Raw genomic sequence first — 72,089 nt, 5'->3', positions numbered from 1 at the left:
CCACAGCTTTGACTCTGCTCGGGTCCGTCTGTCCTCCTACACTCCTAGCATGCTTTCACCTCGGGGACTTGACATGCTCCTTTTGCAAGAAAGCTTTCCCCGAACACACCTTCATTGTTAGTTCCCTTATCTCTCAGATTTTTATTCAGAGGTCCCCTCACGTGGAGGCCTTCTCCGATCAAGTTGTATAAAAGAACACACAGATCCCACATGCCAGGTTCCTGATCCTGCCTTGTTTCTCTCTATTGCACTTAACATCATCTGCCATTCAATATATTTTGCTTTTCCTGAACTATCCTTCTCATGGGAAGCAGAATAATGGCCCCTAAAGTTGTCCGTGTTCTAACCCCTAAAACTGATGAATGCATTAGGCTAACATGGCAAAGGGGAATTGAGAATTGCAAACAGAATTAAGATTGCTAATCATCTGACCTTGAGATGGGGAGATTGTTCTGGATTAGCTGGATGGAAGAGAGAGGCAGCAAATAAGTTGGGAGTGATTCAATGTGGCTCCATCCCTGTTTATTGGTTTGGGGAATTGAAAGAAGCCATGAACCAAGGACTGTGAGGAGCTTCTAAAAGCTGGAAAAGATGAGGAAACTCTCTCCTATGGCCTTTGGAAGCCATGCATCATGGCTGACATCTTGTTTTTAGTCTAGTGAGACTCACATCATTCTTCAGCTTACGGAATTGTAAGGTACAAAATTTGTATTGTTTTAGGCTACTAAGTGTATGGTAATTTGTTACAGCAGCACAAACAACTGACTCAGCACATGAACAAAGTCAGTGACCCATCCCTAATGTCCAAAAGGGACCTTGTCTGATGAGGGCTGTCACTTGACCAGTGTGGCAACTGATGCACAAGGCGAGGACCGTGTTTATCATCAATGCTCCAGAGATGGTCTGCAAGTCAGTGAGGTTCCATGAACACAGGGAATGTCTGAGGGGGTGGGCGCGTGAGGATTGGTGCCGTCTACGGTGGAGTTTCTGCCACATGCTCAGAGACCTCACAGGCATGGTTCCCAGCTATGGGGTAAATACCCTAAGTGAGTCCTTTACCATTTCTTGTGTTCAAGAGGCAGAGTCTCTAGTGGACTTGGAAAACACTTCCAGACCCTCCGTCTGCATGCCCTCACCACCTATTCTGCTTTAAATGAGAGAAATGGTGGCCATAGGATCTTGGAGCTTTCTGTTTGGGGCTGATTCTGAGGTGTTAAAGAAACCTGACAAGAAAAAGCTGATTGACGAAGGCAAGGCCAGTGCCTCTGCTGAATTTATTCAGAGTCCCTCTCAACTACAGTCAGACCTTTAAGGGGTTATAGATTGATGGAGGAATTTCCTTGTTTTTATTATGTAGAATAACAGAAGAGCCAGAAGCAATAAAATCAGAATATAAGAGCGCTTTATAAATAAACTAGAAATAATAGATACTTGAAAGATAATACCCCCAAGCACTTTAGAAATGACGAAAGTGCTTAGACATTTTTAGATGCATGACTCTGACTTTATTCCAGAATCGGATTTCGTCATTAAATTTCTTTTCTGAGTCACTCAGTGAAAGTTTTAACTACAAATAAAACACAAATCCAACACCCAGAGCATCCACCATTAAGTGGTCACTGATGGACTTAATGTCACTCTAATCACATTGTCTCAGTAGAAGATCTTGGTTTGCCCATGACAAGAAAACCTGCCTCAATTCAGCTTAAACAGTAATGGGAATTGATGGGCTTATATAACCAAGAGTCCTGAGGTAGGATGGCCTTTGGCAGAATGGACCCAAAAGTCTAAAATGTCATGGAGACTGTATTCGTTTTGGCCCTTCTCTCCAAAATTTGTTGGCCTTTTCCCTGGACTGGCTTCTCTCATTTCTACGGGTTCCCAGAGGAGTCAGGTTCCTTTCCCACATCTGGTGGACAGAGACACCCCGGCTGGAAATTCGGGGTTGTTACTAATAGAGCAGAGGTCAACAAATAAGGCCTGTGGGGGAAATCCAGACAGCTGTCTGATTTAGTAGATAAAATTTCACCAGAAGATCACCATGCCCATTCAAGGAGTTACCACAGAGAACTTATGTATTGAAAAGCCTAAAACATTTACTGTCTGGCCACTGACAGGAGAAGTTTACTGACCCACTGAAGCAGGATTTTAGAAAGTAACTCCTTGAGGTCACACCCAGCCCAGAGGCTGCTCTCTTCTCTTTGATTTTCTTTCTTTTTTCCCCACCAAAGAATAAGAGGAAACTTCTTCTCAGGCAAGTACAGCAAGTGATTTTCAAAAATCGTGAGCTCGACTTCCTGATGGTTTGGGATTTACACGGATCCCCACCATAGTGAAGAGTCACAGCAGTAGCTCTCATTTGAGAAATGGAATTCTTGAGGATTAACACTAATGATCACCAATAGCCTGCACTAGAGGTCAGATTCTGTGTGAGTGCTCTACATACACTGACCTCCCACAAAATCTCTTGAAGCATGTTCTGTAATTGTTCCCACTTACGAGGAGGTGCCCAGTGTTGAGGAAATGTCCCTGGCTTACAGAGCGGCTGCAGTGCAGAGTGAAAGCCAGGCCATGAGCCCCCAGAGCCCCCCGTGTTACTTGGCACGTGAGGCTGCCTCACTGCGTGGGAATTCAAACTGAACAAATGCAGAAAGAGGCCAGGAAGTATCTTCAGTTTGGGACGTGACTCAACACTAAACATGAAAAGGGTGAGGTGTGCAAAATAAGAGCAAAGGGCTTCGCCCAGAGCAGGGAACAGAGCACAGGGGAAGGGAGGAACAGAAAAGAAACATTCCCTTTAGAGGCCCCTTGCTCTAGGTTCAGGGAAGATCCTGATGAGGGGGCTTAGGAAGGGAACATCTGAGGCGAGGCACGTCAGTGTCAGACAGAGTGAGTGCCTTGGAACGCACCCCTAGAAGTCACTCTATAGGAAAATGGGCCTGTGGTCAACTCCCTTATAGAAATACCCACATGCGCTAAGCTAACTTGTTCAGGGAGATTCCCAGTGCCAGTGTTTTGACACTTTAAGAAATGTTACAGGAAAGGAACGTGTTTGTTTAACCCAGTATTTACTGAATTTATTTGCCCATTACCCGTTCTTCGTGGGTAGGTATGATGTCTATAAATATCTCAAAGAACAAACTTTGGATCCATTTTGTTGTATAATTTAAATGCATCACTTAAATATTCAGTAATAGGATTCATTCCGTAGCCCATCATGGGAAACGATTGGTTCTTAGGTTACTTTCTTGGGTTGTCTTTTTTAATCTTAGTAAAAGAGCCCTTCCAGAACCATTAAAATAGGAATCTGAAGTAGGTGGATCTCAACAGGCAAGAAAGAACGACCACAGAACGGCAAGGTGAGCTTCCTCGCCAAAAGGTGCTGTGGAAAGCCCGCTCATGGGAGACATGCAAATACCAGTTCTCTCTCATTGCAATGACAGCATCGAAGGTAGGATTGTTATAATATCCTATAATATACTACAGGGCTAAATCGTGCAGGACGACTGAGTAGGTAATCAGAGATAGGAAAAAAAACCTGCAAATAGTACAAGTAATTAAAGTCGAAGGAATTTAAAGATGGAAGCTCTCAGCACAGCATGGATTATGGTTGAAAGGGGATGGTGCATCAGAGGATAGGACATCTGAGCTGGACCTTCGATGGTCTAGTGGATGTGGGCAGTGGAGGGAGGGGGGGGGTCTCACACCAGCAGGGGCAGAGCTAGCCTGGATGCACCCAGGGCTGGGGCAGCAATGTGTGGAGGGTGTTGGCTGTGGTTGGTGGGATCTGGGAGGTGACGTGGTCGGTGTATGGAAGACCTCAAAAACCTGGCAGAACAGCGTGGCTTTAATTCCACTAATAACACTGTAGGATTCTGAAGATAGCCAGAGTGTGTGTCATTTGACATAGATCTTTCAGGCTGCAGGATAAAAACGGGTTGGCAGAGAGGAAGCTCAAAGAGGAAGCAGAGTTTCCTTATTACAGAGAAAGAAGGGATGGTTACGGACGATTCATTCTAGTTCCATGCATCCAAGAGGGCTAACTTTCAAATCACCAAAGTCGAAGTCATTAATTTTATTCTTTGGAAATGTCCGTAGGCATTGGTTCTATAAGCAACTATAATTGACTGACCCTCTATTGAACCATCATAACAATTAAGAAGATGATTTGCTTGCTTTTGTTTGTTTCTCTCTTTTATTTATGAGAGAAAGAGAGAGAGAGCATGAATAGGGAGAGAGGCAAATGGAGAGGGAGAAGCAGACTCCTCACTGAGCAGGGAACCTGACACTGGGCTCAATCCCAGGACCCTGAGATCATGACCTAAGCCCAAGGCAGATGCTTAACCAAATGAGCCACCCCGGTGCCCCCAACATTCTTACTTTCTACATAGTCTTTGTGAGTCTTGAGTCATGCTGTTTCTTGAACCCTCCCTGGTCCACCTTTTCTGGAATAATGCTTCATTAATCTCATTAGTCTTCTCTCTTGCTGATGTCTTCTTTTTCCATCTTTCTTAGCTTTTTTTCCCCTTTGTCTGCAGACCTTCACAAAGCCTCTTTACTCAAAACCAGCAAAATGATTATCCTTTTACTTTCTCTTTCATGTATGTGTCCTTCTATCTTTTCCTGTCTCTGACTCTGTTCCCCTCACTCTTCCTTTGACCTGAGCTGAGGACAGATGCTTAACTGACTGAACCATCTAGGTGTCCGGTTGCTTTCTTTTAAAATATTATGTGTGCATATTAAAGAATTTTAACCATGTACATTATTTATCACAGCATATTTGGGACGTACAGAAAAATCCAGGAAAGAAAGTAAATCATCCACAGTCAGAAATGGTTGTATGTTTGTGGACTATTCCTTCCAGGAAACAACATGGTGGGGCCTTCATGAGGTAGTAGAAGACCAACATGTGAGGCTCAACCATTGCTGTGGTGATGTTTGATGGCAGCCTGGGTCCAACTGAGGGGAGAGGAGCAGGATGCGGGGGCAGGTCACATGGCTGCTCATCTGTCTTGCTTGTATGCACATGTGAGTTAGGGTTAAATGATCTTGACTTTTCATTCTCAAGGGTAGGTCAACTGTCATCATCTCATTAATGTGACCCTTTGTCATGCCATCCAAACTCTAAGTTCAAGCCCAAGTCAATAGCACATAACAAAGAGACACTTCTGTTTTCCACAAGTCTTGAAACATAATGTGCGTCCTTAGTGAAGGTGTCTAGAGGGAGTTCACATCACATAACACACAACTGAACTGCCTGGAAACCTCTTTACCTGGTCATCTCTGAAAAGCCCTACCCGGCCCAGCAGAGGTTCCTAGAAAGCTCTCCCAACAAACGGTCTCTACAAATCTGTAGGATTTGCTGGCTCGCTCTTCAGTGTTCTTGATGCTTAAGCTTGCTTCCTCCTCTCCCTGTTATTTCTGGAAGTTTTCCTTTTTAGAGAGCTCAGTTTCTTTCTTTATTTCTTTGAATTTATGTGAAGAAATTAAGTGTCCCTAAGTACTCATCTTGCCTTTACCTACTACGCTCTCTGAGAGATGAAGGCCGGGAAGCTGAGCAGTTCTGAGAATCTTCCTTAGAAAGTTGAGGAGAGTAGAAGATAGTGAACCACTAGGTTTCTATAATCTTGTACCTGCCACATCAACAGGTGGAGGTGATCCATTTTATTAAGAGACTAGAACTCCTTAATCCAGATTATCTACAGATTAATTCCAAGCAAAGATGATCTCTGGAAAGTAGAAAGCTGAATACTGCTAGCAAATAAGCTGACTCTAAACTGGGAGACACCTGAAAAAAAACTCTCACTCCTAAGTAGTTGGCTTCTTTGTGATGTTTTCTGCCACTTAGAAGCATAGGTTTGGCCACAGTGATTTATGAGATGGAAAGGCTCACACCAGCTCTGGGGGCCCTGAATGTTGAGTAAGGCCAACTTGCTTCACATGGTTGTAGTTTTATATAAACTTTTCAGGAAATTCTGGGTGTTATTTGAGAGCTGAAATGATGACTTCTCAGCCTTATATTCTCTCAGTGGCCATTCATATCACACCCAAAGTCTGACCATATCAGGGGTACAGTCTGGGTCCCTGTGTTAGTTTTATGACAGTTAAAGATGGCTGGGTGTGGCCTCACCTTTGAAAATAACTGTGAGTCTCTCTTGTACTTTCCAGGTTTTGGTAGCAAAATCTTTATCTCCTGCCATTCCTTAGATCTATGGGTCTGCTCTCAGTCATGCCTCTCCTTGTCCCTCTGTCTGTCCTGCATTTGTATATACTTCTGGCTGCATGCACCGGTGTCTTCTCTATTGTGGAGTTCAGCCCAGTCTTGTCTTTGCGGTTTCTTTGGGAATCTTTTGAGCACAGACTATAACCCTTCCCTTCTGCCATAAGAGATGAATTGTAAGGCTGACAATGGAATTCTTAAAAAAAAAAATAAATAAAAAAGGCTTTCAGCAGCTTATGGTAAACTATTTAAGGAACATGAACCAACTGATGGGAGTTGCATGCAGTCGTGACATGTGAGAGAGAGAGCAGGGTGTCTGTTGCTCAAGAACTTGACAATAGAAGGAGTTCTGACTGTCACAAAGCACAGACTCTCTCATGTGGGAGGGGTGGAAGACAAGGGTAGGAATGTGAATCCATGACTTGCTGGAGTGTAGTAGGTCTTCAAAAAGCTCCTATGCTGTCTCAGTGAAGCCTGTCCAACCAGAGAATAAAAGAGGAGGTCCCAAATACATCAGATCCCACTTGCTAAGGAGATGGCAGAAGCTCCCTTGTTCATCCTGAGTGTTGCTATTGAAAAGGGAGGAGTTTTATTCCTTAAGATCAGTGCAAGGAGCTTCAAGGGACCACTTAGGTAGCTGAACACACCCCGTCCCCAGGCTTGAATGTGAGGCTAGATCAGCCCAGATTTGGTGGAGCAATGGGAGAGTGTACCTCCTTGAGCAAACAAGATGGCAGTGCAAAATGGTGGTCTCCATGGATCAGATGTGGGTCTTCCAGGAGAGAGCCGGCCTATCCACGAGGATAGTCTGGAGTAGTAAAAGGATCCCAACAGAGGCATAGACTTCTGAAGCCCAGAGGCCAACGGGATGATAGGTGGCCACGAAAGAGGCATTGTTTATTCAAGGGCACTGTGGTCAAAGGCTCCAACTGGCTTCTCCTAGAACCTGCTGCCATACCCTGCTAGAATCAAGCCCACCTGAGATATGCCCCATGCCTAAAGGGCACAAACACCAATTTACTTCTGTAACTTCTCTCCCTACCCCTATCCCTGGGCCTAATCACAGAGCAATTAGAGCAGAAACTGTCGGGGAGAGAAGGGAGGACAAGAGGGAAGAAGCCCAACATTTTCTCCTCCCCCTCCTCATGGCAGAATTCCAGGGCAGAACAGACACGGATGGGGTGATAATGAGAGGCTTCAACTCTGAACGAGTTTGGAATTTTGTGACTCTCCTAGAATTGCCTAAATGCTACAGTTTTCCACTGGACCAGACTCAGTAATGTTTGAAGGTAACCAGAGAACTTTTATTATCTAAGCATGATTGGAAATCAGAAACATCCCTAAAGTTCCCTTCTGGGAAGGGTCAGGGTCAGGAGAGGGTCAGGAGAGGGCAGGTGAGGGAGTTTAATCAGCAGAGAAAAAATAAAATAGAATTGGTTTCTAGATCAGTTAACAAGCTGGTTCCATGACCTGAACACACATTGAGATGGTGTGGCTTTTAGGTTCCAAGGAAAAGGTCAAATGCCAATGACCGGTAATGGTATTTGCTTAAGTCGCATTCTCTCTGAGACAGTGTCTGTAAATTGCTTGGCATCGTGTCTAGCACAGCACAACCCTCAATAAACAATAGTATTATTATGCTAGTTATGGTTAATTGTTACTGCACAGCGTGTGATTTAACACAGATCCATTAGACTCTCAACCAGCAGGTGAAGAAGCAGGGGCAGTTCCAGGCGTCTGAAGAGGGAGCTCTGCAACCCTTCCTCCCCAGGTTAAGTCAGAGGTGATGGGGACTCTCCCAGCTGTGGCTTCCCCCAGAAAAGGATTGAAGGGATGAGTATGACCCTAGGGCAGTAGCATGGCAGAAGGATTGGCTGTCTTGATGTGGAATCTTAGCTCCTGAGTCCGTGGTGGCATAAATTATTAACCTCTCTGAAATTCAGTTTTCTCATGTTTAAAAACCCCAAAATAATGTGTACCCATGGTAGGGGGATTGGTAGCTACTTAACTGAGTTGTTGTGGTCCGTAGTGGGCATTCCATCTGTTTGTTCCTGTCTCCCACTTCACCTAGGCTAGCCATGTTTCTCTTTCAACTCTTGATATCAGGCATTCTCCGACTTTCCTGTTCTATGCCATGTTTCCTCTACTTATTTGGGAAAGTAGTCTAATAAATTAACCTCTAATGGTAGAAAGGAGTGGTAATTGCTGAGATTGGAGACTGCCTTTCAACAGGAATGTGAAAGATGAAAAGTAGAGAAGTAATCTCCGATCCTCAGCTTTCCCACCTGTGTCAACCTGATGGGACAGGGTTAGGGTTGGAAGGACCACAGTAAGTACCTCCACTAGGCTGGTGTTCCACTGGTGGCAAAAGCACCTTTTTTCTGATGTGGGTACCCGACTCTTCTAGCTGATGACGGTGACCTGCTCTGTATGCCTGTGCGCCTGGCGCTGAACTCGGAACTTTGCTTCAGGATCACATTGCATCTCTAACATCTGAAAGGGGAGGTATCGTTAGCTGAGAGAGACACCTACTCAGACCCCAAACTGGACAGGCTTCAGACTAGTGTTCATCCCAGACACATCCCCATGAGAAGACAATACTGACATGATTCAAGGCATATACATGTGGGTGGGGAAAAAAGATGAAAACTTTGCAAAGAGGAACAGAAGAGGGGGAAAAAGATGAAAAGTCCCAAACATGAAATACTTGAGATCGTCCTTGAGCTCTTCATCTTCCTTCCTTGTGAGCTAATACCCATTTCTGTTGGATCAGCACACAATCTGCTTTCCACAAATCTGCCAGGTACTCGACTGCAGACAAGGGGTCAAAGCATAATGCGTGTGCATGTCCTTTCATCTGGAGCTGGCATTTGGCGGTGTTTGAGAGGACTTAACTTTAATTAATTGACTCCTCAGGAAGAGAGCTGACAGTTTTCCCTTCATGGATTTTAGAAAGTTGCGTTTTTTCCCTCAAAGATCTTTACAGTGCTCTAAATCCCTGGGCCTGCAGAGGAGGCCATCATAAAAGGGACATCTCTTATGGGGGAGGGTCTCCTGCTTCACACCACATGCAGCGTTCTTCACCCTTGCAAGATAATGGAGACCCTAAAGGATAATCACAGGGGGTATTTGGCATTGAGATAAGGGGGAAATGCAGAAATTATAACCGAGGTGTGGTCCCTGACCATGCCTCCTCCTAGTCATCAGGAAACTTTCTGGTGGCTTCCCGTCTCATCCCATTCAAACTTCAGTGCCCAGTGAGCACCTCCCAATCCCAGTCCTCTCTCCACAGGTTCTGAGCACACTGCCATCGTCATCCCTAATCTGTGAAACGAATGCGGCCTCATGCTGGCTTATCCCCCTACCTGGAGTGAGGCAGAACTGGGGACTCATTTGCCCAGGACTGTGACCCAGTGAAGCCCAAGTAGTAAGTGCCATTGCGGGGGTGGGGGGGATTGCAATTCTGAGCAGAACATGTGTTGGATGACTGGATACCTCTGAGCCAGCTCCTTTGCTATCAGGAGTAACCTTGGGATTGTGACCTAGTTTGTGTGGAGGGTGAGGAGCTGAGTGTCTACAGAGCTATAGGTCTGAGAACAATCTCAGTGAAACAACACCTCCATACTGCCCTTCCCTGAACGGGGAGAAACTCCTATCAGGTCAGCATTGGCAGCTGTGCTGTGCTTCCTTCTGTAGGCAAGGACTGCATCAGCAGAGTGATAATCAAACCACGATAGCTGAAGAGTATTGACTACTGGATTGACCGATCCAGACTGAACATCTGTATTCTCCCAACATTCATATCTTAAACTCCTAGCTGCCAATGATGGTATTTGGAAGTGGGGGCCTTTGGGAGTGACTCGTGCCCTTATAATAGAGACCCCTGAAATCTCCCTTGATACCAGCACCAGATAAAGACACAGCAAGAAGACAGCCTTCTGTGATCTAGGAAGAAGGCCCTTAACAGACACCACATCCACCAGGGTCTTGAGCCTGGCAGTGCCAGCCCCCAGGACTGTGAGAAATTTGTGTTTGTTTGTAAGCCGCATTGTATGGTCGATGGTGTTTTCACACAGTAGCCTGAACAGACTAAGACTCTGACCAAGGGAGGTGTTCTAGGCTCCCTCCTGGGATAGCTGGTCATCAAAACTGGGCCAATGCACTGAGCAAACACCCCTGAGTCTAGGAACTTCTTTTGGGAATAAAGACCCCAGGAATGGAAGAAATGCTTTGCCCCACAGGTGGACTGGGAGAATTAGGACAACTTAATTTGAACAGTAAAAAGAATGGGACCTTATTTTGTTTCCCCAGTTAGTAGAGTATAGCAGACAGTTCCATATTACACTGCAGATAATTATTATTGGGAAGCCAAAAAATGTGTGTTCCCACTCAACAGTCAGTTGTTTTTAGTGCTGATGTAATGGTCCCAAGAAGACTTTGAAAAATTTAAGAAATCCGTAGTTCCTGCTGGGAGCCATGCTCATGTAAAGATATGGAAGAACCTGCAAATACAGGATAGACAAGTGAGGAAAACAAGCCTGGAGCTCATCTTCATGAATTTATTATGAATGCCTGAAGTAAAAGCTAGAACCTGGTTTGAAAAATAAGGAAGTCCTGTGGTTTAAATCACTGAGCTGTCCCCATGCATCAAACTCTAGTGACGATCCCTGAATTTGGTCTTTCTTTTCATAGGCCTTGTGAAATACTGAATCATTTCTGGGAGAAGACACCTGGATAAAATAAGAGATGAAACAACAAATAAGAAAATGAAACATTTTCTTCTGAGAAAAATAGAACTAGGCACCTTCGAATCCCGTAAGCTTGGCTGTACCAAGTTTTCTTTCTTAACTATTTATAGCAGGGATCTATTTAAGTTCTGCGTGTATCCAAGAGGAAGATTTAGGAATGGCTGTGGTCTTGTTTCAAATGTTTCATTGCTAATGCTGATCCGTAATACGATAGCTTTATTTTTAACATACTCTCTTTAGACATATCATATATTCAAAACTTCCCAAGCCAGAATAGTCAGGCAAATTAGATCATGTCCAGCAAGTATCAGAATGAATAAAGGATGCCTTAAAGGCTGGCAGGGAAACCATTTCAGTCAAAGGCCATAGTCAGTTGATCAAAAGCTTTGTTCATGTCATTAGGAGAATCAATGTGTCTTTAATTATTATTGCTGTCTACTGGAAAAACCAGGGAATTACAGAATCTTGAGTCTGATTTCACCTTTCGAGAGAAAGATAGAGTCCACCTCTTGATAGGAAGTGACAAGATCCATAAGATCAAGTTGGATGAGACATATCTTTGGACAATACAAAAGCTATAAAGCTTCTGTTTTCTGATGGCAATAGAGCCAATGCAAGAGTTTTAAAAGAATGGTTTAACTCAAATCCTTGTAGAAGTTCAATGTACAAGTTCAGCCTAGAATATTCTGTCAGTTGTAAGAAAGCAGACATAAGCAGGTATCAAATCCAGCATTACTGTCTTCCATTAAGTTCTATATATGACAGTATAAGACAGTAGCTAAACCAGGTTATTCCTGCATCAAAGAAGCCAGCTGAGTGAATTCTACATTAATTTTTTATCCAGGACTAGCCTTTATGTTAACATAACATTATGCACAAACTCCAAGTCAATCTTTGGATTTTGCAGTGATGTTAGGAAATCATGAGATTGGTCCCCATGTTTCTGACACTCTGAACCTCTATTTAGACATAGAAATACCGTTGGCTCCCCTCATCTAACTTGTTGAAGAAATGTGGTCACCACCATGGGAACCTGGACTCATACTCTGTTTCCAAAGGCAAGTAAACTTTGAAACCAGGCAAATGACATTAGCTCAGACGAGGACAGACTCTTGGATTCGTTCGATCGATGCTAATAGATTTGTCCCTCTGAAATTTCTTTGCTGTTTCCCAGGAGGAACATAAAAATACCTATGTGTGATGCAATGTGGGGAGACAAAAACCAGCCTTTGTGCCTCAGGGTGCGGCCCTTTGGGGATGGAATTCAGACATGTTCAACATCTCTGTCCTTTCCTTTCATCTCTTTTCAATGCTGTTCTGGGTGACCAGGATTACCAAACACCGCTGGGCGGAACAATCGAGGCAGGGACACAATCAGCGTTTGTCTTAGGGGAACAAAAAGATTTCTTTTAGATTAGGAATCCACCAAATCAGGCTTTTGCAAAAACTTCTGAGTTGTTTTATTATAAGATCTATTGGTCGAGATAGTGAAGGCTTTTTAGCATACAATCTGTTGCCGTCAAGTGTACGATGTACAATTTAGATGATAATAAACAAGACTCAAAGTCCTTTTATGGTGCAGAATTGTGGGGTTTTTTTAAGCAACATTTGGCAGTATAATCAATGTTGTTTTCACAACTTAAAGTAAAAAGCATTTGATGTAAAACCGCTGTTGCAGAATGACATTGTATTCTAGCATTTTCTTCAAAAATGAACATCGTTAAAAATAACTTTTGAAAGAAATGACTCAAACCTCCAAAAGATATAAACTTATCTCAAAGTAGTTAAGTGATGGCTATCTGTGCATTTTAAACCATATCCCAAGTGTGGAGAAGATATAATAAAAAAGCAAAGAATCTTCATGGTTGGACAAATATTACATATTTTGTTCTCTAAAGAGAGGCTTTTTCACATCTTTATCTCTTTGAGGCTGGAGTGCCTGGTTGGGAGATAGGCAGGCTGTACGTGAAAACCTTCTGGACTATTCTCAGTTCAGCTTCCATTTGGCCCCAGGTCGGGAGCTCTGCCACTGGAGTTGCTGCATTGTTTCTCAAAATGCTTAAAAATGCAACAATGGGTAGGGCTTGGGAAGCTTTTAAATTGCTGAATATTATCAGCAGTTCAAGTCAATGTTGTGAATGCTTCCCTCAGTACCTAGATGAAGAGGGAGATGGAAAGAGACAATAGGATGGGAAAGAAGGGAGAGAAAGTGTCCTCTGCCAGTGACAGGGAGAGGTGTCACCAGCTGGGGAGTGGCTTAATAACCCTTTACTGTGAGTTTATGTGTGCATGCTCGTGTGTGTGTGTGTGTGTGTGTGTGTGTGTGTGTGTGTGTCTACTGTGGGTGTAGGTTTAACCTTGGTCATCGGTGCTCAGGAGATCACTACAAAACAGGTTGTATGACACTTCTATGTCTTTTTATTGTTTTCTTAATTTTAATTTTAATTTTTTAAAATTTTTATTTAAGTAGGCCCCATGGCCAGCATGGAGCCCAATGCAGGGCCTGAACTCACAGCCCTGAGATCAAGATCTGAGCTAATATCAAGAGTCTGAAGCTCAACTGACTGAGTCACACAGGCCCCCCTGTTTTTATATTAAAGAAAAAATTACCTAAGGAGCTCAGGTAATAAGGTTGGGGCTGTGGATGTCAGCTCAGAGAGCCCTGATCTCTGCCTTCCTGGCTTCACCTTGGTCAGGAAGAACCTCTTCTTGACTAACAATGATCAGGATGAGGTTCCCCTTTGCTTTCTTTAGGGGTGAACTCCTAAGGGATTCTGAGGAAACGACCTTGACTGGTCTTTCAGAGGAAGAGGGCCGGCGGTTCTATTCTGTGTTTTTCAACCTCTGTCCTTTGCTCTCCTCAGACTCTCTGAAATTTGTCACTTTTGTCATTTTCATTTTCAGAAACTGACAGTTCCCTGGAGATTTTTCACTCTACATCATCTCTTGACCTTTCTCTGAGAGGTTGTTTCTCATTTTGCTGCCAGCTTGCTGCATGGCCCTTTCTTATTTGCAAGTTCTTAGGGTGAATACTTTCTTGCATGAACTTTCTGGACCCCAGGCTGTATTTTACATGGGGACTAACTCTCCCCTGTGAAAAACAAAGACAAGACAAAACAAAATGAAAAGACAAAATGAAACCGGATAAGATGACATAATGACCTAAGTTTTCCTGCAAACTCTTGAATTCTACCATTTGGACCTTTCCGTTTCAAATCTTAGGCAAATTTGACTTTTCAGGATTTCTCTTTATCTTTTGTAAGCACTTTCACTGAACCGGAAGAACTATCTGCTTCATTCAGATTACTATCAAAATCCAGAGAATTTGACATTCCCTTTCTCCTTACTATTTGTGTGTGTGTGTGTGTGTGTGTGTGTTTGATACGAAAGCCCAACATTAATAGATGATCAGAACCATGTGTCATTTATATTTTACCTGACCTTGTTTGAAGCACCCTGACATCAGGGGTAAGATGCTAAGGGAGAGTCTTTCACTTAGTGGTGGATTCTAAACTAAGAAAGAAGAAAAAAGAGTTTGGAGAATAAATGTCTCTGACAGCATGAAATTGTTCTTGACATTTTAATGATAGAGAAAATACTTAATAAGTTTTCATTTAAAATAGTTAAATGATGGGGCGCCTGGGTGGCTCAGTGGGTTAAAGCCTCTGCCTTGGCTCAGGTCATGATCTCAGGGTCCTGGGATGGAGCCCCGCATTGGGCTCTCTGTTCAGTGGGGAGCCTGCTTCCTCCTCTCTCTCTCTCTCTCTCTCTCTCTCTCTCTGCCTGCCTGCGTACCTGTGATCTCTGTCTGTCAAATAAATAAAAATAAAATCTTAAAAAAAATAGTTAAATGATCTCATTTGTTCAAATGTGGCTGATTTGTACTTCCTCTGAATTACCTGATTCAGTCCAGAGTAAGTAGCTAAATACACATTATATTTATAATATAAATACATATTTAAGGAGGAATCATGAAAATTAAGACAATGTTCATGGAAGTCTTATGTATACATGAAGCTTCAGGTCCCATATCTTTGGTATTGTTCCTGTGCTGAACCTGTTCTGTATGTATACTTACCTTTTTAAAATTGCACTTTGTCTGAGATGTTATGCCAAAACATTTTCCCCATCATGGAATTTTTCAGATTATTTGGGTGAGTAGGACATTTTCCCATCTTCCTTATTTTGTTTTTTGATGAGTGGCAACTGAAGGCTAAAGCCTGTTTGGATTTCGGAAGGTGGGCGGGGGGAAGCAGATCCTGCAGGTGTTCTTTTTTTTTTTTTTAAATATTTCATTTATTTATTTGTCGGGGAGAGGGAGAGAGAGAGAGAGAGAGAGAGAGAGAGAGCACACAAGCAGGCAGAGAGGCTGGCAGAGGCAGAGAGAGAAGCAGGCTCCCCACCGAGCAAGGAGCCCATGTGGGACTGGATCCCAGGACTCTGGGATCATGACCCGAGCCGAAGGCAGTGGCTTAACCCACTGAGCCACCCAGGTGTCCCTCCTGCAGGTGTTCTATGAATCAAATACCTTCGCCCAAAGTTTAAGTGATGCAAGGGGCTTCCTCTCTTTATTTTCCTTTATTTTTTTTTTTTAGGAGCTTGATAAATGTATTAGTTTCCTATTGCTGCTATAATAATTCCTCTTGAAACCAGGGAGTCAACACAGATTTCTTTCTTCTCTGCTCTTCAGAAAGTCAGAAATCAGTGTCATGGGGCTGCATTGGGCTACAAGGTTTTGGCCAAGCTGTTTCCTTCTGGAAGCCTGAAGAGGAGAATCCATATCCTTGACTTTTCAGCCTTTTCTCAAGGCTGCCTGCATTCCTTGCTCGTGGCCCCTTCCTCCATGCTTCCGAGTGAGAAGCACAACATCTTATTTCCTCTCCAACTCTTGTTTACACCTTGTTTCTCGGACTTTGACTTCTCCTTTGCCTATTTCATGAGTCCTCTTGTGATTTCTGGACATAGGCAGGTAACAAGGATTGTCTTTTCATCTCAAGTTCCTTAACATAATCACTGCTGCAAAGACTATTTTGCTATGTGAGGTCATGTATTCCTAGGTTCTGGACTTCAGAGGCAGACATCTTTGGGGGGCCTTCACATATCCCATTCTGTATAGCATAGGAAACAAATGCTCTGTATCCCTCAAAACTTTTTTCACTAGGCTTTCTTTTGAACCCTAGGGCACCAGAATGCCCTAGAATTAGCAGGCACTATTCTTATAGCTGAGGAGAAAATGTTTAAGCTGCAACCACTGTTATAATTTTAATATTTACACCATCTTGTCTCACAGAGGGTCTCTCTGGTAAAGGTTTGTTTATGGTGTTTGGGCTTGGGAACTTAGCTTTTAAACCTATACCACTGCTTGTAAGAGAGCATGAGGGCAGGGATATTGAAATGCTGTGAAATAAATTTTAGGAGTACTTTAGTTTTTTGGACTCTTTCCCAGCCAAAACAACATTTTCCATTTCCCATTTATACTCTGTGCCATTTTGAAAATGACTTGTCAAGGCTTCTAAAAGCTGGTCAGTCAGCTTCAAATATTCTTACTGATGGACGAGATTAATTTTTACACCAAGATTTTTTTTTCTGAAAGCATTACATCAAGTACTTCTGTCAACTGTTTACTTTTTACTCAGGTACCACAATCTATGGCTGATTTTCTATTCAGAAAAGGTTGGGGGCGGCATACAATAAAAGCATTCCTTGAAGCGACATAGGGACAAATGAGTTCGGAAGACACTGCCAAACAGCAGTTAATGTTAGACTGGGCAACGGAGGGCAAAATAGGATAAATGGTCACAGTCAGAGCACCACATCCCAGACCGGTACAGGGATGACCCCCGATACACAAGGTGCTTCAGAAGTCTAGGGGCATCCCAGTGGCTCTCAGGAAATGCCATGATCCCAAAGGGAAGTCTGTAAGTACACATACCACGTTTTTCTCATTCAGTCCCAGAGCAGCTGCCACACTGGACTCTTACTCTGCTGATAGGGACTGCCATAGAACAAGGGAAGTGCCCTCCTTCCCCCGCCTGATTCCCTGGGGAATTCTAACACAGGAAGCCATGGAAGGTTCCAGAACCAGGGTAAAAGTCCAGGGCAGTATCTGTCAAGTGCCCATCCCTCATCAAGTTGCCAAAGATGTCATGCTCACTGCTGAGTGCTCAGCAGTTTTTGTCATAATGAAATAAGCCCTGAAAAGGCCTCTTTTGAGACTTAACTCTCAATAAATCTGTCTGCATTTCCGTTTAATAAAAAATTTTCAAATTAATCCTCAAAATGCCAACAAAGCCCAGTTATCATAAATCTTAAGTTTATTTAAGGTAAGTAAGATTTTTTTAAAACCCTTCAGCTTATACACTGACTGAGGGCAGTAATTTTTAAGAAGTTAGGGATGTATTTTTTTATAGTAAAGTACTTATTTTTCCTGAGAAAGATCCAATATTTTTGATTAACTTTCTATGAATTAGTTCACATAAATAGTGTTTCTTTTTCAGCGAATCTAAGAATTAGATTGGATTTGTTACCGTGGGTGTTTGCTAACTGCTTATGAAGGTGCAAATATTAAATCCATGATTTTCTTAAGGGTTTCTTTTTTTAATTTTTAAAGATTTTTTTAATAGGAAATATTTATTTTATTTTATTTTTTTCAGTGTTCCAAAAGTCATTAGAGAGAGAGAGAGGCAGGTGCGTGTGTCCACTTGCCTGTGTTGGGTGGAGGGTGGAGAGGCAGAGGCAGAGGGAGAGAGAGTGAGAATCTTCAGCAGATCAGCACAGAGCAGGAGGTGGGACTCAACCTCCCCACTCTGAGATCACGACCTGAGCCAAAATCAATAGTCAGATGCTTAACTGAATGAGCCACCCAGGAGCTCCAATCTATGGTTTTTCATAAATAAAACAAAATACCTTTTTTCTGCAATCCACAGTAAGAACTACATTTTACAGGGCAGCCTAGCATAGTATAGATACACATTTACATAGTTTAAAAACAAAATTTTAAGAAAAATAATTGCCATTCTTGTAGAGATATTCAGTTAACTCTATTTTATTCTATTTCTTTAAGAGACTACTCGTTTATAACCCACTAAATCAATTCATGACCAGCACTATGACAAACATTGTGTTATGAAATGACACAAAAATCCATTTTATTTTGAGTTGGAAAGAAAAAAAAACCCATCATTCTGGGTAATTCAAATGAATTATCTGAACATATTCTATTATAAAAAGATTAAAAAGTTAAATCCTTGAATCATGAAGACTATGGTTTAATTTTTTTTTTTTTGTTAAATTTACTTTTCTTAGATTTATAATGACTTCTGAGTGACACAGACTATCCACAAGAATTTTTAAGTAATTTTTTAAAAAGTTGCGGAGGTGGTTTAGCCCCACGTTCCAATGGAATCTGTTCTACTGTTTATGAACACCTGTGATTATGTTTTAGCACATAAAGAATTCCATCCAGAGTATCCATACCAGCTAAATGAATGTATCTAAAGGAATCAAATGTCAGTATCTTTTTCTTTTGTGAGCAATATTCCACCCCTCCCAGCTCCCCCCACAACCTTCACCTCCCTGAAAAATAAGTTACAAGTGCTATTTTTATTCTGGAAAAATACTGTGTCTGTCTGCAGCTGGTGGAAGCTTCAAGACTTTCTGAAAGTGCTCTCTGCTGGGTCAGAGGAGAAGATATGACTGGGGAGGTTAAGGTTTTGACCAATGAAGGATGGAGTTAAGACTTGCAGAAGAGCAGAATGGGTGTCTAGAAAAGCCTGGAATGACCCACCTTGAAAAATTAAAGCCCAGAAAGATTAAGATGCTTCTCTACTCCAGAATTCCACTTGAAAACCAAAGACCAAACTGTGAAATAAGCATAGCAAATCCATTGAATTCTTATGTTTCCACTGGCTAGCACTTTAATGCCCTCAACCTACAAAATTGTTTCAAGTTTTTCCTCAGACCTTTAATGCCTCTCCTTTGGAAGTGCCCCAGGGCCATCCTCCTTGTCCTGCCTGTTGCCTGCCCCAGCTGCTTTGGGAGAAAAGGGAGGTTATAATTGCAGTTGGTGGCCCATGGGTGTTTTGTAACCATGTATAAGGCATTCCCGCTGGAGAGACACATTTTTCTTACCTTACTCCTCCAGTACAGTTTTCCTGAATATAAATAACTCCAATTCATCTTCACTTTTATATTGCCTTAGTTGCTGCTTGTAAATGCATTTCACATCAACTGAAGAGTTTTCTAAGTGGGTGACCTTCACATCCTGGTACAGGAGAAAATACAAAATGAGACCTGGGATTACCATTTTAAATGGAAGAGCTATAGGAAGAAGAGAAATAGCTCCTCCAGGCCCTTGAAGCTGAGTTGATTAGTCAGAAAGAGCTAGAGGCAGAACACATCTCTTCCTGCTCTGTTTGCTGCATTTCTTGACTGGTTTTTAGGTCCTAGGCTTTAAAAAGGAAATCCCCAAAGCAAAGAAGGGCACATGAAGAATGGGAAATAACATTTGCTTGGTGTCTGGGGCTTTGCACCTGTGCTCATTTGTCTGGGCCAACAATACCAGCCGTTCAATCACCACATAGTCATTGAGCATTTCCTATATACCAGGTTCTTACACACACACACACACACACACACACACACATCCCACCTATATTTTATATAGGTATATAAGTATCTTCCAGTAAGGGCTAGAGAAAACAACAATATATCAAAGAGGAAAAAAGGGAGTGTGGTAGGCAGGCAAGATCTCTCCATTATGGTGACTTAGGACCAGAATCCGAAAGTAAGTGAGAAGAGCCCTGTAGACTTGTATAACACCCGGATGTGGGTGCTGCTTGGCATGTCTAAGGAGCAGCAGGAAGGTCCATGTGTCTGGAGCTAAGTGCCTGGGTCACATGAGATGAAGCCATAGCGACAAGGCCCTCCCCTCCTCCCCCCTCCCCTCCTCCCCCCCTCCCCTCCTCCCCCCCTCCCCTCCTCCCCCCCCCCCCCCTCCTTCCTTCCTGCCATCCTCCCCCCCCCCTCCCCCTCCCCTCCCCCCCCCTCCCCTCCTCCCCCCTCCCCTCCTTCCTTCCTGCCCATCCTCCCCCCTCCCCTCCTCCCCCCTCCCCTCCTCCCCCCTCCCTTCCTTCCTTCCTGCCATCCTCCCTCCCGCCCTCTCTCCTTCCCTCCTGTGTAGTTGTGCCATTCCTTTGACCTCTACTTAGATTCATTTGTTTCAATTTGCTTTCATGTCAATTTCATTTTTCTGTCCATATTGATTTAATTTTATTTTTAGCAATGTAGGATATTAAGATGCTTTCAAAACCCAAAACCACACAAAATGATGTACTCAGAGAAATGTCACCCCCTCCTCTCTCCCCTCTCCTCCTTCTGCCTTATTGGTCACCAACTTCATTATTTTCTGGGTTTATTGTTCTTGTGCGTGTTTTTTGGTTTGAGTTCTTTTTTGTAATGATAAGAAAACATGCATATTTTCTTATTTTCACTTTATCATGAAAATATTGGCATTCTAAGTATGGTCTTTTGTACGTGCCTTTTTTTCCAACTTACTACTATCTCCTGGCAATCACAACTGTTTGGTATTCCCCTGGGTATAGTATAGTAGTTTATCTGTTTTATCTCCTATACTTGAACATTTAGGAAGTTACCTATGTTTTACACTTACCAGTGATGCTGTAAAAGGATAACTTTGTGCCTCTGTATTTTTGTACTGATGGACATGTATCATCAGGATGAATTCCTAGAAGTGGGACTATTGGATCAGCAGTAAATCCATGGGTAATTTTGTTACTTCACGCCAAGCTGCCCTCTATCAGGGTAATACCCCTTTATAATCCCAACAGCCATATATGAGAGGGCCTATTTCCCCACAGCCTTACCAAGAGATTGTATTGTCAAGCTCTTGCATTTTTGCCAGTTTGATGAGTGAGAAATAGTATCTCAGTGTAGTTTTAATTTGCACTTCTTGTGAAATGGAACATCTTTTCATATGTTTTTAACGACATTTTTAGATCCTTTTTGTGAATCATCTGTTCATGACTCTTGCCTAATTTTCTATAGAATATTTTCTCTCAATTAAAAAATGTATTATATATTGGGGATGACAGCCTTTTTTCCTGAGGTAGATGCTGCAAACATTGTCTTACAGTTTGTCACTTGTCATTTGATTTTGTTCATAGTGTTTTTTTGTTTTCAAGTAGATAAATTCTTGACTTTACAGTTGGTTCCACTAAAAATTCTCTCAATTCATGTACTTGAACATGTTTTGAAGGTAGAGATGACAGGTTTTGGTGATGAACTTCATGTGGGTCGTCAGAAAAAGAGGGTCAGGAATGATTTTAAGATTTTGACCTGAACAACCAGAATGTGAGAGTTTCCACTTCCTACAGAGAACTCAGTTTTTGTGGGGAATGTTAGGAGTTCTGTTTCAGCGATATGAAATCTGATATGTCTGTTAGACTCCCTGGTGGAGATATGAGGGGGGGTAGATGGCTACAGTATAGATTTAGGGAAAAGGTAAGAGACATTTAGTGTCAGCCATGTGGAGACAGAATTTAAAACCACAGAACTGTTAGGAGGTTTTGATGAAAGCATTATGTCCACTTTGGGGATAGATGTCCTGGTATTTTGAGGGCTTAAGTCACTCATCCAAGTAAAGAGCAGATCTGGGCCATAAATCGAGGTCTTATCCTCTATATTTGTGTGCTACGACAAAGTGCCCTAGACTGGGTGGCTTAAACTACAGAAATTTGTTTCCTTCTAATTCTAGAGGCTAGGACTTCGAGATGAAGGTGTCAGCGAGGTTGCTTTCCTCTGAATCCTCTCATCTTAGTTTGCAGATGATTGTCTTCTCCTCCCTGTATATCCGTGTGGGCTTTCCTCTGCAGCATGTCTGTGTCCTAATCTCTTTTAATAAAGAGGGACACTGGCCATACTGGGTTAGAGCCCACCCTGATAGCTGCAGATTAACTTAATCACAACTTTAAAGACCTTATTTCCAGACATAGCCACACTCGGAGGTACCAGGGTCTTCAACATATGAAACTTGAGGGTACATGATTCACCCCAAACACCCCTCTCTCTTTTTTTTTTCCCTCTCTTTCCATTATACCAACGTGTTATGTATTTGAAAGGAAATAGGGGTTTAGAGTTATTGTTTCATAGAAGATATAAAAAGGTGATGACTTTGATGCACATGAATTAATATTTCTCCTTGATTTGGGGAATATTTAGATGGATGAGATAAACATGAATGATATCTAACATGAGCCCATGGTCCTTAGATCTGCTCCCAGGAAAAAGGTCTTGTCCTTTCCGGGAAATGCAGGATCTGGAAAAGCCCCTGACACAGAAGTCCCAGCAGTAAATGTGGATCTTGTCTGGGATGGAGGAAAGTAGGATGGACACATTTCAGAATTAGTGCTAATGTTGATCTCACAGAAGTCATTCTTTGACCACTAACAAATGCAGATTAATGTAAATCAGAGACAACATCTTTAGGTAAAAAACATACGCCAAACTCCATGCATAGACTTCCAGCTAGAAGAAACCCTAAGGAAGAGAGGAAGACAAGCCATAAGACACTCCTAAAGACAGAGAACAGAGAACAAACTGCAGTTGGATGGAGGAAGGTGGGTGGGCGCTGGGCTGGAATGAGCAGGGGGAGGGCACTCGTGATAAGCACTGGGTGTTGTATGCAAGTGATGAATCACTGAGTTCTACTCCAAAAGCCAATTTGCACTCTAGCTGACTATCTAAAATTTAAATTAAAAAGAGAGAGAGAGAAGTAACCTCAAGGAAACTTCCTTATAAAGTCTTTAGTTATACATAGAAATCGGGAGCCAAAACTTACAGATTTTTACAATTAATTCGTTAAACATTTGTATATTTAGAAATGCATTAAAAAAAAAAAAGAAGAATAAGCATCTCTGTGGTTCATGGAATGATCCCGTAAGTTCTCCAAGTCACCTTTACTTATAAAGATCCTAAAAGTACTTTTAGGCACTGTTTTTGTAATCTGTTTTTCAATATTTTTGCTACTGGGTTATTATTCACTACACTACAATATCCTGGTGCAGGAAAACATCTTCATAAATTACAAACTGAAACTCATCGAGATTCTATGGGAGACAAATTGCTTTCAGTTTGCCTTTCCAAGAATTTATAGTTATTTCCTAGTAACTTTGTCAGTGACATCTGTGATAATGTTTCTGGAATTAGAATATGTTCTCTTAACATTTTTACTTCTCAGAATAAATGATCTGAATGGAACAAAATTTGCTTGAAGACGTTGGGCTGGAATAGAGGTTGAAGCAACTTTGATTTTGGCTGATACCTAAGCAGAATTTTTTTTTTTTTTTAAGATTTTTATTCATCTATTTGACAGACCAAGATCACAAGTAGTCAGACAGGCAGGCAGAGAGAGAGAGAGGAGGAAGCAGGCTCCCTGCCGAGAAAAGAGCCTGATGCAGGGCTCGATCCCAGGACCCTGAGATCATGACCTGAGCCGAAGGCAGAGGCTTTAACTCATTGAGCCACCCAGGCGCCCCCTAGTTAGAATTTTTTCAATGGTAAGTTTGGAGGGCTAGTAAGACAGAACATTCCAGTTGCCTTGGGTTGCTTAGGAAGGTGACATGGGGTGTTCGGATAATAGTAGCCTACCAGCTGATATCATGGACACTGTGGTAGAAAACAAACACTAATAAGACCAAAATGTAAAGGTTAATCAGTTAATAAAGGTTAATTTCTCCTTAAAAATAAGAAAATACAACTACTTAAGAGGATGGATCCTTATCTTCCTAATCTTCCAAGAACTTTTGTTCTTCCCTCTGTGTGGCTCCCAGGTTCCGTTCACAAACATTGTTCAGGTAGACACAAAGCTACATAGTCAGGACCAAGCATGAAAAATGTGGACACAACAGTGCATCCCCCTTTTGGCATTTCTTCTTTTTTCAGTAAACAGAAGTGGCCTGGGGCTCCTCAGACCTGTGAGGGTTCTAGCAGACACCAATTTATTTATTCGTTTGTTTGTTTGCTTGTTTTTTAAAGGTATTTATTTATTTGACACAGAGAGAGAGGGAGAGAGAGAATGCACAAGCAGGGGGAGCGGCAGAGGGAGAGGGAGAAGTAGGCTCCTTGCTGATCAGGGAGCCTCACTCAGGGCTCAATCCCAGGACCCCGTGATCATGACCTGAGCATCTGTCTGACCGACTGAGGCACCCAGGAGTTCTGGATACTGATTACTTTAAAATATGGCCAACAGACCATCAGTCCCACGGTCGTGGACTCACTGTACTCTTCCTTCATGAGCTATGTTTCTTAAACAAAGTAGTTCAGGAGCCTTGAGGCTTCCCCAGGCCGAAGACTGCTCTTCTCCTAGGGCTCCAACTCTGCTTCCTGTCCTTTGTCACTGTGTTTTGGGGAAAAGTCACCCAGGACTCTGGTGTCCAGATGTTTATGATTTCCTTGTTTAGGGCTGCATACACATTCTTTCTGGCCCATTCTGACAACAAAGCAAACCCAACCCAACCCAACTATCCAACCAAAAACATCACACAGGGGAAACGTGGCTCTTCCTGGCTCTGCTATGATTCGGCCTTCCTTAGTTGCTTGTTTTTAAGACAGGCACTTACTAGCACAGCTCAGTACTTGATTTAGAGAAGCAAAATAGTAGTGTGTGTGCTCAGCCCTTTAAATGCGGCTCTGTGGCCAGGCTGTTCCCTGGGCCATGGAGTAAGAGAAACTCTAGGACCTTGCCAAGTGACCTAAACCATAGATTTGGGTCAGGTTTACTTTTATTCTCCTTCGCATGGAATCCACGGGAGAGGCACTGGAACCATAGCATCAACCTCACCAGGGAAGAGTGGAACACAACAGAAAGTTCTGGACCTTTTTCAAATCACACAGGCACGTTTAAGAGAAAAGTGAAAACGCCTCAATCTTTAATCGATGTGTGATCAATCAGGAATATGTCTTTTCACGGCTTTTTCTCTAAGTCCACCTACGTGGAAAATTAACAACTAGAGTCCCCACTGTGGAAATAAATGAAGACTCTCTCACAGGAGAGAGAACAGGAGTCTATTTATTTGGAGTTTGCTACGACGAGGGAACGAGCCACCATCAAGTGATGGTGGTGCCTTTAGCAGAGACTCAAAGGCAGGCAAAGAAGATGGAAAGCCTAGCACTGGAAGAGGGAAGGCTTCAGATGTGCACTGACTGGAAGCTGCTGGTGTGGAGGAGCTGCGGGCGGACTCCTCAGAGTAGGGCGTCCCATATGAGGGGTTGGGGGTACATATTTGGCTTTTTCCTGTTGTTCCAAAGATGGGAGCAGGGTTAAAATTAGGGAAGCTGCCGGTTCATAATCAAGTCTTGACTGTTTTGGACCAATTGCTGCCAGGGTAAGTGACCTACTGGGCTATTGGCTGGAGTTCTAGTTTTATTTATGGTCTGACCTTTCAGTCTGTATGGGGCGTCTAGGACCAAAGGTAATTATTTATTCTTAGGTTCTCTAGTATAGGGAACCCTGAATAGGGTCCCATTGTCTGTGGTGTATTGTAAGCCATCGTTTCTCTCAGACGGTTGTTTTTCATAATGGAGTTTTATGCTTTTTATGTAAGCAAATCTTTGTCTTTTGACTCTCTTTTCCTTTTTCTTTTCTCTTTTCCTTTTTTTAAAAAATTATCTTTATGACTTTGAAATTATGTGGCTTTCCTAAGAAGGACATCCTCTTTATAATATTACAACATATGTCTCCTACATCTCCTTCTAAGGTAATTACAGTTTAAAAGATAGCTTTGTAATCCAGATAAACTTAATTGTTACCCGCGGTGCGAAAAGGAACTACTACTGCTTTCTTTCCTTTTCCAAATGGATAGTCATTTGGAATTATACATTCTTCCCCCATCAACTCAAAAACTCCGGTGCTTGCTTCTGGGTTCTGTACTTTCGATCTATATTTTTGCTTTAATGACTAAAACATCACAGTTTACTTTGTGGGCAATAGCCTCTTCACTTCAGTTTTAATTTCTTTCTTTAACTTGCATCATTGAGAAAAGTACTTTTTTAAACTGCAATTTTCATAGGCTTTGTTCCTTTCACTATTTTATAAAGTTATTGCCTCATAGGCACAAGAATGTGGTCTGTGTGATTTCTGCTTTTTGATTAACAAAGATTATTTTGGTCCCGCTATGTCAATTGTTTTCAAGTTCTTACTTCACAATTATTTTGAAAATAATGTATACTCTCTATTTCCTGATTAAATGTCAATATTCATTCTTGTTATGCTAAACCTCCAGTCCTCTATGACTTCTCTATCATTAACAGTTTCTAAGAAATTTATCTTCAATTTTCTCAGTAGGATTTTGGCTTGGTCAATTTCCCCCCTGAATATCTAACAGCTTTGGCTCCTATCAAAGCAATGTGATTAGTTTTGTAAATGCTTGTGACTATTATAATGTCTTGGTGGATGTCAGATCTAATATCTTAGATGCCTCTTTCCTAGTATTAGAAGGCTTATCCATAATGGAGAAGTAATTGGAAATCAAAGCAGGAAGTGACTAAATGTGAATTATTTTCACCTGGACACAACTGGGGCTCATAGTCTCCTCAAGAGAAAACATCTCCGTGATAAAGTCCTTTTCCTGAGAAGCAGCCGACCTCCTCCTAGGACCGTACTGGATCAATACACAATGTGGCCATGAGCTCTTCTTGCCCTAATGTTGCTATTTCCACACAGTCCATTGCCCATTTGATTACTTAGTCTTAGACATTTAAGACCATTCATTAGAAAACCTTTGAGTCTGCTGGGTTTTTTTCCTGGCAATGTTCCTTTTATGCTCTTACTTTTAATATTGATTTTGTAGGTCAGGCTCTCCAACCAATCTCGAGTACCTTTTACTATGTGCTTGTTGTACGATCTTTAGATAAAGATATTGGGGTTGGAAAGAAGTGGCTACTTAATGGCTACCAGATTGGTTTTTCAGTTGAGATTTCAAGCCTTCAGTGAAACGATGCCTGTTTTCCTCCAGTCCCGAAGTCAATTTTGTAGCTCTCAAGTCTGGAAATCCCCTCTTAGTTCCAAAGAGCTGTGATTTCTAGGTGAAAGCAAGAGGTACAGAGTACCCAGAACTATACTGGGGATTGTGAGTGCCATGGCTGCACACTATGATCTTAGTGGACAGTTTTCTGGATTTTTTTTTTCAAAAAGGGAAATCAAAAGTATAACTAATACAATTAAGTTTGTATAATGTTAGCAGGATTCCTATGTAAATTTAAAAAATTCTAAAGACCCATTTGTTTGACGGACTCTGTGTCCCTGTTTTTTGCGAAAACATATGATAGCAGGGTGCTTGGGTGGTTCAGTTGGTTGAGTCGGACTCTTGACTTTGGCTCAGGTGATGATCTCAGGCCTGTGAGTTCTAGCCCAGCCTTAGGCTCCCTGCTCTGTGGGAAGAGTGTTTGAGATCCTCCCTCTCCCTCTGCCCCTTACCCCCTTCTCTCTCTTTCTCTAAAATAAACAAATAAATCTTAAAAAAAAAAAAAAAAAAAGATGCAGTAGCTCTAAACTACTATAATCAGTAGAGAACACGAAAGAACTGGAGGAAAATTCCTTGAAGGATTAAAGGCATTTTAAGTACAAAACACCCTTCCATAAAGACGATTAGAAAATAGTAGAATATAGTATAGAATCAACTGCTAATTTGAACAGCATTGTCTATTTCTGGAAGTTCAGAGAAATTTTTTTTTATATAGGTACGCTTTGATGACCCTAGACAGCCTTTAGAGCAGACCAGGTGATTTAAAGAGTTTGGGGGCATTTCTTCTCTCTCCTAGGGTCTCAACCTCTTACAATTATGTGAAAGATAAAGGCAAACCTACGTGTACTGCTCAGCCACTTGCTGAGTACTTTTATATGTTCTGTTTTTCTTTCTCTTCATCACAAACCTGCAATGTAAGTACCCATTTTACAGATGATAAGACTTCAATTCAGATAAAGTCTCATGCTTGAAATACTGAGCTTTCAAGCATTGGGGTCAGGGTTTTATATGGAGTCCAAACTCCTGGTCTTTCAAAACCATTATGCCACTGGGACTGCTGATTTGTAGCTGAGTCAGACAGAAGTTAGAGTAACCTGGGGACCCACTACTTGTGATTGGCATCTGAAGTGGCGGACAGTCTGCTGACCCTGGGGATGGCGGTAACACTAGGCAGTTAGTATCAGAATTGCTTGGTGTGGACAATCACATAGTGGTGTCAGAAGGGTTTAGTAGAGTAGAATAAACCCAGGAATGTTTTTCCTATCTGGCAACAATATATAACTAATACATTCTTTTTTTTTTTTTTTTAATTTTTTATTTTTTATAAACATATATTTTTATCCCCAGGGGTACAGGTCTGTGAATCACCAGGTTTACACACTTCACAGCACTCACCAAAGCACATACCCTCCCCAATGTCCATAATCCCACCCCCTTCTCCCAAACCCCCTCCCCCCAGCAACCCTCAGTTTGTTTTGTGAGATTAAGAGTCAGTTATGATTTGTCTCCCTCCCAATCCCATCTTGTTTCATTTATTCTTCTCCTACCCACTTAAGCCCGCATGTTGCATCACCACTTCCTCATATCAGGGAGATCATATGATAGTTGTCTTTCTCTGCTTGACTTATTTCGCTAAGCATGATATGCTCTAGTTCCATCCATGTTGTCGCAAATGGCAAGATTTCATTTCTTTTGATGGCTGCATAGTATTCCATTGTGTATATATACCACATCTTCTTGATCCATTCATCTGTTGATGGACATCTAGGTTCTTTCCATAGTTTGGCTATTGTAGACATTGCTGCTATAAACATTCGGGTGCATGTGCCCCTTTGGATCACTACATTTGTATCTTTAGGGTAAATACCCAATAGTGCAATTGCTGGGTCATAGGGCAGTTCTATTTTCAACATTTTGAGGAACCTCCATGCTGTTTTCCAGAGTGGCTGCACCAGCTTGCATTCCCACCAACAGTGTAGGAGGGTTCCCCTTTCTCCGCATCCTCGCCAGCATCTGTCATTTCCTGACTTGTTGATTTTAGCCATTCTGACTGGTGTGAGGTGATATCTCATTGTGGTTTTGATTTGTATTTCCCTGATGCCGAGTGATATGGAGCACTTTTTCATGTGTCTGTTGGCTATCTGGATGTCTTCTTTGCAGAAATGTCTGTTCATGTCCTCTGCCCATTTCTTGATTGGATTATTTGTTCTTTGGGTGTTGAGTTTGCTAAGTTCTTTATAGATTCTGGACACTAGTCCTTTATCTGATATGTCGTTTGCAAATATCTTCTCCCATTCTGTCAGTTGTCTTTTGATTTTGTTAACTGTTTCCTTTGCTGTGCAAAAGCTTTTGATCTTGATGAAATCCCAGTAGTTCATTTTTTCCCTTGCTTCCCTTGCCTTTTGCGTTGTTCCTAGGAAGATGTTGCTGCGGCAGAGGTCGAAGAGGTTGCTGCCCGTGTTCTCCTCAAGGATTTTGATGGATTCCTTTCGTACATTGAGGTCTTTCATCCATTTTGAGTCTATTTTTGTGTGTGGTGTAAGGAAATGGTCCAATTTCATTTTTCTGCATGTGGCTGTCCAATTTTCCCAGCACCATTTATTGAAAAGGCTGTCTTTTTTCCATTGGACATTCTTTCCTGCTTTGTCGAAGATGAGTTGACCATAGATTTGAGGGTCTATTTCTGGGCTCTCTATTCTGTTCCATTGATCTATGTGTCTGTTTTTGTGCCAGTACCATGCTGTCTTGATGATGACAGCTTTGTAATAGAGCCTGAAGTCCGGAATTGTGATGCCACCAACGTTGGCTTTCTTTTTCAATATCCCTTTGGCTATTCGAGGTCTTTTCTGGTTCCATATAAATTTTAGCATTATTTGTTCCATTTCTTTGAAAAAGATGGATGGTACTTTGATAGGAATTGCATTAAATGTGTAGATTGCTTTAGGTAGCATAGACATTTTCACAATATTTATTCTTCCAATCCAGGAGCATGGAACATTTTTCCATTTCTTTGTGTCTTCCTCAATTTCTTTCATGAGTACTTTATAGTTTTCTGAGTATAGATTCTGTGTCTCTTTGGTTAGGTTTATTCCTAGGTATCTTATGGTTTTGGATGCAATTGTAAATGGGATTGACTCCTTAATATCTCTTTCTTCTGTCTTGCTGTTGGTGTAGAGAAATGCAACTGATTTCTGTGCATTGATTTTATATCCTGACACTTTACTGAATTCCTGTATAAGTTCTAGCAGTTTTGGAGTGGAGTCTTTTGGGTTTTCCACATATAGTATCATATCATCTGCGAAGAGTGATAACTTGACTTCTTCGTTGCCGATTTGGATACCTTTAATTTCCTTTTGTTGTCTGATTGCTGAGGCTAGGACCTCTAGTACGATGTTGAATAGCAGTGGTGATAATGGACATCCCTGCCGTGTTCCTGACCTTAGTGGAAAAGCTTTCAGTTTTTCTCCATTGAGAATGATATTTGCGGTGGGTTTTTCATAGATGGCTTTGATGATATTGAGGTATGTGCCCTCTATCCCTACACTTTGAAGAGTTTTGATCAGGAAGGGATGTTGTACTTTGTCAAATGCTTTTTCAGCATCTATTGAGAGTATCATATGGTTCTTGTTCTTTCTTTTATTGATGTGTTGTATCACATTGACTGATTTGCGGATGTTGAACCAACCTTGCAGCCCTGGAATAAATCCCACTTGGTCGTGGTGAATAATCTTTTTAATGTACTGTTGAATCCTATTGGCTAGTATTTTGTTGAGTATTTTCGCATCTGTGTTCATCAAGGATATCGGTCTATAGCTCTCTTTTTTGGTGGGATCCTTGTCTGGTTTTGGGATCAAGGTGATGCTGGCCTCATAAAATGAGTTTGGAAGTTTTCCTTCCATTTCTATTTTTTGGAACAGTTTCAGGAGAATAGGAATTAGTTCTTCTTTAAATGTTTGGTAGAATTCCCCCGGGAAGCCGTCTGGCCCTGGGCTTTTGTTTGTTTGGAGATTGTTAATGACTGTTTCAATCTCCTTACTGGTTATGGGTCTGTTCAGGCTTTCTATTTCTTCCTGGTTCATTTGTGGTAGTTTATATGTTTCTAGGAATGCATCCATTTCTTCCAGATTGTCAAATTTATTGCCGTAGAGTTGCTCATAGTATGTTCTTATAATAGTTTGTATTTCTTTGGTGTTAGTTGTGATCTCTCTCCTCTTTCATTCATGATTTTATTTATTTGGGTCCTTTCTCTTTTCTTTTTGATAAGTCGGGCCAGGGGTTTATCAATTTTATTAATTCTTTCAAAGAACCAGCTCCTAGTTTCGTTGATTTGTTCTATTGTTTTTTTTTTGGTTTCTATTTCATTGATTTCTGCTCTGATCTTTATGATTTCTCTTCTCCTGCTGGGCTTAGGGTTTCTTTCTTGTTCTTTCTCCAGCTCCTTTAGGTGTAGGGTTAGGTTGTGTACCTGAGACCTTTCTTGTTTCTTGAGAAAGGCTTGTACCGCTATATATTTTCCTCTCAGGACTGCCTTTGTTGTGTCCCACAGATTTTGAACTGTTGTATTTTCATTATCATTTGTTTCCATGATTTTTTTCAATTCTTCTTTAATTTCCCGGTTGACCCATTCATTCTTTAGAAGGATACTGTTTAGTCTCCATGTATTTGGGTTCTTTCCAAACTTCCTTTTGTGGTTGAGTTCTAGCTTTAGAGCATTGTGGTCTGAAAATATGCAGGGAATGATCCCAATCTTTTGATACCGGTTGAGTCCTGATTTAGGACCGAGGATGTGATCTATTCTGGAGAATGTTCCATGTGCACTAGAGAAGAATGTGTATTCTGTTGCTTTGGGATGAAATATTCTGAATATATCTGTGATGTCCATCTGGTCCAGTGTGTCGTTTAAGGCCTTTATTTCCTTGTTGATCTTTTGCTTGGATGACCTGTCCATTTCAGTGAGGGGAGTGTTAAAGCCCCCTACTATTATTGTATTATTGTTGATGTGTTTCTTTGATTTTGTTATTAATTGGTTTATATAGTTGGCTGCTCCCACATTGGGGGCATAGATATTTAAAATTGTTAAATCTTCTTGTTGGACAGACCCTTTGAGTATGATATAGTGTCCTTCCTCATCTCTTATTATAGTCTTTGGCTTAAAATCTAATTGATCTGATATAAGGATTGCCACTCCTGCTTTCTTCTGATGTCCATTAGCATGGTAAATTGTTTTCCACCCCCTCACTTTAAATCTGGAGGTGTCTTCGTGCTTAAAATGAGTTTCTTGGAGGCAACATATAGATGGGTTTTGTTTTTTTATCCATTCTGATACCCTGTGTCTTTTGACAGGGGCATTTAGCCCATTCACATTCAGGGTAACTATTGAGAGATATGAATTTAGTGCCATTGTATTGCCTGTAAGGTGACTGTTACTGTATATGGTCTCTGTTCCTTTCTGATCTACCACTTGTAGGCTCTCTCTTTGCTTAGAGGACCCCTTTCAATATTTCCTGTAGAGCTGGTTTGATATTTGCAAATTCTTTCAGTTGTTGTTTGTCCTGGAAGCTTTTAATCTCTCCTTCTATTTTCAATGACAGCCTATCTGGATATAGTATTCTTGGCTGCATGTTTTTCTCGTTTAGTGCTCTGAAAATATCATGCCAGCTCTTTCTGGCCTGCCAGGTCTCTGTGGATAAGTCAGCTGCCAATCTAATATTTTTACCATTGTATGTTACAGACTTCTTTTCCCGGGCTGCTTTCAGGATTTTCTCTTTGTCATTGAGACTTGTAAATTTTACTATTAGGTGACGGGGTGTGGGCCTATTCTTATTGATTTTGAGGGGCGTTCTCTGAACCTCCTGAATTTTGATGCTCGTTCCCTTTGCCATATTGGGGAAATTCTCCCCAATAATTCTCTCCAGTATACCTTCTGCTCCCCTCTCACTTTCTTCTTCTTCTGGAATCCTAATTATTCTAATGCTGTTTCGTCTTATGGTGTCACTTATCTCTCGAATTCTCCCCTCGTGGTCCAGTAGCTGTTTGTCCCTCTTTTGCTCAGCTTCTTTATTCTCTGTCATTTGGTCTTCTATATCACTAATTCTTTCTTCTGCCTCATTTATCCTAGCAGTGAGAGCCTCCATTTTTGATTGCACCTCATTAATAGCTTTTTTGATTTCACCTTGGTTAGATTTTAGTTCTTTTATTTCTCCAGAAAGGGCTTTTATATCTCTCGAGAGGGTTTCTCTAATATCTTCCATGCCTTTTTCGAGCCCGGCTAGAACCTTGAGAATTGTCATTCTGAACTCTAGATCTGACATATTACCGATGTCTGTATTGATTAGGTCCCTAGCCTTCGGTACTGCCTCTTGTTCTTTTTTTTGTGTTGAATTTTTACGTCTTGTCATTTTGTCCAGATAAGAGTAAATGAAGGGGCAAGTAAAATACTAAAAGGGTGGCAACAACCCCAGGAAAATATGCTTTAACCAAATTAGAAGAGATCCAAAATCGTGAGTGGGGAGAAAGGGGATAAAAAGAGGTTCAAAAAGGAATAAAGAAAAAAAAAAAAACAAAAAGAAAAGGAAAAAAAAAAGAAAAGAAAGGAAAAGAAAAGAAAATTATTTTTAAAAAAAGAAAACACCTAAGAAAAATGTAAAAAAGAAAAAATATATATATTAGATAAACTAGTAAAAAATCGTTAAAAAAGAAAAAGGTAACAGTTAAAAAAAAATTTTACCCGAAGGCGAGAAAAAAAAAAATGAAAAAGAAAAAATTAAATTAACTGCAAGACTCAAAAAAATTACAGGAAAAAAGCCATGAGTTCCGTGCTTGGCTTTCTCCTCCTCTGGAATTCTGCTGCTCTCCTTGGTATTGAAACCGCACTCCTTGGTAGGTGAACTTGGTCTCGGCTGGATTTCTTGTTGATCTTCTGGGGGAGGGGCCTGGTGTAGTGATTCTCAAGTGTCTTTGCCCCAGGCGGAATTACACCGCCCTTACCCGGGGCCGGGGTGAGTAATCCGCTCGGGTTTGCTTTCAGGAGCTTTTGTTCCCTGAGCGCTTTCCGTAGAGTTCCAGAGGACGGGAATACAAATGGCGGCCTCCTGGTCTCCGGCCCGGAGGAGCCGAGAGCCCAGGGCCCCACTCCTCAGTGCGCCCTCAGAGCACAGCGCCCAGTCACTCCCGTCTGCCTGACCTCCGGCCGCGCTCTGAGCTCACCGAGCCTGCGACCGGTTCAAGGTCACCCCGAGCTGTGAGCTTACTGTCGGCTCCGTCTCTGTAGCCGGCTTTCCCGTTCCAATACCCGCAAGCTCTGCGACACTCAGACACCCCGATCCTTCTGTGACCCTGCGGGACCTGAGGGCACGCTGACCCCACGTGGGCTTCGCCCCGGTTTAGACTCTGGAGCGATGTCCCTCAGCGGAACAGACTTTTAAAAGTCCCGATTTTGTGCGCGGTTGCTCCGCCGCTGGCCGGGAGCCGGCCCCTCCCCCCGGGGTCTATCTTCCCGTCGCTTTGGATTCACGTCTCCGCCGGTCCTACCTTTCAGAAAGTGGTTGTTTTTCTGTTTCCAGAATTGCTGTTCTTCTTCTCTTCGATCTGCCGATGGATTTTCAGGTGTTTGCAATCTTTAGATAAGCTATCTAGCTGATCTCCCGCTAGCTGAAGCAGTCTCAGCCGGCTACTTCTCCGCCATCTTGACTCCTCCTCCTAACTAATACATTCTTAATAGAGGTAGTGATTCTAATGCTTACTCAGTTTTGACATACGAAGAATGTTTCAGGATTCATACAATTGGATGACTTTGCTATTTATTAGGATCTATCATATTTTCTTAATAAAATGACATGGAGGAACAAGAAGACTATTACCCTGAGTTTTTAATGGATTGTTTAAAGTATATTCTATCCAATATTGGAGACACAAAGGCATCGTAGTTAAGAGGATGGACACTGGAGCCATGCAAACTAGATTTTACATTTTTCCAGCTATGTGACCTTGGGCACATGATTAATCTAAGAGCCAGTTTTCCCACTTGTAAAATATGCAGAGTAATCACAAGTACCTCTCAGAGATTTGAAGGGATAAAATATGATAATGTATGTTTTTTGTATGCTCAGTGGCTTGTAGTGAATGCTCAATAAATGTCAGCTATTACCGAGCTGCTTTCAGTATTAAAAGTATGTTCTGATTACATTTAAAATGGAAATTTGGCAGATAAAGGACGGAAGCTCAAACCCAAATCTTGCCAGCATTATTTTTTTGTTAATGATATTAACAGAACAAGAATGACTTTCTGTTCATCTGGACAAGCACACAACCACTGACACCGTGAACTTGGCTGTTGTGGAATGCTAATCATCCCTAACAATGTCAGGGGCAGGCAAAGTGCCAGCTGGAGGAAATTTAATCAGGGATCCATCTCCCACATTTTTATGTTACATTTTATATACATTTATCAAAACTGGTTTGCATGAAAACACCTTGCAACGATAGAATATTCATGAAGATGGCTTCTTATACCTCTCATGCTTTATTTCCTGGATTTATATATTCTCCCACACCCCCATGTGTGTGTGTGCATGTGTGTGCACACGTGCATACAACACACATACACACACACACACACACACTCCCTCTCTCTCTCTATTCAGACAATCATTTATTGGTTGATTTATTGATAATTGAGGAGCTTGTTGGCTAGAAGATGTCACTGATCATGAATTTACTCTGTAAATAGAGAAGAGAAAGTTTTGTAGAAACGGAGTTGGAGGAGTAGAAATGAGGAAAATGAAAAAACCATAGAAAATGCCAAACAGAAGGGAAAAATTATAATAAATAAAAATATAGAGACGAAGGGGAAGCCATAGGGAAAATGAGTGTTTGGTGTGAAAAATTACTATAGAAATGACTGAAGGACATATACTATTGAGGAATTGCTTATGTCCGTCACCAGCACTAACATCTCATATTGTTTCCCTTAGCTAGTTTCTTTAAGGAAAAGAAGGCTATTGTTAATCAACAGCACTAAAAGAAAGTGCAAGTTTAGTTTGTAGTTAACGTTAAATATTTGCCAGAGCTGCATGTGCTTACTTTGTACAAGCACTGGCTTAATTTCAGTTTGCTGGCACTGCAACTTGAAATTTTGAGAAACGAGATGATTATTGGGGTTTCCAGGTACATAGGGAAGTTTCCTGGATAGAAGATCCCGTGCCACCACTGAGACAGCTTTCCCATCTGTATGTAGAAATCATTTCATGTGTTCTTTCCTACCTGAATAGTAAATGAGTCAATGACCACATGTGGTCAAGGAAACAGAAATATATTCCTCACAGTTAATACTTTAAGGCAGCAAAGTTCAAATGGATTCCACAACAAAATGGGGAGGTCAAAAAAGGGGCAGCAATGAGAGTTTAGACCACTGGTCTCCAGATGGGGGATATGCTGTCCATCCCGCAAACAACAGGCTCAGGTGAATTCATGCATCTTGGATGCTGAGGGCTTGGGTGCCCCACCAGGCTTCCCTCACTCAAATAGGACCCAGAAAGATTGTCCCGTGGGGAGTGTGAGTAGCCCAAAAGACCTAATGTGACTGACATCATAGTTTTCTGACAAATGGCACACCCACATCACATGATAATGAAGCTCAAAGTCCATAAGCCTCACACCCGTGTTCACAGCTTCCAGCCACAGAAGACCTTCAAGGTGGAAGATAAAAACCAGAACAAACAGGGAATGAACAACTCAGCAGAAAAAGAAACAGGTGAGGAAAAAGACATCTTTCAACCCTTTTAATAAATATTTTAGAGAGTTAAGAGAAGATAGTAATCCATGAATTGAGAATAAGATGCTAGAAAGATTTCAGAAAACAAACAAAATGCAACATCTTTTTGGAGATTAAAATATAGAAAAGTGAAGAGTTGAAAATCAAGTCAGAGAATCAACTGAGAAAGTAGAGCAAAAACAACAGAAAACAGGTGAGAAGAGATAAGAAATTTAGAAAACAGTCTAGAAAATCTATAATAATTGAAATAGAAGTATACAATAATAGAATTTTAAAAAGAACAAGAACAGAGAAAATGGAAGAAAGAAAATCATCAAGAAAAGAATGGAAGGCATTTACTCAGGACTAAAGGTCATGAGTGTTCAAATTAAAGTGGCTCCTAGGAGGCTTAAACAATGAATGAAAATGGGTCTACGTAAGGCACATCAGTGTGAAATTTCAGAACTGGGCACAGGGAAGATTCTCAAGGCATCCAGATGGAAAAACCAGTCATATACAAAGTGTTAAATAGCATATCAACTCTGTAAGTGAGAAAAAAGGAGCATTTCCTCAAAACTCAGAAAGAATATAATTTCCTTATAGAATTTAATACAGAGCCAGAATGTCAGCCCAATGAGAGGAGAGAATACAGACATGATCAAACATGACAGATATCATTTTCCAGAAATTGTGATCCAGCCAAACTGAAGGAGCAGGAGAAAAACATGGGACACAGCAAATAGGAAATCCAGCACAGAAGAGAGGGAAAAGGAACTTCTAGGACAAGAGTGAGGAGAGATTCCAAAAAGGCTGCTCTCTCTCTCCACATCATACAGGGTGCATGGGCCACAGCTTTAGATGGAAAACTTGTAGCCAAGGACAGTGCATCATGCTTTCCTCTGCTGCCAGCCTTCCCTGCACCCAGAGGGAAGAGATAGATACAGTGCAGATCATTGAAACCACTGATGAGATCCACAATGGTATACTATACAATGAGAACAAATGATGGCATAGTAAAATACTATGGTGTACATGAAAGATCAGGTCTTTTTTTTTTTTTTTTTTTTATTGCAGTCTTGGTAAGAGCTTGTTGTTCCCATAGGCAAGAATGAAGGGGGAAACACAATTCTGCTTGAATAAGAGTAAATCTTCTTTATATCCCATCATTCACTCTCTATTAATGAGGGTTGGGTATGCTCCTGGGAATGTGTTGGTTGCCACTTTTAAGAGATCATAATAATTAATTCTTAATTAATGATAATTAAGAATCAAGGATGGTATCAAAGTAACCCCTGGTAGGGAACCTGGAAGGATGGGAATCTCTCTCCCTGATGGAGCAGTGGGTGAGAACAGGGTCCTTGTAACAAAGGACTAGGTCCGTAGCTCAGTTTTGCTTTAAGGAATCCCCTGATCTTTGTATGGAGAATTATGCTGAAAGACATAGAATCTTTTCTCACACTGGCAAGTGAGGTATATGAATCTGTGATTTTCACTTCAATTCTGGGAAATTTCTGATTGCCATTCCTCACATGGGCCACTCCAAAATCATGCACCTATATTTACTAGTTTTAAGATCTAGAATCCTAGCAATTTTGTCAAAGAAATATGCAGTTATTAGATTGTTCTGGTAGGCTTCCTTTTGTGTAGATTAATGCTATTTAGTTTAACTACAGTCAGTTCAGAACATGTAAGTAGTTAGGATTAGGGAACGTCTTTGAGAATTTCATGGGTGATGTATTTTTTTTTTCTTCCTGCCTTAGCCCATCAGGAGGATGTGTCATGGCACCCTCAGCCACAATGACACCCAGTAAGTAGAACATGCCTTCACACCCATGACGGTGGGTATTCTTTCTTCCTAACTGATTGTGATCCATGCGCTCCCTCAGACAATTTGAACAGTGCTGTCAAATTTAATCTATTCAGTTTATTAAAGTCTTGTCTCCTTAATTTTTGTGGTGAGATTTGACAGATAAAAAATGATAACTCGGGCACCTGGGTGGCTCAGTGGGTTAAGCCTCTGCTTTCGGCTCAGGTCATGATCTCAGGGTCCTGGGATCGAGCCCCGAATCAGGATCTCTGCTCAGCAGGGAGCCTGCTTCCCCCCCACCCCACCCACCTCTGCCTGCCTCTCTGCCTACTTGTGATCCTTCTCTGTCAAATAAATAAATAAAATCTTTAAAAAATGATAACTAATGGAAATTATTGAAATGAAAACAATTGTCTTTATTTTTGTTTATAAAAGATACTAGTGAAGTTTGAAGATGATTTTTGTTATGCTAAAGAAAAAAATCAATTTAAGTTTACTTTTGCGTGACTAGGAGAGATCAGAAATACTTCAGCTGCATTTTCCCTGAATTATTTGCTAACATAGAGGACTCTCATTGTCCCTATGACAAAGTAGTTTCTACATTAATGTTTTATGCCTCAAATTCTGATATCAGATTTTAAAAATGTATTTCTTAGCTGATATCTTCTGTGGTTTATCCTTAAGAAAATAGTATTTGTCATGGGTGGTTTTGTAGAGTCTCTTTGGTATATCTAGAAAACATAAGCTGTAATCCTGTTATTTAGTTGAAAATCAACAAGGAGGACAAGACCACTTTGATACTCTCAGACAGTAACTTTCACAAAGCATATGAATTAAAAGATCAAAATTTTCTTTTAAAGACAAAAGAGTTTTAACTGCTTGCATTCACCCAGCAAAACTCCTATCTTATGTATAACCAACTCTTTTGAGTACCATTTGATATTCCTAAAGTTTCTGAACATCAGCTCTGAATCTTATAACGTGAATGAAGTGGAAAATCACACCGTTGGTTGTGTAACTTACAGTCATAAACTTCAAGGGTGAAAAATAAATGCAACTTCATTTATTTTTTAATTTTGAACTTGGGATAGAATGCTTCTGTTTTCTCATTTTGCCAAATAGCAGAATTTTTTTTTTTAAATCCAGTTACTTTTAGGCAATCTGTGTTACTTGCAGATTAAATCCCAATCTCTTGGGTAAATAGTCAGAGCTAAGGTTTCTGCCTCTTTTTTATTCTCCCAGAGATGAGAGGTGCCTGGGGGTGGGATTGAGAGAGGCCGTTGTTTTTACTCCCGATGTGCAAAGTCACTTGAGCTTGTCACTCAGTCAAGTGTATGTCTGTGTGTCTGGATGTCTGTGTGTATATACTCAGCAAAGTACCCTGCTTAATGAGTGACTCTGTTACTTTGGACTACCACTTTGGATGGGATTGTAAAGGATGATTTTATGAAATATTATATTTTGGAATACAAATGTTAAGTCTAGTTTAAAGATCCCAGAATATGTAAAGTGGCTGAGGAGATTTCAAATTCCTGGTCATTAAGAATTTCTAGGTCTACCGTGGAAGGAAAAACAGTGCTGAGGGAGGATGACTGGCCCATTAATGTTAAGATAAGATGATTAGAATAGTCAGACTATCTATACATGTATATATATATATATCTGAATATGAACCCACACATTAACAAATAATGCATATTTGCATATTAATATACTCATGATTGATTTGCATATTATATACTATGTGTATTGTGGATTTACATATTAATATATATACTATATTTCTATTATTTGAACTTAGAGCTTTTCTGTTTTTATAATTTTTATTTCTTACTTTTTATTTTTTAAAACTTGACAGCATTTTCATTTGTAACTCAATATAGGTTTGAAATGATGTAAGATTATATATGTGTGTATATATCATACACTCATACAAAGCAATTAATGCTATCCATTTCAGCATTTCCCCCATGATTCAAAATACTTAGGTGAATATGTTTTTGGAATACCATTAGTCTAGAAGAAAACTTTGGTGAGACTCCTGTGAATAATCTTTTCACTCCCCATCGCCATGCTGTGAAATCCATAAATGAAGTGTGAGAGCATTCCCACTTCTCATTCACACTTGCACCACCGCACCCACTCACCCCAGAAGTGTTCCTGATGGATGGGAGCTGTGACTAATGTGCTGATGCCTCCCTGGCCGGTCCATTGTCCTTTTACACGGCCTCTCCTCACGCCTTCAGGGTCCTCTGAGGACCTATGGCCCAGCTGAAACACCAATGCATCTTGTGCTTTTCTCTGCTGTCTTGTGTGTGTGCCAGTGGACACAAACAGATAAAAGAGAATGAGACCTGAATACCCTGAAACCCCATTGCAAGGGTGTAGCTAATCGGCTGCTGTGGAAAATTCCCTGAGGAGATGTAGCCTCATCTTCTACACTAAGCTCGGAATGCCAGGTGTCAAGAGGTGACACACTCTTGTCCCCACACCTCAGCACCTCAGGCTTTGAGGTTTCCTCACCTGATTTCATGAAAGAGAGGGGAAAGGGAATGCTATCAAAACTCTCCTGCCTTAAAGGGACTTTTAAAGGGCAAACTCCTGGAGAGAGTTGGAGCTGCATGGCCTTGAGGTGATAGGGAATTTCCCTTTGCTGTCCTGTTGGAATCAAAACCCTCCAGAAACAACATAATCTTTTTCAAACTGTCCATTTTGCCTTCCTGGCATGAAAATATAAATCATCAGTACTCTATGTAAAGGGACTTTTTTTTTTTTTTTAATTGCCTGACCATCAGAACTCTAAAGGTTTATTTATTATTGCTAGAAGAGTGTGGATTTTAGAGTTTCCTGGTGTACTGAATCATTCCCACCTCGCTAGTCCATTTAGAGGGATCGCAGAAATGAGCTGGCAGGGCTCTGGAAGAAATACTTGGTATAATATGTCTGAAGGAGCCTGGGCCCCTTTACTCCCAGGAAAAGCAAGCTAGGTCTGGATAAAGCATGCCCCTATCTTGTCGTTACTCATGTCCTCAAGTCAGTTCTCCTGTCTGGACCCATCACCAGTCCCTCAGCTCCCCACAGGCGGGTAGGGGATCTAGAAATGAATGTGGCCATGTTCAAGCTTACTATGCTCTTTTTTCTTTCAGATATCCATTAGCCTGTTTTTTGATCCCTAGAGCCTCCAACTAACAGTAATTAAGCCTGAATGGATATAAGTATCTTAAGAACTAGACACAAAGTAGTGTTTCTGGGCAGACTGCAACATTGTATTGTCTTGTAGAAAGCTAGATTTCCTTCTTTTACTCCTCAAATCATTCTGCCTTCTTACTGGAAGAGAAAGAGAATTAGAGAGAAAGAGAGAGAGACTTATACTCCCTACCTTCAGCTGTAATTATTAAAATAAATGACTTCTAAATGAGTCTGTGAATAAATGAGACATTTTAAGCAATAAATAGTGAATTCTGGCAAAAAGAGTTTCTCTCATCAGAAAAGTCAGTGAATATAATTAAAAATGTGAGGAGCCATCCCCTTTAAATATTTTGGATATATATTTATGAAATATATCTGTCACTATTTCTAAACAATGTCACTTTTTATAAAGACATTTCTAAATTCTTCCTGAAAGCTTGTCTAAATAAATATATATTTATGCATGGCCCACATAAAAAGGGAATTCTTGTTATTACTTGCATCTAGGGAAAACCTAAACACATTTATGACTTAAGATCCATTTAAATATGCATATTCATTGCCAAAAAATTTGTTTATTTAATGCAAAATGTTCTGCCTTCATTAAAATTTTGAGTGCTCATAGGAATTTAATAGCAGTGACAAGTTCAGTTAATAATCTCAAATATTTATACCTGTAATAAAGGCCAGTGGTTTTGCTTAACCTGAACGTTGTTTGCCTTTTTATTCATAGGAATATAAACTGAACACTGATTTATGAATTTTTTAACTACTTTTCCTTGATGCAGTCATTGATCACTGTTTTGTCTTTGGCCGAAACACCTTTTTAAGAAACATTTGCTTATGCCTTTATTAGAGACCACAAGGGCAAACATTAGCGAAGCCTGGCTGAAATATGAGTTACTTGAAAGGCAAATAAATGATTTTTTTCCCCTTTCTCACTGCAACTAATGACCTACTTAAGAATGAATTACTTACACAAGAAATTTTTTAAAATTAAGTTTTGAGATTAGGAGTAAAAGTGGGTTGAAATTCGTGAATTGACTAATTACTTTCGTAAGTCCATGCATAGTTGAAGCATATGGCCAATGGGATGAAGTTCAGATAATTACAGCTTTATTTAAATAAGTTCAACATAGAGGCTTTTCATTATCGAGAATTATTATGTTAAGAGGCCCTTTACAATCATAACCTTAAAAATATTGCCATGTCTACTACTTGCCATGAATATTTTTCACTTACAATCTGTGCATATTACTATCAAGATTGTGTGTTAAGTGCTCCAGTGGGCTAGGCTATTTAAGCTAGCTTTGGTGGGAAGTGAGGTGCCTCTTTCCTTGTATATGAGAACCTTGAGAAAGCTCTCAGGTTGAAATATATCTCCCTCTTTGCCTACAATTCCATCTCTGATATAGGTTCATTCCTGCCATTCTGATTTTCTTCAATATGATCCTGATTAAAGCACAATATTCCAGAGAAAGCAATATGTTAAGACATTAATATCCATTAACATCATTGTACTGATCTCAACTCCCTCCTAACTCACAGCTAGTTCAGAGCAGAGTGCCTCTGAAATTGGTAAGTTTTTTTTTTTTTTTAGGTATTTATTTATTGATTTATTTGAGAGAGAGAGAGAGAGTACCAGGAGGAGCAGAAGGATAGGAGGGAGAGAATCTCAGGCAGACTCCATGCTGAGTCCAGGGCCCAACCCACGACCCTGAGATCATGACCCAAACCGAAATCAAGAGCCAGATGTGTAACTGACAGAGCCACCCAGGTACTCCCAAAGTTGTTAAATTTTGATACAGGGAAATACAGAAAGTTCTTTCACAAGTCATCATGTGAACTAACAATACAAGTGGTCAACCCCAAAGAGAGTGTCTAGGGACAACTCTGAGTAACAAAATAATTTAAACTCAGTTCCTATGCTACCTTAAATCTCAATCTAAAACATATAATTTGTGCAAAGATAGACATGTTAAGAATTCAGTAGTTCCACTAAATAAATACTCACACTGTATCATGAAAAAGGTGATATAATCTACCTACTTTAGTAGATATTTACTTATTCTAGAAGGTAAACTAAGAATCATGAGACCACATAGTCAGAGTAAGTAGATTTGGAAGATACCCCCACATTTTTTCAGTGCTGGCTAGCAAGATTTTAGGGTATGTATATTGTTGGAAGAGCTGTATATTTGGAGAGAGAAGATAGAAGTGTGGTTGGCCTAAGGAACATGAAAGAAGAGCTTGCATTATGTGAGGTAGAAAATGAGTTTATATTAAAGCCAAAGAAAGAGCTTTAGGTTCAAATCTGGGTTGCTCCTGAAAGGTATAAAACAAAGTAAATTTATTTTTCACTTCAATTTCTAAATGAGAGGAGTGTTCCAGGACTGAACTTTTTTTTTTTTTTAAGATTTTATTTATTTATTTGACAGAGAGAGATCACAAGTAGGCAGAGAGGCAGGCAGAGAGAGAGAGAGGAGGAAGCAGGCTCCCTGCTGAGCAGAGAGCCTGATGCGGGACTCAATCCCAGGACCCTGAGATCATGACCTGAGCTGAAGGCAGCGGCTTAACCCACTGAGCCATCCAGGCACCCCAGGACCGTACTTTTTTGATTGGATTTTTCTGAGTCATGTTCATACCTTATTTTTCTTGTAGCAAAATTTCCTATGTTTTTGTTAGTCACCAATGCAGAAGGAGAAGACGACTCACGTAGTTGTTAAAACTCATCAAAATTTTCAACGTTCTTTCCTCAGTTATTGGTATTGTGGGCTAGCATAATCTTCAGTGAATTTCCAAAAAAAAAAAAAGATCTAATAGGTGAACTGCCTTCTAGTAGTGAATTAGGCACAAACATATTATCTACTGTGGGAGGACCATAAATATTGGGACAGGAGATCTAGTGTGTGTGTGTGTGTGTGTGTGTGTGTGTGTGTGTGTGTATGGAAAGTACATGGGGTTTTCTTCCAACTTAAGTCACCTAAGTATTTTTCTAATAAATGTTGAGGAATGCTACCTGATACCCAATGTTTATTCTAATCTGGTAAAATACTGAGATTTTTTTCCTCCTGGAGTGAAAATAGTCTGGAGTTTCTATGTATGGTGTTGCTAAAGTTTTAGGGGCCCTGAGAGTTGTAGGTGGGCACTCATTTGTATGAATTTCTAGCTGAAATAGTGTGATTTCTTTAAAAGGTATGTAGATTAGAAAGTTAAAGATTTTATCTTATGCCTTGCTTTAGCTCTCCTAGGGATCTTGCTGTTCATTTGGAAAGGATGTATCTATGGTGATCAGGATAGTAACAAGCAGGAAACTTTCTGAACTGGCATAGAGCCCATTTCTCCCCTGGGCACCAGATAAACTGACACCACAAGTTACCAGCAGCGTTCACTGCAGCTAAAGAGGCCCAACTGAAACCCACAAGCACCATGCAACTCTGAAGAAATCTCTTATCTCAAGATTTTTCCTAGGTTCAGAGAGATGGAGCCTTATTTGAATTATTCTGAAAACACTCTTCAACACTAAGGCTAGTCAAGGCACATAAACAGGCTTGAGATTTCTTTCTTTCTATCTGGATTTGTTTCCTCTCTGCCTGTCATGCAGAATGATAATGGTACAAAGCTGTTGCTTCCATTAACAATCATGGCTCGTAGCCCATCTTTTCAGTTCTGATGCTAATCACGGCGAGGCCCCAGCAGCCTCTTGAAGCACTGCTGAGCAATCCATGTTCAACTGTGACCCGAATTCTAAAAGTAAAAAGCAAAGGTAACGTTTCCAAATAATTTATCAAGAAATGCTTGCACAGTGGTGCATTCAATTTGAGCATCTCTTAAGGATGTGACCTTTCAGTTACCCATACCCCTGTTCTTCCTTCCTCTCTCTTTCCTTGTCTTGCTTCACATATTCATGTGCTCCTTACCATTTATACTCATTGCTGACATTAGAAGCATCTGATTTTCATGTACTTCGTTGAGGAAAATATAGTTGTTGCCTTCAAAGCACTTACAAATGAATTAAAACAGTGGTAGAGGACCTATGACCTGGGAGTCAGATTTGGCCCACCTGTTTGTGTCCGCCTGGTGCGCTATGGATGGTTTTACAGTTTTCAATGATTGGGGGAGAAGTCAAATGAAAAATAGCATTTTTTTAAACATGAAAAATTACATGTAGGCTAAATTTCAGTGTCTATAAATAGTATGATTGGAACACAGACATATTCATTTGCCTGTGCATTAGCTATGGTTGCTTTCATGCTCCAACAGAGTTCCATAGTAAATACCAAAATGGTCTCTCCCACAAAGCTGAAAATATTTCCTCTTGGGCCATTTAGGAGAAGTTTGCTGACCTCTGAATTGCAATATAAAATAGTGAGCTCTCAAATGCAGTCACAAAGAAAGTGATGCCCTGAGGGGAAGTGAGTTAACTGCCTTGGGGAGGTTACATTTTCCATCACCTTTTATTAGTACTTAATATTTTGAAGACATCTCATATTTGTGGAGTTTCCCCCCTATCAATAGTATTTAACTATCACAACCAAATACAAGCTAAGGTGGCTCTACAATTAGAGTGAATGAGAAGGAAATGGCTTTTGCTACCGTGAATAAGAATACTGAATCCACAGGAGAGGAAACATTTGCTTTATATCAAAAAATGTGTGTTGCTAACACAATTGGAGAAGAATTTTCCACTGTCCCTTGGAGAGCTTTGGTAGTTCAGTGGCTGAAGATGACTCTGGGCCTCAGGTTTTGCCTCTGAAAGAATGATGGGCAGAGAGGCAATGCTTCCCGAAGATTTCCCCACATAGCTGACTTCCAAATCCCCAGCCTCTCCCCCTCTACCTACTTAGCCATATTGCAGTCAACTTAGCCATATTGCAATGCCTCATCTTTGAGGCTGAGGATGCTTACGTGCATAAACCCATTGCAGTTTGTTTTTGGTTGATAGGTCTTAATCACCATTTGGCTGGGTACATGCTTTCAGATGGACATCTGCAATGTTTCACTGCTCTGTGAAGTTTCTGAAAGGCCAGTCTACTGGTTAGTGTTTCAAAGAAGAGGAGAAAGTCAGGGAGAAAGGGAAGATAGGACGAGTCTTCACGAATGATGATTCTGATTCCTCATTATTGCCTTATGCACTAAGCCTTTTAAAAGGCATATTCTGCTGTTGAATGTTCCCAGGAGTTAAATAAAGTGCAAGAACATGCTCCTGGATAGCCTATGGGGAAGGTTAGCACACCCATCCTCGTTTTCCATCTGGGAAAAATGAGGTTTGGAAATGTTAGTGAATTGCCCGAGTGTATAGAATTTGGGAACTGGCAGAATTGGAATTTGTATTATTGAGTGGAATTATTTGTATTATTGAGCTGCTTCTATATCACAGCTACTTTGGTGTCATAGAATTTAATGAAAGCTACATGTATAGATTGAGCTGTCTCTGTTGGACAGAGGTTAAAGATAGGAACTTAGCGCCCTCTATACCTGCAAGGAAGCTGTCCTTTAATGCATGATCTGAGTTGTGTTGCCCAACCCAGGACTCCTGGGAAGATCTTGATGTCTCCACCTGACATCTTTAGCTAACGTGTTCTGGAGAGCTCCAGATTTCCATCAAGGGCTGAGTGATAACTTTGTTTTAAAAGTATGAGAGAGGCAGATGGCTCTCAGAAGAATGAAGACAAAGCCTTGCCAGGTGGGGACCTCTATGGAACGTGAGGCAGACTGAGCAGATGTACGGTGCTGGGGAGAAGTACCTTCAGGGGGAAACCAGTCCTAAATCAGAAGTGGAAAGATCACCTCATGGAACCCAAATTCTGGAATTACAATCAGATGGGGAAATCATCCCATAAGCCCATATATTTATGGCAGGCCTCTTATATGCCTTAGACCAAACTTGACTTTCTGGAGGATACGAGGCTCCTCGTGGAGGTTTACGTGTAATTAGGGGGATAGGACATAGATTCTATAAAAGTTTGCTAAATAAAATCGTGCCCCTTGTAAGGATCTGAACTTGAGCAATTCTCCCAAGAATAACTTAAAACTGACTGGTCTGTGATTGCACAATAGTAACTATTAGCTCAGGAACTGAAATGAGAAATTTTCAATCCATATCAAAAACAGCATAGAGGATAATCAAATGGCCTCCAGAGGCCAGCTGCCCTTGTGTGAATCCCCCACCCATCCCCTCCTATCTGTGTGATATCGGGCAAGTTCTACAACCAGTTTATGTCTCAGCTGCCAAATCAGGACAACAATACCTTGTTTGTGAGGATTAAATAAATTACTACACGGGAAGCATCTCTGAAGTGTTTGGCACAGAGCGAAGATTTGATAAAAAATAACTGTGATCTAAACATTAATGATTCAGAATAGACCTCAATATTTCTTTAAGGTTTCCATTCCAACTTGAGCGTAGGCAGTAGGTTTTAAAATTATACTTGCATTTGAATTTGCTGGCTTTATGCAGAAATGAAAAATTATAATGTACTTTATCATGGGAAGATGTGCTATTATCATTGGTGCAATCAGAAGACAAAAGATGAAAGTAATATTTGTGATTATGTAATAGCTTGTACTTATGTAATAGCCTATATTTTCATGTGCCAGGAATGATTTTAAGCTCTTTTATATGAACTTAATTCATTTAATCCTTACAACAACCCTCAGAGACAGGTAGGTACTATTATTAACCCCATTTTATGTGTGTAAGAATACAAGCACAGGGAAATTGAAAGAGAAGCAGGACAATGCAATTATTTGGATTGTTCTACATCTTACATTGTCGTTAACTATGAACTCCTGTCCTTCCATTAGACTCATTCTTTCATATGTTTATAATCTATTTGCATATTTTAAGCAAAGTTTTATCTATGAATTATTTATATTAAGATTTTGCTGATTGTGGATTTTATGGAAGGTCATTTGGAGACAGGACCAAGCTAATTGAGGAATGGACTATAGTGGAGGAGTGGTTTCTGGAGATAATTAAGAGGTCAGAGAACTAGAAAAGCCAACATAAATGACAATTGCTGACAATAGAAATAGTCTTGAAATTACATTATGGTTCACTATGACCAGACTTCAAAATGGTAAAAATGCTTGAGTATAGGTTCTTAGTTGTTGTATGGGGGAATCCTAATGGCAAAAACTCATCAAGCAAAGCATCACGAGAAAATTTCCATTGAAAGTACTGATGAAAGCATCATGATTTCTAATTACTCTCTGAAATGACTCTTTATATTTAGGTCTTCCCAGAATATGCTTCTGCTTGAAATCCACTGAATTTATTTTCATTTTATAAATGGTAGCCTTTGAAAGGAATGTAGCTAGTGCTGTTACCAGCCACTAAGTTTGAATTGAACCAATTACTCAAATCATGATGGATTTGAATTAGTTTTCTTTGTGTTTATGAAAACATGCTTGCAGAACTGAATTTTCTTTCCCATCACTTATCAGTAAGAAGATAGCTCAAGTATTTTAGAATAACAATATAATTACCTCTGATTGGTTTATAGGCAACATTGAACTATTTTGATACTTATATGGATTTTGGGAAATACTTCCGGATATTCGATGCTTTCAGTGGTCAAGGCAGGACTGTATGGACGTTGTTACTGTGCCTGTCCACAACAGGCAAAGGCAATCTTGCAGATTTGATTTTTCCTGCTATCCATCCAAGAACACTCAAGAAATCTCTCTCATCCTCCAGGTGAAAATTTCCTTCTAATTTTCCTCCTGAAATACAGGTAGAACCATTCTACCCTGGGAAGGTGGAACTATTGAAGAGCTGGGGTTCCCTCCAGGTCTCCTGATGGAGATGGTGAGTGCTCTGGGAAGCTCATCTAAGCATGGGAAGACAGTGGTGATGTTTTTCTTGTGTGCATATGATAGACCTAGAATCATAACATTTTAGGTCTAGTTATAACCTCCTTCATTTAATAGCTGAGCAAAGCAGGACCCAAGGGATAGCTGGCTTAGGGTAACATGGCCCATAGCCACTGTGAGAATGCAGATCTCAGTCTTCTGTGCACTGTTTTACTTCCCATAGATCCCATCCTAAAGGACCCAGGAGTCTTCCAGTAACTTTCAATTGTTTTTTCTCAGTGGTAGATTGCACTGCTCTGAATGAGTTATCATGTCCAGAATTGCATAAGATTCCCTCCAAACTGCAGCTTGCTTGCATTCTGGTTATAAAATATAGCCAGAGACTAAAAAAACTTTCCTTGATATAAAGGAACTCAATATTCTTAAACCAGCAGAACTCTGATTGCCTTATTTGTTGATACCTCCTGCAGTAAAATGTCCCTGAGATGGAGTGTGGAGCTGTCTTTTTGGTTCCAAGCTAATTAGAGTACAGTTCTGAGAAACGTTTTTTTTTTTTTTTTTAATTTTATTCATTTATTTGAGAGAGAGAGAGAGAGAGAGGAGAGAGTGAGCATACACATGCACAGAGGGGAGCAGCAGAGGGAGAGGGAGAAGAAGGCTCCCTGCTGAGCAGGGAGCCTGATGGGGGGCTCCATCCCAGGACCCCGGGATTATGATCTGAACCAAAGGCAGACGCCTAACTGACTGAGCCACCCAGGCGCCCAGAGAAATGGTTTTATAATACTAAACAAAAACATGAAACATATTGATGGAAATGTCTTTTTTAAATCAAGTTATAGTAAGTTTTGTGGACTTATAAGTTAGACAGTCTATTCCTGCATCCAACCCCTGACCCAAGGCTATACTCAGTGGGGGGCACCTATCATGAAATATTTGAACTCAAGAGCAAATTCAGTTGTCTCAGTGTAAGAGGTAGGGACAGGGAGCAAAGGACCACCAAACTCAGCTGTCTAGTAGTTGGGTTAGTGGTGTTGCCACACAGTGGCCTCTTCAAAACCCCTATTAGCCTCAAAACTCTTAAATCTCCACAGGAAGGTGAATGAGCTGGTCACTACCAAGAGCACTGACATAAGGGGAGGGTATTTTGTTTTGTTTTGTTTTGATTGCTCTGAGGAGCTTTTTGTTTCTGCACTGAGGAAAGCATCAGGTTTGTGTTCTCCTTAGAGGACAGAGAAGCAGCAGAACCATTAAACAATCTTTATGCCTTATGGAGTCTCTAGTTGTCTATACTAATGCTTCCATCTTATTAGAAATGTTGCTGCTGTTTTAAAATTCTGATTCTACCTGCATCCAGGATAGGGTGTGGCCAAGGTCAGGATGGTTACAAGGATTTTACGGGGATGTGTAGTTAGGAAAAAAACAACAGAACAATAAAAGATGGAAGAGGAGAACAAGGAAGACAAAAATAATCTCTGATGAACAAAAAAGTTATTTTTGAAATGCTGCAGGTGGGTTCAGATCATGATCCTCTTCTCTAGGGATCTCAAACCCAAGAAATGGTTGGTTGCCTTATTGTAGAGATCCAGCTCACCACCTTCCACCCCCCTCCCGGTCACACCCACACCCATGCTCTTTCCCTCCTTCCCCTCCTTGTTTGCTCAAGACACTTCTGCAAACCAGAGGGTTAATGTTCAAACTCCAGATTGGATGCAGTCTCTTGTATGTCCACATCCGCTTTCCCTGTCCACTAAGAAATGAGTGTCTTTCCAGAGTCTCCCATCAAACTTTGAGTTATTTAGAACACTGCCATGTCCATATATCTGAGGCTATACAGAAGAAAGGTAGGCAAAAATATTTTAAAATGTGATCTTTGTGTTCTTGAGCAAACCACTTCATCTCCCCAAACCTTGTCTGTTTACCTATAAAATTGGAATAATTATGTAACGTGTCTTGGGATGGTATGACCCCTGTGAGGTACTCAGTATGATACTTGACACATTGGGGATGGAGGAAAAACGAGGCTATAAATACCAAATTAAAACTATTAATCATTTCCAAATAAACACACTGGGAATGGAGGGGATCTAGAAATGTCAGGCTGAGACTTGGCCCACTCCCGAAAGAGCAAATAGCTTTGGGACTGCACTGGAAGGGCAACATGCAAAATGGACTGTCTCCTTGGGCTAAGCTAGAAAGGAGACAGGACATACTCTAAAAGAGGACCTAAGAGATCAGAGGCTAAATAAATGAAATGAACCCAGGCAACAAGATCTAAGCTGAGACGAGAAGCAAAGGGGAGGCCTGGAGGTTGAAGCAGGAGGTCCAACTGAGGTTAGGGCGACCTGGAGCAATGACTGACTGGATGGGAGACGATGTTGGGTGAAGCTCAAGGATGCTGAGAAGAGTGACATTTGTATGCCAGAGAAAGGTGATCATGGGCGTGTGATCTATGGGAAGTCACTATGTAAAGGGTACAGCTCCAGTTAAATGTAATGGTAGACAAGGTCACTGTTTGACAGAGTTCCATGTTCCTCTCTAGGGAAGAATTATACTTCTTAGCCTATTACATTCAGACGTGGCCATGAGATTGCTTTGTCCATGTAATTTAAGCCACTTTGTAGAGGCTGTAAGAATCATGACATGCTTTGCCATTCTCTCTTTTCCCTCCACCTACATAGCTGACAGGGGCTGTCCCCTTGGTCTGGGTTTTGGAATGAGGAGAATGATCACTTTGGAGAAGACTCCTTAAGTGACCCATAATGAACATGTAGCAAAAAATAAATTTTGTTATTTTTTTGTTACTGAAAATGTGTTTGTTTTTTAATCACAGCATTATCGGGCCCATCTTGACTGGTTCAAATGCAGATTACTGGTTGGAAGCTAGTAATTAATGGTTATGCTTGGTTAGACTTATTTTAATATGGCAGGCAAAGTATGACAATGATGTTGTAAGAGAAAACAAGTAGGAAAGAATACAACTGTAATGTTTATTTAGGACAATTTGTAACAGAGAATGAAATACGTGGGTAAATTTGTTATTTCTGCTAATATGATAGCCAGTCAAAATAAATTAATAAATTAATTAATAGGAGGCCCAGCCTTCTTTATTCTCAAGTATCTTACAGTCTAATCAGGAAGTGAGAACAAATTCACACATACACATACACAAACACACACACACATATTACTTTCACTGTATAAAAACATATAAAAGGGTACAAATCTCACCACTGTAAGAGTTCAAAGTCTAGGGAGACCAAAGGTACAAGATGGCTGAATTTTGTTATTGTGATTGTATTATTATTTTAATTCTAATTAATATTTTATTGTTGCTTTTGTGCTGTTAGATATTAAGAAGATATAAAAAGAGTAGTTGTTGACTGGAGTTCCAAAAATAAGTTCCATTCCTCTTCTTTGTCGTATTTAGTTTCCTGAGCCAGGTAGTTTTTTAATGGACCATCCATGATGGGAGAAGGATAATTTGTTGTTTGATGTAAACAGATGACTTAGGGAAAGTTGGGGTTCTGGAGAAGGAGAAATATTTTGGAGGGGAAAAAAAAAAGGTATAAGGAGCTGTAATCAGGTAGACAAAGAAAGCATGGACTTCATCTCTAGATGGAAATCAAGACAATGTTCCAGGAGCCAGCAAGAGCTCAACTCCAATCATAGAGGCTAATTTTCAAAGGCAGGACCAGAGAAGGGGTGACAGTTAATGACGAATGGCCCACTCTCCCATCCTGACTTGGTGTACAAATGTGGGCATGTGCAGGGAACGATAGAGATTTTTCTTCATCGTTTTCTCATTTGCAAATACAGCTTTTCTTGGCTTATACATTAGTAACCCATAGTCCACTGAATATTGTATTGGCATTTGACCCGAGCCCCTGACCGTATTCATGATAGACAACACCAATTGCTAGGCTATTGGCAACACTAAATGTTCATTTTTCTCAATTGCCTCCATATCCATTTCTGAATTAAGAGAAATGTTGAGAACCAGAGCAAGGACCCTTCCTAGAAGTCATGCTGAAGGGCATTCTCATGAGGATGGAAGCAAATGAAAGTTGGTATCTTCTTGGCCTCAGGTTATTTTAAAGGTGCTATTCCTGAGCATTGAAAATGAAGAGCTGCCTTTTCACAAGCTCTTTGAAAAATTTTCCCAAATTAGTATTCAACCTCGACTAATTACCCATACAGCATTTCCACCTTGGTGTTAGTAATATACGTTGTACCTCTTATTATTGCATTTGTTTATATATCATTCCTGCAAAATAAAGTTTATAAAAGACAAGTTTTTTTTTTAAGATTAAATGTGGTGTCTAGTGCTTCAACCAAGCAACCATTCTAAAAAGATTTTATTTTTCAAAATGTGAACTAGTACATCCAGCCTTTTGTAGATCAGCAATGGGAAAAATTAATTATTATACATAGTAACAGCTACCACTAATGACATATATGTCATAACTTTCTTCAAACGTTTCTGAAATCTAATGGGGTATAAATATAAATAAATGAACAAAGAATAGCAGTCAGTTAAATAAATAAATAAACAACATGTATTAAAATAGATGACGTCTGAATGATAGGGGAAAACCAGGGTAAGAGTTTAGATTTTACTGCCTTGCCTGTGATTACAAGAAATCACATTTGAAGTATACACAAGAGGTCTGAAGAACATCTAGAAGGATTAGCTTTACTTATGAGCAGAATAGACCACAGTCCTCAAGGGGAGTTTCAAGGTGTTCAAGGAAGCCCCTTGTCCTCAAAGAATTATCCACTATTTGCTGCTGGCCCCTAAGATGCCATCATGAGACTCATTGCCTGGGTTTCAAGCAAGGGTTTTGTTTCTTTTTTAATGGTTTTCCCATTACTCTGATGATTTTGGCAAGTGAAATTGCACATAGTTAAATACACAACATGCACACGTTTAAACAGTCAAATTGCTTGGAGAGGCTAATAATGTAAAATAGCGCTCCGGTGTGCAACCCTCACCTCTCAGGTCTCACCCCAGGCAGAAACAGATTTTAATGGTTGCTCTTTAGCTCTCTGGTAATTTTCTCATTAACAAACTAACCCCACACTTGTCTGTTTTGTTAATGCTGTCACTCCCTATTCTTACCCTGCCGCCCTACGTGACAGTCTGGGTCAGTCTTCATGGCTGCCTCTCCCAGTAATGACACCAGGATTTCAGGCCCACAAAGGGGCTGAACAGCTCCAGAAGGCAGTGGGAACACTCCCTTATCCCCAGACCTGGCACTTCTTCCTATTTGTGGCCCCATATCTCCTGCCTGACCTCAGTGTCCCCTGACGGGCAGACACCCTCTCCCAGCTGCAGCTTCCCCTATCCACGGGTGTCTGAGCACGCCACCAATCAGCCCTCCTCCATTCATTTCCTGTCCCAGAAATAGACCAAGCTCCTCTCTGCCTCTCGTTCCACTCTGCTGTCTCCGTCACTATGGGCTTTTATCCTGGTCGCTGTTCACTATCACTTTATTGGAGAAAAGAAGGGGAGAAAGAAAGAGAAGAGGCATGTATTTTCGATGGAAATTTCAGGCAGAGGTTCTCTAAGGAGGGCACAGTATATGCGTGTTTCTAATGATGGGTCCATAGATTTAATCCAAGAGGTCTGAAACACTTCCAAGTTTAAGCTTAAGGCTCTTCCCTCAAGGACTTAAAATGCCTAATCTTGGGGTAAGGACAGTTGTGTAATCACTATGTTATGGTCCTGAAACTAACACTACCATTATCTGTCAACTGTATTTCAATTATAAATAAAATAAAATAAAATAAAATAAAATGCCTAATCTGGCCCACCAAGAAGGGGAAAAAGATACTTAACTGTATCATTTTCCAAATGTAGGCTTCATATGCCCTATCTCAGTCATTCATCATACAAGTTTCTTACTCAAAATACAGATTCTTGGCCTTACTGAATTAAAAATTGTGAGCCCGGGCCCCTCAATTCTGCATGCTTAACAAGCTCATGAGGTAATTTAATATCATATGTAATAGAAATACAGATGTATTTCTATAGAAATACATAGAAATATACATAGAAATACATAGAAATATACAGATGTATAGAAATACATAGAAATATACAGATGTATAGAAATCATCTGTATTCCTATTACATATGATGGAGACTATTCACATGCTATATATAAATATGTAATAGATACTATTTGCAGGCAAAATTATAGATGATAGGCTGCTAGCAAAGTTTGAAATGCAGGCTTGGAAGAGAAAGATGTATTCTTAATGTCTGCCTTTTTTTTCTAAAGATATAATTAATTAATTAGTTTAGAGAGAGTGAACAGGGGGAGGGGCAGAGAAAGAGGAGAAAGAGGGAGAGAGAACCTCACGCAGACTCCCCTCTCAGCACGGAGCCAGATGTGGGGCTTGATCTCATTACCCCAAGATCATAACCTGAGCCAAAATCAAGCATCTAAGGTTTAACCCACTGAACCGATCAGGTGCCTCTGGTGTCTGCCTCTTAAAATAATATGCTACCTGACTGGAACTTTTGATTGATCCCACTGGAATATTGGCATATATGTAAAGTTAAATGATTTTTCAAGCAGCAGTTGATTACATCATTCATAAGACATAGCATTAAGGCAGCTGGAATTTGTGCCCAGTGACCATAGATCACAAGTTCTGTTTATGACCATTTTTTTCATTCTTCAGCCTCCTTTCCATCATTTCCACAAGTTGAAATCTCAGAAGTTGAGATTGGTTTTTCCTTTTTTTTTTTTTTTTTTTAACCAGCATTTTTTTAAACTGCTTTGTACGATTAATTTTCTCCCATGGGTGTTTTCAAATTGATTTTTAGTGGTGAGATTTTTAGTTCCAGAATTTTGTCAGGTATGAAAGTCAGGCTAAGAGGTAGGTAATTCTCAGGCTGATTCTATTTCATTTTCTAAATCATCTTAATGTTTTAATCTGCTCAAACCTCAAAGTGTTCATGCAGTAAAGGTCCCTTCTAAAGAGCAGCTGTTGAACAAAGAGAACAGTGCCGAAATGAGAGCATAAAAATGGAGAGGAATGGTGTGTCTAAAGCTCTAATCGGTACTTTATATGACATTTTAAAGGCATTAAGTATTTCAAAGTCATTAAGAAAATTGTTATTATTGTACAAGACATATAAAAAGGATAAATTCACCCACTAGGCTGTTCAGTTCTCGGTATGAATTTCTTTAGAACAGTGAAGAACCCATAGTAATGTTCTAATACCTTCATGCTGTAATGAGAATTAATATCTGAAAGTTTGCAAATATTGTCTCTAAAGAGAACAGGGTTGGACATCAGCTTTTTCATGATGCATTTCCTTCCTTGATGCCCTATTATTTTTGACTTAAAAGGAAAAAATGAACAAACTTGTTCATTTTATGGGGCAAGCCTTGTTGCTCGCAAATATTACATTCTATCAGTGTTTCCTTCCTTCCAAATGCATTTCCAATGGGTTGCAGCATTGTTTGATTCTCATTTTATTTCAAATATTACTCTGTTCCAGATTCATCAGCTACTAATTGAGCATTCAACATACCACAGAATGCATTCAAGAAAAAAAAAAAAAAAATCAAACCAGGAGGCTGCCAATTTCAGTTGGACTTTAACCTGCTTGCTTTTAATAATGCTTGAATATAGATCCTAATTTATGGGCTTCATGTGAATATTATTAAACCTTCCCTACCATTCCCTTGTGCTTTGAATGTTCATTGACCTGTGAAGATAGCTGAGTGGATAAATAAACTTATATGTAGACCTGGCAAATCAGAGGGATATTAGAACTAGAGCTCATCGTGATTTAAAAAATAACCCAACTTTATATTACATTATGTATCAATTTATTTTTTTAAATAAAGAAGACAGAAACATAGAAATAACCTATAAACTGACTTTCACTGCTTTTTATGAATTAAAAATGCAGGGCCCATTAATATGTATCCAAGTCTGCCTTTCTTTCCACCCTTAATTTCCCAGTGGCTGGTGGTTACAGGAGTTAAACATGGCTTGAGCCTCTAAGGGGTGAATGAGAGACTATGGAGGGAGAGGAACCAAGGGGGCACCAGGGAGAGGGGCGGACCAAGAGGGAAGAGGGCTGAGATATCAGTTCTGCTACTCCACCTTACTTTGTGTCCTTTTATCTAGCACTTCCCTAAAGACAGTGGTCAGCTATATCTCAGAGTTGCCACAAAGAGCAAGGAAGATCAATACTACAAGTTTTTATTTTTTGTTTTTTTTGGGATTTTTTTTTTTTTTTTTTTTTGCCTGAGACAATGAGAAGCCACAGATGACCTTGTGAGATCAAGTCCTGTAGAGAAATGAGGACATAATTCAGATGTCTGCTGGCTGAACAGGGAGGAGGTGAGGGGGTGGAAAACAGTGGAGGGGCTCATCTGCCCAGAAGCTTGGTCAACTGCAGCTAGATGTGGAGCACCTCTGGGTCCTTCCCAGGGAGCCTCCCAGAATTATGCCGTGACAACCTGAACAAACGCAAGCAGACACCGACGTCCCCGTATCTGTCATCCTCCCCCACCCAACACGGAACATATATATCTGATGCTGAGTGAATGAAACTAGTGAATGTTTCTTGACTACGTGAAAGAAAAATGGACACAAAGGAAGCAACTAGATTTTTATCAAGAATCTAGGGATGAACATGAGAAGAAACCCAGGTTTCTATTTTGAAGATTTTATCAAGAATCAATTTGATTTTGAGAATTAGACAAAGAACTACAGTAATGCTAATGCTAATAATAACAGCTTCATGTTGGTATAAAGCTTGATGGTTCATGAAGCAACTTTTTAAAAAAATACTCATTGTCTGTTACTTTATGAAAAAATGCAGCATGGGAAGTTGTGGGAAGAATTGTAATCGAGAATATTCAAGAGTGAGACTTGAAATTAGAATATAGAGAAAGTTCTGAAAATAGATTTCTAGTACTATTGCCTTATGATGTGTGGCTACAAAGACTGAATTAACACCCAGTTGTAACCCTGGGATCAGAGTGTGCAAGAGGGGCATAGCACGAAGTCATTCTATTCCCCGCAAATCCATGGGAGTCTGAGCTTTGCATAGCCTTGTGGAGCATTCTAGGTTCTCGATTTAAAGCTGGACCAGAAAGCAGAAATTTTGAGAAGAATTCAGAGGAAGAGGAAAAGAGTATTAAAGACTAAAGAACCAGGACCTACTGTAAGATGTTCAAGAAACTCAACATTCCACCAATCCTTATTTGCTGTTTCAGAAGTCACAATGAGTCACATAACAAGTGCATGGGGGGAATGGGCTCACTCCCATCATTTCACTTACAACTACCTCATAAAAGCAACACCCAAACTTGGCTGCAGGATCTTCACCAAGCATCCTTTGGTTTCCCTAGTTCGGCTTCCTCGGCGAAAGAGCATTCTCACAAAACCGTGTGGTGGTTCCTGACTGACTTTGCAACCAGGGTAGAATGAAAAGAAATACGCCATTCCATCGAGACTAAGTAAGCAACGGAGAAGTTAGTTTAAACAGAGGTTGTCAGAGTGGGGTATGGAATCTAATTCTCTGGAGAGTTTTAAAAATAGGCCAGACACTCGTCTCTGTGGCACGGCTTCAGCCTGCGGAGGAGCTGAGGGGCAGGCACAGCCTCTCATGTTCCCTTCCACCTCTACCAGTCTATAGGGTAAAACAATATCTGAGGAGGCCTCCTGGGCAGGGTGAGCTCACAGTAACTCCAGCTCCTGTCTAACTAGAGGGCTTTCTCACCCCATGGAATGAGAAGTATATAAGAACGGGTGGGGTCAGAATGTTCCCTGAGCCACCCTCTGTTGGCATTACCGAGACAGGTCGCTGCCTCCACCAGCGCTGTGGGCTGAAGAGCACCAAGGATACCAGTTAGTATTGAACGATAGTGCTCTGTTGGATTTCATTTGTTCCACTGCTCTGTGTGCATGCGTGTGTGTTTGTGTGTGTGTGAAAATACAGTCAGAGAAGCTCACTGGAAAGGAAATACGGTTAAAAATCTGGAAAACCTATGGGGAGAGAACCTTCCTATTTGAGTGAGGTTAGCTCCTAATGTCAAGCATTTGATTCTGACATTAGATCATAACATCTGGCATTTACATTTTCTTGGGTCTGAGGTCTAGCCAGAGTTGTTGTCTGTTGCTAGCAGATGGAAATTTTCCTCATAGACAATGAGCTCTCTCCCAGTTCCCCTACAGCTACTGGGTAATGGCCGGCCTCTCGAAAGAGCCAAAGAGACAGCAAAGCTGACAGGCCTAGTCAGAGTGAGCTTTAAATATCGTGCACCCCATCATTTGGTGGGTGGGTGTTGTTGCTAACTGTGCTTCCATTTCAACAAAGAAAGTGGTGAGTTGCCAAAAAACAAGGATGTTCCATCTTAAGGATTGTGTTGAATTTTTTCCAGAGAAGCACTTTTTTTTTAAAAAAAAGATAAATTTTATCCTAAAACATTTTCCAAATTTATTTAGGCATTCTATCCAAGGAAAACAATTCAACTATTGTGCCATGTAACTAGAATTTGTAGAATTAGAACAACTTCCTCTCACTGAAGTTCTCTCTTTATTCATCAGTGGTCTCTGACAGCCTGGATGGGGGTGGGGGTACCTGTCAAGGTCACAGTCAATGCAGGCTGGCCAAAGGATACGCTGGACCTGGCTGCCCACAGCCTAGCAAATGTACAAACAGGTGGTAAAAATGTGATTTTTAAAAAATTGTTCTTTCCTCTTTGCCTCCCATAATTACTGCTTTTCTGAAAGGTCAATTTTGTTTTTGTTTTTAGGAAAAAGGGCCTTCCTTTGGCTTCCCAAATACTATGTTGGTGCCCTTCCTTAGAAGTCTTCCCCTTAATTAAGTTGACCCGAAGGTCACAAACCATAATCAATATGGAGGCCGGGTACTGCAAGGTGCTAATTGACATCCCCAAGGAGGAATAGTGTCACCAATCAATAGGGAAGAGGTGAGCATTGGTAGATTTATGGCTTTGATTTTGAAAAGGTAGGGGAATGCCCAGTGATGGTCCCCCACCCTGTACTCCTTTCGAATGTTAATGCTTTCTTGAAGATGATTTCAGACACACTGCTAGGATACTGCCTCTACTCACTGAAGCAGAATCCTCTGAAGAGTTGCTGAGGCAGAACCAGAATCATGGCTCGCCACAAAGCAGCAGCCGTATTGGCCGCTAACGATGCCTCACACAGAAAGACGATGTTCCTTTAACTCGGGGGTTTTAATGGGAAGTTTCTAAGCCTGAAACAACGGCTTGAGATCTGGGGTGTGCCATTAGCTGCTTGCAGCTGCCACTGTCTCCTGCCTCAACCCAGCCTGGTCGGGAAGAATGGAAACTAAAGAGGCTTGTAACTACCTGTAACTGTTCCACCGGGAAATGGATCAAGTGTTTGTTCAGCCAGATTCAGGTACTTGACTGACACCGGGTCTTTGATGGGCTAATTAATGCTTTTCTCTAACTTTACGATGTATGCATGAGCGATAATCACAGAGATGCCTTTTGCATCCAAGTTCTGAATTTAGATCTACATGTCAGATGAAGTCTAATTAAACAGTTGCTAGGTAAAGTTAATAACGAGGGGGTGAAATGGAACGATGCCTTGATGTTTAAAGCATGCTTAAGTTTACAGTGCTGCCGATACTGGAAAAGGAGTAGTAAAACAGGCTCTTTTCTTTGCTAAGCTGCAGTAAATTATTCCTGAAAGCTATCTGCCCATTATAGTAATTCTTCCATTCACCCGAAACATCAAACCTTCCAAAATGTTATGGGGATGTTTTAATTTGTTCACAAAGGATCACAACTTAACTACTCCTAATGATAATGCTGACTGTCCCTGGTGTCCCTGGGTGGTCAGCACGGTGCAGCCCCAGCCTTTTGAGGTATCAGCAAGCACTGTTTTTCACTAGGAAACATGCAAGGACAGAGAAGGCAAACCGGGGATACTAGTAAGGTTTATTGTTTGAAGAGAAAAGTTCCAGTTTGCTAATGGTGCCTTTTGGGACGCCCAGTTCCCGATTGGGCACTCACGTGGGGTTTTCCTGATGTTCTGAGCAAGGCTGCAGACTTCCCCTGCAGTCCCTTTAAAACTCTTCTAGCAAGTGTTGGGAGGAAGATGAAGACGGGGAAGAAGTAAAGAGAAGGGTAGGGCTCAGACTGAAGAGAAAGGTCTCCTGCTGACCCAGAGCTAGCGAGCCAGGACCAACAGGGTCCACTCCCAAACCCAAGCAGGCTGACTTGGCAGTGACAGTCTGAGGGAACAGACTTCCCAGTGCAGCAGTGGGGGCTGGTGACGGTTCCGAACCTGCCTGTTGACGTTTGTAGCTGACCACACTCATGTGTGTGTCAAGCCATTGTTTCAGCGCTTTCTAATAGCCCTGGGTCTTTTTGTTGGGGGTACAAAGTACTATCCGTCCTTAGCCATCCTGTGAATTCTGAAGCATCAGGGCTTTTGCACTGGATCAAGAGGGCTGTATTCAGAAAAGAAAAATATGGAAGTTGCTATGTATTTATGTGAGAGAGAGAGAGAAAAAAAGGGAGGTATATGTTGGTTAAAATATATGAAGTACCTAAAAAGAGCCAGGAACTCTTTACCTGAATCTCTGGGCTGGTCACCAAGAGGGCCATGAGTTCTTTGAATTTATAGGAAATATTTTGCATCCTTGTGCATATATTCTGGAATGCAAATTACTGTTCCCTGGGCTCATACACAGTAGTTCTACAAGATTCATGGGTAATAACTTTTGTTTATGTAGTGATCTGACTCCTTAGATGATAAAGTAGGTTTTGTGGAAGGCTCACAGTTATAGGGGAAGATATATAATAGGGTCAACTGGGATGTTTACACGTCTGGGGTGTGAGGGTTGGGAGGAAGGGTGGAGTTCATCTCTGGAGCCTTCAGTTTTGCAAACGGCAATGCAGCCAAGGCTTCGTTTAGCTCAAAAAGCAGAGATGATTCTATTTAGTCTCACTCTCATCATATGTATTATGTTAATCATTGAAAGGCATGTTAACATTTCAACAGTCAGTTTCAGAACTGTTGCAGAATAATGTGGCACTTGGAGGAACTTGGTATCTGTTAGACATTGCAAATTCAGTCTTGCCCACCTCGTCAATTCCCTTCCTGGTACAGTCTGCAGAGTGGCCTCACGAGTCCGCCAGATAAATATAAATAAGATACACAGGATGGCTTTGTGGGATGGAGTGTCCTGTCCGTCACAGGCTAATGTAAACTCTACAAACCTGTGAGTGTTCTTGCTCAGCAGACCCACTGTTTTTGCGTCTATTTTTGGAAAACATGTCAAGTCACATAATGAGGTTTCTGGCCTAGAAGTTTTAAAAACGGGGTGTGGCACTTAAGTGGTTTAGAGGTACTTAAAATACAGGCAGGATGGCTTCACGGCACCCTGCACACCGTGAGCTGCTGAGGGATGACTGGCTTGCTACTCATTCCTACATGCTGGGGAGAAATTTGCGAGTCAGCAGCCTTCGGGGAATGCTTCTCTTCTGGTAACTGATTTTTATGATTTGGGGCGGTTTACTTATAATCTCCATTCCCCAGTGTGCTTATTTGCATAGGAGAAATTAGAAAGAAACTTGTTTTGCACACAAATGGTATACAGAGGAAGCGCTCATTCATCAGCATGGATTTATTGAACGCTTACAATGTGCTAGGCAGGACTTCACAGACACTGCATCTGTTTTAACTATGACCACTGCAAACCGCTGTGGAAGGGTGGGGGGAGGGTGTCTGTGAGCTACTGGCCACAAAAGTGGAGGGGGGGTGGACCACAGAGCTCCACAGAGCCATGTGCCAAAGGCACCAAACTCATTCTGTTGCTGTCGCTTTAAAAATAAGAAAAGGAATGTGTCACTGCTTTAAGGTCTATTTTCTTCAGATAAAATAATTTCCTCTACTGTTAAATTGTATAATGTGATGCTAACAAAATGAAATGCCCGAAGGATCCAAGCTTGGGGAGGGTGCATGTTGACATGTGTGGTTTCCAGGTAAGGCGTCTGGCTTCAGGATATTTGGAACGGTTGCTCTTCCCTAGGAGCAGAGCCCCTGAGCTCAGAAAGGCTTGAGCCCTGGAATAGCAGGGCCACCACTAATTTTTGTATTCGATGGGACTCGACCCATCAGCCTGGAAGCCCAGGAAAATGTAAAAAGCCAAATAACTGCTTTTCAAATCATGAAATCGGAGACTATTAACATGTCACTGTGACTCAGACTAGCTACAATTCTTTGAAATAAAATCTATTTCAAACACAATGGTCTGACATCCCAGGCTGGCTAGATGACATGGGCATTTTTACCCCTTCTTTCTATCAGCTGGCCCCTCAAAGTTTGAAAATTCAGTTCCTCAGATTGTAAGGCGCCAGAGATTTGACTCAACCTCTATTTAAAAAAAAAAAAAAAAAAAGGCAATGACCCCAGAACGGCCCGGAATTTCTCAAGGAGCTTGCTATTTAGTAAGGGGACCGAGCTGAACACCCGGTGGAGACGGGTCCTGTGAGAGGTGCTGCGGCAGAAAGCAGGTGCAGGGCTCCCCGGGGGGCGGGGAGGAACAGAGCAGGAAGTACCCCATCCCTCTGGTGCAGGGAGAGACGGAGGCCCCACTGAGGAGGTGGCACTTGGTGCGAACCCCGAGGGAGGGAGTGAAACCCACAGGCGGGAATAGAGCGAGGAGGAGGGCATCAGGCAGAGAGCACTATGACTAAAAGCTCAGAGGTGGGAAACCTGGAGGGGTTTAAGGAACAGCTCGTGTTAGGTAGAGCTGCTGCGCAGACCCAGTGAGGACGGCCTCCTCAGGTGTCTGCAGACTCCATCCCACGTAAGTTTGTTCTTCTTGGTCCTTGCACTCCAAGCCAAATGCAATTTGACGTGTGTTCCTGTTCGAACTTAGGAGGAAAAGAAATTCCTATCTGACAAAAATTCCATTGTCGGAATATGACCTCATTGGTCATCCAGGAAACAGGGCTCTCAGGTCCGGGAGGGATTCAGTGGCCGGTGAGGGTCTTTGGTCGTTGGGGCGCTGAGATTTTCTGGAGGGAAGCAGTGGTAAGATCTGAGCTGAGAAGGCTGGGTCTTGGTGTGGTATGTCGGAAGCATGAGGAAAGAAAGTGAGGCCTCTGTGTACATCATTCTAAGTGGGGCCCGTGGCTGGTGTTGAGAGTGACTAGGGCTGAGAGGAACTGCTCGCCCTGGGCTTCGTAGGTAATGCAGAGGGTTCTACATTTTGTGTGATCGGAGTCCAGGGAGCTTGACTCTAGGGATGCGTTATGAGATTTTTGAGAATGGCATCTTTTAATTCAGTTTTCCTTGGTCCAGTATTATGTCCTGAGCCCATACAGATGGAGGTCCAGGAAGACAGGCATGTACCACATGATGGGGAAGATTATTAGGATTGAAATAGGGACATGAGAAACTGTGGTCCTCTAATACTTAACACAACCGCCTTTTGTTATTATTACCACTTAGGATGATTGTGTTGGAAATCCTTTGAAATAATTTACTTGCCCAGATTTCTCTATTTGTCTAAAAGGAAGATTTCGTTATTCAGGTAGAAGCCGTCGTGACTGTTTCACAAGGATCATTTTTGCAGAAAGGGGACATTTCACTCCGAGGCAGACATTTTAAAAATTTTGCTGTCTTTGAATATTTGGGGACTGTGGTAGTCCAGGGATCACATTTATTTTTCTTTTTCTGCCTCTTCCTCTATCCGATGCTGCCTTTAACTTAAATGTGCTGTGGAGCTTTCCAGATTTGTAAATTATTGATTAGCTGATGGCGGGTTTAAAATCAAGCAGGCTCTTCTAGGGATTTCCATCCATCCCAGGCAAAACTGTGAGAGACCTGGCTTTTCTTCCTTGGTCTCTGTATCTCCATATCCCTTTATAACCATCTCCAGATCTTCTCAACTGTATCTCCCATTCCCCACCCTCCCCAGGAATTCTCTCCTCCTGGGCCATTGGCCCTCAGCACCCCATGTCTCCTCCCCCCAAACCCCAGTGGCCCCTCATTTCCAGCAAGACCCATGAGCCCCTTACTATCTACCACATTTCCCCTCCTTCAAGTGAGAACAGTTTTCCCAGACAAATCCTTGCTAAGTGTTAATGTGTCACTCTCCTTGGTAAAAGACTGCAATTTAATAAAAGGCTTTGAAGAGTTAGCCAAATGAAGTTATTTTAACAGGTACTGGGTTATCATAGTATGCTGTGATGATTTATAAGGAGCTGTGGCACTTTCAAAATGCTTTCCTTTCTGTTTTCCCATCAGTTGGGTGTATCAGGAAGGGGTTGGAGGATATTGTGTTTCTGTTTCAGCGGGCTTCTAAAAACCAGTGAGGAGGCTGCAGAGAGGGTTAACCGTATTCTTGCATCTGCCTTTTAATCAGCACAGGGTGGCATCTGTGCAAATTAAAACTGATTTTTAAGTCTTTCTAAGGGTTGGCTTCCCTGGGAAGAAGCCAGGACCCAGGCTCATTTACAGGGCAACAGAAGAGGGAAATGGGGTTCATAACCTGAATCAGGATGACTGGGTTACTTGTAGGCCTTCTTGGAAGGGTCACCCATGCCTGAAGCCACATGAATGGTGAACCAGCTCGAAAAGGTGAGTGATGGAGGAAGTCTAGGCAGTACGAGATGAGAAGTTAGGAGAAGAGGAATTGGTACTTTGCTTTGGACGAACGACAAGGGTGGGAAAGACTGCTCCTGGGCATCAAGATGGCTCTTGTCAAATGGGCCCTGGGGGTGAGAAGGGATGGATTGAATAAGAAAGGTATCACTCTTTTGGTCCCCGACCTTGTGGCTAGGGAGTCATCGTAGCCTCAGATTGTCCTATTTCTGGTTGCTCACTGTTTTCGATGAACTTCACAGACCCAGAAATCTTTATGTCGTATGCTTACATAGTTAATGGGCTTCCGTTTTCCTCTGTTTCCTTTCTGGATTACATAATGTTTTCATAGAGAATGTCCTAAAAATGCATAGCTGTCTCAGCCGTGTCAAGAGCAGATACAGACACAGAAAGGGACTCTGGCCTCATTTGGGCTGGAGGGGAAATGGGTGTAGAGTGGGACTCCTGGAAAGTCTGTGGGGAGGGCAGGGTCAAAGTGATGGGATGCTCAGTAGGACATGGAAGGACAAAAAGGAACATGACAGGAGAGCTTAGGCATTTATTCCTTGAGCAGCACACAACTTTCTTTTGACCCAGCCCTTGGTGAATTTTATATGCGGTATGAACAAGTCTAGTTTGGGTATCTCTTGGGTGTGCAAACGGCCCTTGCTGGAGGTACTAGGGACTAGTACTAAGGAAGTACTAAGGACTGCTGCTGGCCACCCTTTCCTGCCCCCTCCCTTCAACCCAGTTATCTGCCAAGAGTTAACAACCAAGGTTGGGGGGTGCCTGGGTGGCTCAGTGGGTTAAAGCCTCTGCCTTTGGCTCAGGTCATAATCCCAGGGTCCTGCCCCACATTAGGCTGTCTGCTCAGCAGGGAGCCTGCTCCCCCCTGCCTCTGCCTGCCTCTCTGCCTACTTGTGATCTCTGTCAAATAAATAAATAAAATCTTTATATATATATTAAAAAAAAAAAAAAAAAACGAAGGTTGGGAGGGTATTTAAAAGCAAGCAAATCAAACCAAACCCAATCCGTCAACATCTTCCATATCCCCAAGGAGCTTATTTTTAAGAAACACCATCAAATTTTATCCCAATCTTGCTTCAGAATAAAAATGAATGATAAACAAAATCTACTGCAACTATTCCAGCCTTAAACAAAATTTAGTCCCAGAGCTGCAGAATATTCTTTCCCCACCAAATTGGTAACTCCTTCCTTCTAGACACTGGTTGTAAATCCCTTTATAAATGGTGTCCTAAACTGTGATTTTATAAACTTTTAAGTGTCAACATACGTTCAAGCTGTTATTATGATCACTAATGCTATACTTCAAGGCAACAATTAGAAGTTAGCTGTAGAAATATTGTGTTCGAGCTTTAAGTCATAATTTCTATTTTTATTTGGATGCTTATTTCACTGGATGTAATTTCTTTTGAATCCATGTTAATTCCCGTAGCTGAGTACTCTCTTTTGCATTTTTTCTTATAAACAGACTCACACATAAATTTAGTTCAACATCTTGAGTTTTTATGGCCTTTGTGTATACTCCAACTTGCCCTTAAAGACAAACAGTAATATCTACATATCTTAATTTTTCCACCAGTAAAATGGAAATAGTGATAACTTATCTTTTTCCTTCTCCTCCTCTTTATCAAATGGTCTCAAGCAGTAGGAGGCCACTGTAAGGCTTTTTTGAAAAAAATGCAGCCAATCAATTCCTTCTCCTTAGTTCAGTTCTTGAGGTGCTTCTCTGGGTCAAGTATTGACCTGGCCTTTGTTTTCTGAAGAAAAAAGAAAAGCAGCAGGAGCTTGATGGTCTGGGAGTCTGAGATGCCTTCTTTTTCCCTTGGTCTAGGCAAGAGAAAGCAAAGGAGGAACATCCTGGCTTCCACAGCCATGTCTGAAGAGAAGCAACTCATAGTTTTGTTTTTCTTCTTTGTATATTTTTTCTAAGTGTTTTCGCAGACATCCATCCTCATTATGGCACCGTGAGATACACAGGCATTTCTGATTCCATTTTTCGGCTTAGTGATCAAGGGCCCATACTCATTGAGTGGTAAAATGGAGGCCAGAGGCTTGGGCTCAGAACCCCTGAGAGTTTCTCTGTTAAGTACCTTTTCCAGCCTCAGTTTCCTTACACTGGGGTTTTAGAGGTCTCCGCTTTCACAGAGCTTGTAGTAGAGTGGCTAACCTATGTTGTGTTTAGCTAGAGTCTTGGCACATAGCTGATCTTCCATCAATGGTATCATTATCAGAATGATGTGAAAGTCATATTATTGGAGGGAATCTGGAAGAGACTTGGCAGGGGACACTCGGTTTGGATGTCAAGCTGGCAGCATACCCCGAGGTCAACATTACCTTGCGCATTTCTCATCTTCTGTACTTTGGTTGTCTTCCCCGCCCAGCCATCCTGGCCCCAGGTGCCTGCTCTGAGGACAGTTTGGTAATTTCATGCAAGAGTAAAATATTCTCTCTCATAATTACACAGAATGTAGCACGTCTGGTGAAAAAGTTTAGAGATTCCTTGTTTTCTCTGACGAATAGGACTGTAAGCACAGAAATCATTTTCTATGATTCTCCTTGCCTTTCATTCTTCCTGCAGATAACTCAGCGTCTCCACGGGGCAGCCACCATGATCTCAGCAGACTGATGATGGGAGAAAAGGAAACTGGGAGATCCCGTTCTTCTGCTTCTCTGGACGATGGATGGAGGACAGCCTGTCCCTTCACCCCTAGTGCCCCTTGAGAACGCATCAGCAGATTCTAGCATGTCTCTGGAGCAAAAAACCACATTTGTGTTTGTGATTTTGTTGTTCATTTTCTTGGGCATCCTCATTGTCAGGTGCTTCCGGATTCTTCTGGACCCATATCGGAGCATGCCGACCTCAACCTGGGCTGATGGACTTGAAGGGCTGGAGAAGGGGCAGTTTGACCATGCCCTTGCTTAACAGAGGGGAGGCAGGATTCCCCTCCTGAAAGGGGGACGTGTGGCATGTCTTGGTAAGGAATTCTCTTTAGTCAATGTTCTCAACAAACTAAGTTTTAACAGCACCTTGTCCTAAACCTCCCTCATTTATTAAACATGCTGTTAAGTTAAAAGCATTTGAAGGATATTGGAGATGAAGGTTTATAACACTCTCCTAAAATAGGAAGCCTTGGATTTCCATGTTGACTCAGTGAATGAATTTGCTGAACATGTGCAATGGGGAAAGCAAGAGCATCAGCACTGACACAAACTTTGCCATAAAATGAAGCCCTCTACCACCCAACCAGAGAATGAAGAATGGAAAGGATCTGAAGCAAATCTGGTCACAGCACCATGAAGAGGCTTTCTTGTTCTGAGTTCTGAGTTCTGAGTTCTGAGTGTCTCTCAGTTGGCTTATTTACATGGGAATCTGGGTTCTGGGCAGAGAGAGACTGGGTTGAGTGAACCTGGGGGAGCCTTGGGAAGCCAGGGGGTGGGGGGTGCTTAGCACAGATGGTTCCTTCCCTGGAAAAGATGAGTGATGTTGATCTCATTTTATTTCTCAAGTACAACTGAATTCAAAGGCTGTTGGAGATTTGCAAACCCTACACCAGGCCAAGTACATTCTAGGTATTCATATTAATTATTAGTGTAGAGGTAGCTATACATAACCTGAATTGACTTTCTTGATGCAAGTGATTAAAATAATGGGTTGTGAGTACAGTTATGAGTTGTTGTTGCTGTTGTGTGTGTGTGTGTGTATGTATTTTTAATAAAAAGCTAATTGTTTAGAAGAGAAGACTGTCACAGTCTTAAGAGGAATGTATGTTTGTGACAGAATAGAGAAGCCAAATAAAACTTCTCAAGAAATGGTAGTGTCTTCTCTCCTGTTTTACTGAGACGAGTGCCTTGGTGGCCGCGTGTGATGCTGAGCGCGGGGGACGAGCTGTGTTCGAGAGACAGAAAAAGCTGCAAGGTCATCGAGTTCATCCCTCTCCCATTTCAGAAAGGGCTCCCACACATTGTCCTGTACACGTACAACCTATTCTAAGCACTATTTAAGACCACTGAAAAGAGAGCTGTGAACACCTCTTATTCCAACTTCGCTTGGTAGGAAAACCTTGTATTTACACTAAGCCCCTGAGGCCATATTATAATCTCTGTCTTCTAATTTTCTCCTCAGATAGCCATCTTATTTTTTAATTAATTAAAAAAGTTCAAAAAGTCAACTATGCCTAAAAAAGCAGCCCTTAGTAAAATTGCTTCCTTGTCTTTTTTTTTTTTTTTTTAAACATTCTTTGGAGGGCCTCCTGTTCGGATTTTCCCATCTCCCCATGTTCCCCTTGACTTCGTTTTTAAATTTTTAAAAATTAATTAATTTTTTGAAAATAACTTCTACACCCAATGTAGGACTTGAACTCACAACTCCAAGATCAAGAGTCATACACTCTTCCAACTGAGTGGGCTAGGCATCCCTCTTGACCTTTTTATTAAAAAAAAATAATAAAAGCTTTATTGAAATATAATTCACATACCACAAAATTTACACTTTGAAAGTGTACAATTCAGCAGCTTTTAGTACTTTTCCAGAATTGTATGACCATCACCACTGCCTAATTCTATAATTCTAAACCCATTAGTAGCGATTTCCCAGCCCCTTTCTTCCAGCCCCTGGCAACCTTGAATCTACTTTCTGTCTCTATGGGTTTGCCAAGTCTGGAAATTTTATTTAAATGGAATTACAGAATATGTGATCTTTTGTGTCTGGCTTTTTGCAGTAGCATGTTTTCAAGGTTGGTTCATCCATGTGGTAGCATTCCTTTGCATGGCCAGATACTATTCCATCATGTACCAAAACATGTACCATGTTTTGTTGGTTTATTGGCTGTCACTGTTATACAGTGGCTAGTATGAGTATTGCTGTGAACATTTGTTTCCAAGTCTTTGTATATTTTCAATCCTCTTGCGTGTATTCCTAGAAGTGGATTTGCTGGGTTATATCTAACTCTATGTTTAACTTTTTGAAGAAGGAAGAGACTGTTTCCCAAAGTGGTGGTTGCATCATTTTACATTCCCACTGGCAATGTACGGGGCTTTGGGTTCTTTTCTTAACTCTCTCCAATGACCCAATTTTCTTCTTTAGCTATAGACTTCATAATGGAACACACCACTTCAAGAATGAGCCAGATTAAAAGGAGAGAACTACCTTGTGGTATCTACATGCTGCTAGTTTACTGATGCCTCTGAAGATCCTTTGCTTCTAGATCTAAAGCAAAATACCGATGCTGAGCTACATGTCATCCTGTGGTCTGTGATGTCACCTGAATATTTTTTTTCTGCTTTACTAATACATATTTATTTAACCCACTAATTAAAAAGCTTTCTTTTTTTTATTGAAATGTACCACATCCCATGTGTCCTTATTCAATTTTTTCCTATTTTATTGGGTCTATTTAAACCTATTCAAGTATTAATGAAGCACCTGCTTTGAGCCTGGCCTTTCTGGCACAGGGCCACTTCTTGCTCTTTAGTACCTTTCAAACTCGTTGGAGGCTTAAGAAATGAAAGAAGGCTTGTGTCTGAATCTTTGTTTAAATGACCAGTATGGACTTAGGGCTCCCATGGTATCAAAATCATCTGTGACCTTAAAAGATATATATGCCCCCCTACCCCCACTAATTGTTCTTATAAGAGTTATACATGATCATGGTAAAAAATGTATGAAGGTCATGGAAAAATATAAAGTAAGTGTCCATAGTCAAAATTCTGCCTTCTTAGGTCACTCCAATTCCAGTTTCTCTAGGGGAGGTTGTTGAAAATATAGAGTGCTACAGCTATCCATCCCCTGAGGCTGATTCTGTGGACCTGGGTCCGTGAACAAATGTTATGGGAGACAGAACACGGGAGTGATGGACATGGG

At 41.1% G+C, this 72,089-nt stretch overlaps 1 protein-coding gene and 1 long non-coding RNA gene across 5 annotated transcripts in view; both read left to right on the top strand.

The window, feature by feature from the left end:
* LOC101678694 overlaps positions 1-12,020 on the top strand; it is a 17,903-nt gene extending 5,883 nt beyond the window's left edge. Inside the window, exons 2-4 of the long non-coding RNA XR_198348.3 lie at positions 9,513-9,647; positions 10,913-11,035; positions 11,936-12,020. This is a non-coding gene — a long non-coding RNA (uncharacterized LOC101678694). The remainder of the gene's footprint in view (positions 1-9,512; positions 9,648-10,912; positions 11,036-11,935) is intronic.
* A 48,527-nt stretch (positions 12,021-60,547) lies between these two features.
* On the top strand, positions 60,548-71,567 carry CTXN3 (cortexin 3). Of its 4 annotated transcripts, none has more exons than XR_198347.3 (3): positions 60,548-61,000; positions 68,808-69,204; positions 71,313-71,567. XR_198347.3 is itself a non-coding variant. In XM_013055754.2 (2 exons), exon 2 carries the CDS (start codon positions 68,907-68,909, stop codon positions 69,150-69,152), a length of 246 nt encoding a protein of 81 aa, XP_012911208.1. In that variant the 5' UTR covers positions 62,996-63,099; positions 68,808-68,906; the 3' UTR covers positions 69,153-70,039. The 4 variants fall into 4 exon arrangements, 2 of the variants coding, with proteins under 2 accessions (XP_012911208.1, XP_004737489.1); XR_198346.3 differs by having other exon boundaries at positions 60,552-61,000; positions 68,808-69,799; XM_013055754.2 differs by lacking the exons at positions 60,548-61,000; positions 71,313-71,567 and adding an exon at positions 62,996-63,099 and having other exon boundaries at positions 68,808-70,039.
* The last annotated feature ends 522 nt before the right edge of the window (positions 71,568-72,089 follow it).

Source organism: Mustela putorius, unplaced genomic scaffold (assembly GCF_011764305.1).
Source record: "Mustela putorius furo isolate JIRA1106 unplaced genomic scaffold, ASM1176430v1.1 tig00000145_pilon_pilon_pilon, whole genome shotgun sequence".
In the NCBI taxonomy this organism is placed as follows: Eukaryota; Metazoa; Chordata; class Mammalia; order Carnivora; family Mustelidae; genus Mustela; species Mustela putorius.
This window is presented reverse-complemented; position numbering and strand designations above follow the sequence as displayed.

Bases quoted from the DNA above. Each gene is read 5' to 3' on its own strand.
- CTXN3 (XM_013055754.2), top strand. From the start codon at position 68,907: ATGGATGGAGGACAGCCTGTCCCTTCACCCCTAGTGCCCCTTGAGAAC.